Consider the following 71,863-nt stretch of genomic DNA (forward strand, 5'->3'; position numbering starts at 1 on the left):
AAAGTCTCTGGAAACTGTTCTAAAGGTATACACCAAATGGAGAAACATCTATTCGAAAAAAAGTGTGACAGAGTCTGTGGCCTTTGAGTCATGACACACTTCCTTATCAACACCCCAGCTCCTACACTAGTCATGTGTGTCCAAGAAGACAAGCCTCTCTCTTCATCTAGCTCCCAGTCTGGCACTATGGTTTCATCTTTGGAGGGGCAATCCAACAGCATCCCTCATTCCTCCAAGATTCATATTTCAGAAGCTCTACTTTGGGCAAACACTGCCAAGAGAACCAGTCTCCTTTCCCCAACCCAATCTCCACTGATAAGGCAGAAGCTTGACTCCAGGCATGACAGGCTGAGAAAGTTTGGTCTCAAATGCCCTTGTTCCAGCTTGTTTACAGGGTAAAGGGGCAAGTTCAAAAGGGACTACTGTCTCAGCTGTGAGCCCTGCTCATAGAGTAGTAGTGTCACAGTAGCAGAAGAATCAGGCTACTGCCCACACCCCCAAATCCTGTATAAGGGCACAGAGTTTCTGCCCAAGAGAGAGACGGACCATAAGAACAGAGAACTCACACTTACATGGGCAATTAATCTACAACAAAGCAGTCAAGAATATACAATGGGGAAAAGACAGCCTCTTCAATAAATGGTGTTGGGAAAACTGGACAGCTAAATGCAAAAGAATCAAACTGGACTACTCTCTCACACTATGCACAAAAATAAACTCAAAATGGATTAAGGACTTAACTGTAACACCTGAAACCATAAAACTTCTAGAAGAAAACATAGGCAGTATGCTCTTTGACACTGGTCTTAGTAATATTTGGGGGCATATGTCTCTTCAGGGAAGGGAAACAAAAGCAAAAATAAACAAATGGGACTATATCAAACTAAAAAGCTTTTGCACAGTGAAGAAAACTATCAACAAAATGAAAAGGCCACCTACTGAATGGGAAAAAATCATTTCAAATGATAAATCTGATAAGGGGTTAATATCCAAAATATACAAAGGACTCATACAACAACTCAACATCTAAGAAGCAAACAACCTGATTAAAAAATGGACAGAAGACCTGAATAGATATTTTTCCAAAGAATTCATAGGGGGACTTCCCTGGTGGTCCGGTGGTTAAGAATCCGCCTTCCAATGCAGAGGACGTGGGTTTGATCCCTTGTTGGGGAACTAAGATCCCACATGCCGTGGGGCAACTAAGCCTGCATGCCACAACTAGAGGGAAGCTTGCCCATGCACCACAATGAAAGTTCCCACATGCCACAACGAAGATCCCATGTGCCGCAACTAAGACCCAACACAGCCAAAAAAATAAAATAAATATATTTTTTAAAAAATAAATACATTTTTTAAAAAATACAAAGGAAAAAAACCCAAAGAATTCATATAGCTAGCCAACAGGCACATGAAAAGATGCTCAACATCACTAATCATGAGGGAAGTGCAAATCAAAACCACAATGAGATATCATGTCATACCTGTCAGAATGGCTGTCATCAAAAAGACAACAAATAACAAACATTGGCAAGAAAGTGGAGAAAAGGGAACCTTCGTATACTGTTGGTGAGAATGTAAATTGGTGCAGCCACCATGGAAAATAGTATGAAGGTTCCTCAAAAAATTAAAAATAGAACTACCATACAATCCAGCAATTCCATTCCTGGGTATTTATCTGAAGAAAATGAAACTACTAATTAGAAAAGATATACGCACCCCTATGTTCATTGCAGCATTATTTATAATAACCAAGATATGGGAAGTGACCTAAGTGCCCATCAATAGATGAATGGATAAAGATGTGAGATAGATAAATAGATAGGTAGATATACACACAATGGAATATTACTCAGTCACAAAATAAATGAAATCTTGCCATTTGCAACAACATGGATGGACCTAAAGGGTATTATGCTAAGTTAAATAAATCAGACAAAGACAAATACTGTATGATTTCACTTATATGTGGAATCTAAAAAACAAAACAAATGAACAAACATAACAGAGACAGAGTCATAGATTCAGAGAACAAACAGGTGGTTGCTAGAGGGGAGGGCAGTGAGAAGAGGAGAGAAAAAAATGAGGGAGATTAAGAGGTACAAACTTCCAAATGCAAAATAAATGAGTCACAGGTATGAAATATATAGTGTGGGAATATAGTCAATAAATTTGTAATATCTTTGTATAATGATATATGGTAACTAGATTTATCATGGTGATCATTTTGAAATGTACAGAAATATCAAATAACTATGTTGCATAACAGGAACAAACAATGTTGTAGGTCAATTATACTTCAAAAACAAACAAACTCATAGAAAAAGAGATCAGATTTGTGGTTACCAGAAGCAGGGAGTGGGGAGACAGGAAATTGGATGAAGGCAGTCCAAAGGTGCAAACTCCTAGTTATAAGATAAATAAGTACTAGGGGTGTAGTGTACAATATGATAAATATAATTAGCACTGCTGTATATTATAGTTGAAAGTTGTTAAGAGAGTTAATCCTAACAGTTCTAATCACAAGGAAAACATCTTTTTTTTATTTCTTATTTTTGTATCTATATGAGGTGATGAATGTTCACTAAACTTATTGTGGTAATAATTTGATGATGCATGTAAATCAAATCGTATGTTGTATACCTTAAACTTATATAGTGCTGCATGTCAATTATATCTCACTAAAACTGAAAGAAAAAGATTTTTTTAAACAGAGAGCTCTGTAGCCCTCTTCAAAGGAACTGACATTATTTGGAATAGAGTGTGGGGAAGTTCGTGCCTGAGAGTGTTGTTCAAAACAATGGAGACCTTGATGGTGAACAATTAAAAGGAAGTTAGTAGCTCCAGAATACTCAAAGCAACAAGCAAAATGGCATACCACCTAGAAGTTTAAGAGAAAGACACAGAGCCTATGTGGGATCTGAGCAGCCCCAAACATTGGTCAACACTCTGCTTCTACAAAGGGAATCTACTTTAATCAGATTAGACCATAGAGTGATTCATACCCCCAGGCCACCATCACAAACAACAGACAAATCAGCTAGCAATTAGTTGAGGCTAACACCTGGGTGGGATACCGGCCGAGGAAGACCAGCCCAGGCATTCAAGGAGACTATGCACTTGCCCAAGGCTGTGCCTCTGAGGAGTGACAGAATAGGCAGCATACTGTGGGTGAAACAGATATCACTGAAATATTCCAGCCAAGTCACTAAACCATAACCAAGAAAACAAGCAAAGAACAATAAAAACGAGCTCCCAAGGGACCAGGGGAATCAGTATCCAGGGCTGCTACAATATATTATCTAAAATATTCAGTTTTCAAAAAAATTACAAGATGTGCAAACAACAGGAAAGTGTGACCCATAAACAGGAAATAAAGTAGGCAATACAAACTGCCTGTAGAGAAGCCCAGATGTCAGACTTAGCAGACAGATTTTAAAAGAGCTATTATAGATATGTTCAAAGAACTAAAGGAGGGCTTCCCTGGTGGTGCAGTGGTTGAGAGTCCGCCTGCCGATGCAGGGGACGCGGGTTTGTGCCCCGGTCCGGGAGGATCCCACATGCCGCGGAGCAGCTGGGCCCGCGAGCCATGGCCGCTGAGCCTGCGCGTCCGGAGCCTGTGCTCTGCAATGGGAGAGGCCGCAACGGTGAGAGGCCCGCGTACCACAAAAAAAAAAAGAACTAAAGGAAACTAAGATTTAAATAGTAAAGTAAGCTATGATGGCAATGTCTCATCAAATAGAAAATATCAATAAAGAGATAGGAGTTTTTTTTGTTTTTTTTTTTTTTTTGCGGTACGCAGGCCTCAGGCCTCTCACCATTGTGGCCTCTCCCATTGCAGAGCACAGGCTCCGGACGCGCAGGCTCAGCGGCCATGGCTCGCGGGCCCAGCCGCTCCGTGGCATGTGGGATCCTCCCGGACCGGGGCACAAACCCGTGTCCCCTGCATTGGCAGGCGCACTCCCAACCACTGCGTCACCAGGGAAGCCCCAGGAGTTATTTTTTAAGAGAACCAAATGGAAATCCTGGAGCTAAAAATATAATAACTGGAACTTTAAAATTCACTAGAGGGGTTTAAGAGTAATTAGAGCTGGTAGAAAAAATCTGTGAACTTGAAGATAAATCATTAGAGATTATACAATCTGAAAAACAGAGAGAAAAAAGGAAGAAGAAAAAATTAACAGAGCCTCAGAGAAGTGTGAGACATCATTAAATACAGCAACATACAGGTAATGGGAGTACCAGAAGGAAAGGACAGAGAGAAAAGCACAGAAAAATACTCAAAGAGGTAATGACTGAAAAATTCCCAAATTTGATGAAAAACATTAACTCACACACTGAAAAGCTTGATAAACTCCAAGTAAATAAAGACAAAGAGAGCCACACCCAGATGCATCATAGTCAAAATGTTGAATGACAAAGACAAGGAGAAAATCTTGAAAGCAGCAAGAGAAAAACAAATCATCACATGCTAGGGGCCCTAATAAGATTAGCAGCTAACTCATCAACAACAATGAAGACTATAAGGCAGTGGGGATGACATATTCAAAGAGCTGAAAGAAACAAAAATTATCAACCAAGAAACATATATGGCAAAACTATTTTTCAAAAATGAAGGAAAAATTAAGACATTCCCAGTTTGGCAGTTACTCTAAATGTAAACATGGGGTATGAAACCATATGAAACAAGAAAAATGAAAACATGTCCACACAAAGACTTGTACATGCATATTCATAGCAGCATTATTCATGTTAGCCAAAGGGTGGGAACAAACCCAATGTCCATCAGTTGAAGAAAGGATGAACAAAATGTTGTATATCCATACAATGAAATATTATTTGGCCATAAAAAGAAATGAAGTACTTACTGATACATGCTAAACATGAATGAACCTTGAAAACATTATGCTAAGTGAAAGATGTTAGTCACAATAAAAACATATTATTCCATTTGTATGAAATGTTCATAACAGGCAAATCTATAGAGGCACAGAATAGATTAATGGTTGTTTAGGGCTGGGGGCAGGGGTGGGGGGAACTGAAGGGTGATGGCAAAGGGGTTTGGGGTTTCTTTTAAGATTAACGAAAATGTTCTAAAATTGATGTGGTGATGGTTGCATGACTGTGAATATACTAAAAATATACTAAAAACCAGTGAACACTTCTATGGGTAAACTGTATAGTATGTGAATTATATCTCAATAAAGCTGTTACCAAAAAAAGGGGGGAGATAAAGTATCAATATCTGATACAGACAACGTGTAGAATATAAAAACATTATATGATCAAAATAAGTAGAATCCTAAAAAGTGTATACTGTGTTATTCCGTTATATGAAATTCTACAATACTAACAGAAAATATATCCATGGTTGCCTATGGGGGCCAAGGATTAACTGAAAGTGCAAATGAGAGAACTTTCAAGTGTGATAAAAATGTTTTATATTTTGATTCAAAGTGGTAAAAATACAATGTACACATTCATAAAAACTCACTGAGTTAAAACATTTGAGATATGTGCATGTCACCGTATGCAAATTTTATTTCAGTTACAAGAGAGAATATAGGAGACGAGAAAGGAAGAGAGGAGAGAGAGAAAGGAAGAGGGAAGGGAGCAGATATAGAAGCTATTTATAAAGTAGAATCTATAAATTTGGCATTTAGTAGGATATAAAGAGTAAGGAAGAGGAGGGGATCTAAAATAACAAAAGGTGGCAGAGTGATATTCTATAAGAATCCTGGCTTAAAAGCCAGATAGTCCTCCACGACCTGTGTGTGAGACTCTGGCAATCTCACCTCTCTGAGCCTTGGTTTATGCATCTGTAAAAAAGAATTATGATCCCTCTTTCACAAGGTTTTTATGAGGATTAATGAAATAATACATATAAAGCATCTAGAGGTCTTTATTATTATGACTTCAGATTTCTAACTTTGCCCCTAGATAGGTCAAGCTTGCCTCTGGGATGGGGTAGGGGTCTTGGATACAGGAAGGATTTATATGAGGAATACCTGAAGGAAGGAGCCAGAAGTGAAGATGAGCAGTGGTTTCCCAGCATGCTGAGGGATGGCCTTAAAGCCCAGGATGAAAGTTGCTAGATCTATTTCTAGGAGCCCTCTCCCCACCTAATTCTTAAGCTGGGAGGTGGGATGCCAGTGGTATCCTTACTCTGCCAGCTCATAATCAGAGAGGCATAAACCCTCCAAACTTCTCTGGGTGGTCAGGTTTGGCCTTGAACTCATTTTCTGGCTCAGTAGGTAGAGTAGTACTCCCTCTGAGAGCAATGGGACGTTTCCCTGAGGTCCACAGAGAAGCTTACATCTTTTGCATCAGATCAAGAGCCTGCTTCCTCTTCCATCCACGCCCTAATGTCCAAAGGTGTGCAGAGCCCAGAGGGTGAAAGGTGGGCCAGCTGGGCTCTGGGCCATGTCTGACCTGCCAGAGCTACCCGGCAAAGAACGATAGAAGCTAAGTCATGGCTCCTGAGTTAACTTCAAGGCATACTTGGGAAGGCTCATGCTCTTAGACTTTGAGATGGGTGCTCAGGGATCTTAGGGGCCTTCAGACTGGTGACTTTGAGACTGAGCATGCTCTGAGAGAAAGTATCCCATTCCCAGTGTCTTGAACACCTTCTTTCTCCATTCACTTCCCACATCCTTAAAAGAGCCCTGATGTGGGGGGGGGGGAGGGTCTGGATACAGGCCAAAGTGGGCAGCAGCCCCTCTCAGTGATGGTCTGAACCTTACCAGTCTCAGAACTTGACCAAGTTGTGTCTTTCCCCTGTCCCAAGAGAGAGCTATGTTCATGGCAGCACTGCAGAGAGGGTCGAGGTAACTATAAGGGGCTGGGGAAAGTGGCCAGTAATTTGGAGGTCGGACAGCCTTTTTTCACAAGTCACCTCAGGTGAGGAAAAGTAACCTCAGTTACCCTGGGGGGAGGTGGGCAGCAGAGGCCAATTTACAGAACCCTTAGCCTAGACTCAGAACTCCTGGGTTAGAATCTGTTTGCTCCTGTGCACGGAGTCATGCTGGGTCAGCTCAATCTGAGGCAGCATCACCTCCCTGAAGCCCAAATCATATGAAACCCAATGTAGAGGGTGGAGGCGGTCCAAAGAGCAGCCAGGGAAGTCAGAGAAGATGAAAGGCTCCAGAACACTAGAACAGGCTTGGGGACCCAAAATACCACAAGAGGGAAGTTCAAAGCATAGTAAAGGAGGAGGACAGTTCTTTGCATATAATTTAGTTCAGTCCTTACTACGTCTGTGCACAGAAATCTTTCCCTCCCTAACTGACTCTCACATAGAAACATTCTCCCACTTTTGATATTCTAGGCTGAGCTGTGCCAGCCTAGAAGAACTCCTGCTCAGAACAGCGGCCTCAACTTCACCCCCAGATCACTGTAGCAATGGCTTTTCTCCATGTCTACCATGTTGGTTTCTCTGGCTTGGAAAAGTCACCTTTTTACTTTTATGGTCCATAAATTTAAGGTACCCAGATATTATAAGAAGGCAATTTAGGGACTCTGAGAAGAGTTTCACCCTCCCCTTGGGTACACCAAAAGGGTGAATCATCAGTGATTTCTTGGGGAAGAGGGTGAGTCTTAATTAGTTACTAAACTCAGAAGACATTGGCCATCCACATCCCATAAATGAGCTGAAAGCCAGAAGCACTCCTTGAAAAATAGGTCCTTATTGGAAGAGTCTAGAGGTGAGCTCAGACTTCAGAACAGGAAGAGAGAGACTGATAACTGACATATCAGAACCTCAAAGGGCATCCACTCAAGAGGCCACATAGCTGATACAACAAACAGGCCCAGATGTGAGTTTAGATCAACCTGTGAAAGCGCTGAGCTTCCCTGAGGGATACCTTGCAGAAGCCTCACCTGCTTTTCCTCCTAAGCTCCCAGACCATGTGTGAAGTTCATACCAACTCCAAGAGATCCACTGGCTTCCTTCCTGAATACCTAGGCATTCAGCCTCTTTTCCTTTCCTCTGTAAAGCTGCCATTGGCACTCATCCCTTTAGGTGGGGCACAACGTTCCTTTGGGCTGGCTAAAGAGTGAGATAAAGTCATCCTGGCACTCCCCCAAAAATAAACACAAAGATAACCCTCAGGTAGAGAGCTCTGTCAACTACCACCAAGGCAAAACAGAAGTAACAAAAGCAACACGTTGCACATACTAGGTTTGGTGAATTGTTACAGAGGAATGAACATAAAATGGCAAAGCTTCCATCTTCCAAAGTTCCCAGACTGAGGAGATTGAGAATGAAGATGTTGGGCTCTATCTCCTGACTCCTTTCTGAGATAGCCACTAGAAGGTCTGTGGGGCTTTCTCCCTCTGCATTCTTTATCCTGAGGGTGGGAATCACTTCCCCCTAACACTCCCTCACACACATTTGTCCCACTCATACCTGAGCAGCAAGGGCACAGAGACTCCCTTTCTCTGGATCTCAGAGGATGTTTGTCCTGAGGGGCATGAAGACAAGCACCCAGCCCACAAGCCTCTGCTATACACAGAAATTGTTCCCTCTGAGAATTTCTTGTTAGTTGAGAACCAGACTTAATAACCTGCTAGGGAATGTGTCTCAAGCAACAGAATAAAGACACCATGAGAGACGAAAAGGGAATGCCTACCTTGTCCTACGAGGAACAGTTCAGGGTGGACTAATACATACTAAGGGCCATGTAGCAGACACTTTAGAGCCATCATGACATTTTGTCTACACAACAACCTTATGAAGTAGCTATTTTTCCCATTTTGCTGATAGGGAAATTGATAGGCTCTGATGGCTTGTGCTGGGCTGGGAGGCAAAACCAGGCCTGCCTGACTCCAGTGTCTGTACTGTTTTTACTACCAAAGTGCTGCTTCCCAAAGAGGGTGGGAGCCATAGACTAGAGACCACAAGGCCAGCTGAAAGAGGTAACTTTTAGATCACCATACCATGCCCCCAAACTAAGGAAGGGAATCACAGACCCTCCAGGGGACAGGACAGCTACAGAGCCAAAGTGCAGTATATGCCAGGGTGTGGGCCCCTAGCCAGAAGCGGTACAGGAGCAGGTTGTGGGAGGGACTGAGGGAGAAGCCCAAGTCTAGGAAACCCAGGTCTTCCTTCCATCAGAGTTCCAGATCACGGATGGACCAGCATCCAGGGTAACTTGGACTCTACTGCTCAGCCCAGTTCTGCTGCTTTACGACCTCCACTCAGTTCCCTTCTATATTCAGCTCTGCTGGTGGCAGAAGGTGAGGCAGACAGTAACTTGGTATTGAGTTGTGGAGGATGGAGGCCCTTCCTTGCCCCCTGGGCCTGCCTTTCACCACCTTCACTAGGCAGCTCCCTATGGCTTGATGAGGCAGGAAGCTGCAAAGAGGGGCTTTCTGGCCTTCACAAGCAATCTACACCAGATCCCAGACCAGGAGCCTTTTGATCAAGGCCTTGCCCAGGCTAGGGGGCTGGCTCCAGAGAGGATCTAAAGAGCAGTGCTGGACGGATCCCATCTGCCCAATGCCAACTGGAAAATCTACTTCTGTCTCTATAGATAGGTCTCTTGTCGACCCCTGAGAAACTACCCAGTGAATAAAGAAACCACTTCCCTCATTATGGGAAACCCATTGCACTGAAAAGAGAATCTCCATGGGGAAGAGGCTGTGGTTGCCTCCCAGCGCTGGTCTATTAAATCTCCCCTTTCCCCTTAGGGCCCTAGGTCTCACCCTGACCTTACCACTGTCACTCCTTTAGCAAAACAGAACATGGAGTCTCTCAGACTGGAGCAAAGAAGACCTTGGGAAGGAAGGTATGCAGGAGGGAAGTTCTCACTCCCAGGACCCTTATAGTGGGCCCCATGGTAGGGCTCTGCCTCTTTCTCATTGACCCTACTGCCACATATCCAGCTCCAGGCATGTGCCACTCTCTTTTTAACACTGGCCTATGAGGGCAACGAAGCCAATCTTTGGTTTTTCCTGGGCACAGCAGAGGCAGCAGGAAGCATTTGCACAAAGAGCTTCCTGAAGGACTCTGGGGGAAGCATGGGGCAATGACAGAAACCCAGACAGCTCAGCTTCCACAGCAACATCTCTGAGCCAACCATGGCTAACCCTTCTCTGGGACTGACACACTGTCTGTACTACATCCAGGCTCCAAAGGGTCAGAGGCCTGGCCCCTTCCCTCTCTGTCCCTGGCCTGTGTTCACAGGGTGGTCACCTCTCACCTGCAACTTCAGCGAGGAAGTATTTGAGGGCTAGGTTCCCTCCCAGCCAATATTACAGAAACCTAATTCCCAGACGTCCTAGAAGACCTCCTCCTCAGCCCTGGTTCCCTCTCTGACAAATATACTTCTTTCTCAGGTGATCCTCAAGATTATGATTGATACCATTTATTAACCCACAGTTTAGGTGAGAGCCAGTCCCCTACACTGAGAGGCATGGCTTTGACCCCTACAGTCTAACAGCAGCTCAACCTTACAAGGCCCTTAACATCCGAATAACAAGAGTAGCCCACATACAGTATAACAGATGGCACCTCAATTCTCTGTACTGTGAAATGTGGGGACTTATATCCAGCCCAAAACAATAATTTTTATTAAGAACTCTTTGGATATAGCTGGGGCAGTGTACTTCCATCCTTACTATGAGAAGCATGAGGAAATAGCTTTAAATTTAAGCAGGAAAGTTGAAAATTGGAAGCAAGGTTGCCAGCAAATGACAGAACTGGGAGAGCCTTGGAAGTTAAAGAATCTCTAACCACCACCCATAGCAATCCTCAATGTAGAAAAAATGCTGGTCCTCCCAAATATGGACTAGAAGAGTACTTCTTTGGAGAGGGAAGGAAATGAATGTGATGTCAATGGGGCTAGGATCCTAAAGTGGTTTCTTCCATGTCTTTTCCTTTTTCTATCCCAGAGGGTGTCTGAATCCTCTTTGTTCAAACTACCCTTTCTGTGTACCAAACCCTAGAATCATAAAACCTTGGATGGCAAAATTTTTGTCATCTAGCCTTCTTATAGGTATTTAACTACAAGAAAGTCATTCAACTTCTGCTTAGATACCTTCACTGAGGAGAATTTAGTACCTCCAGAGGCAACTACGAGGGAAAGACCCTCTGTTTCTACATTGTGTGGTTCATGTTTGGTATTAAAACACAGTCATGCTAGCAGATCTGTTAGAGCAAAGCCACATCCCTGTAATGGGGAGGGGATGGTCTCACTTGAGGTGTCTATTAATCCACTTGCTTACTCATTCATTCATTCATTCATTCAACAGATACTGACCATCTATATGTTAAGCACTATACTTGCTGCTAGATAAACAAGGAGAAACAAAAACAGACATGACTCCTGCTCTGATGAAGTTTGGAGTGTAGTGGTTGAGACAGTAATAAACCAAGGAATCACACAGATAAGGGTGAAGCCCAACTGAGATAAGTACTGTGAAGAAAGGAAGACATTTCTTTGAGAGATATAACAAAGGAACCTGACCTATCCTAGAGGGACTGGTCTAGGAAACCTTCCTTGAGGAAGTAATGCTAGAACTAAGATCTGAGTATTAAGTAGGATTAGCCAAGCAAAACAGATGGAGGTGGGAAGTGGAGAGAGTGTTCCAGTAAGTGGAAAAAGCATGTGCAAAGGCCCTGTGGCCAACAATGGTATATTTGGAACTAAAAGAAGGCCAGCATGGCTGGAGCATAGAGCATGAGGGAGAAAGTGACGTGAGCTGAGGCTAGAGATGTAAGTTTGACAAGATCTTACAGGATCTCATAGGCCATATTAATAGTTCTTTATTCTTTTAGGAGTCATAGGAAATTATTGGAGGATTGTTATACAAGATGATAACACAATCAGATTTAACTTTTGAAAACATCACTCTGGGTTGTAGAGATGGCAGCATGGATATGTGGAGAACAGTCTATTGTAACAGAAAAAATGAGAGATGACAGCAAAGTAGACAAGGGTGGTGGCTGGCAGTGTCATTGGAAAGATGTGGATGGACTAAGAAACTTTTAAGAGGTAAAACAGAACTTAGTGATGGACTGGATATGAGGGAGAGGGGTTGCTGAGAATAACTCCTAGGTTTCTGAATTGCATAACTGGGTAGTTGGAGATTCCATTCACTGCAAAAACGGGGACACTGGTAAAGAACCAGATCTCAAGGAGGCGATCCTAGGTTTGTTCCTGGGTGTATTGAACTTGAGTTGTGTTTCAGTCATCTCAGTAGAGCTATAAATATGGGATACATAACATGATCATAGACAAGATTTCCTAGTGAAAGAGTATAAGGGGAGAAGATAATGCAGATTTGAGGAACTCCAACATTGAAAAGCCAGTTAGAGAAAAATGAGCCCCCAAAGGAAACCAATAAGGCATTCTCAGAGAGGTAGGAGAAGAACAAAGAGGCTAACAGAAGAAAGTGTCTCAATAAAGAGGAAGCAGTCAATAATGTCAAATGCCACTGAGATGTCAAGTAAGATAATGATTGAAAGAATTCTTTGAATTTAATGGCATGAAGGTCATTGGTGACCTGAGTGAAAGCACTTTCAGGGTAGTGATGGGGAGGAAGCATGTTTGGAGTAGACTGAGGAGTTAATGTAGACAACTCTTTTGAGTTTATTTTGGCAGGGGAGAAGAATGACTAATAATTGCAGGAGGGTGTGGACTTGAGGGTGACATTATTTTTAAGATGGTAGAGACTGTTTTACCTGCTACTGATAAGGGTGCAGTTGAGAGAAAGAGGTTGAACACATAGGAGAGAAAAGGTATTGTTAATAGTGTGAGAAGGAGGGAGGGGATAGGCTACAAACACCAGTGGAAGGAATGACCCTCTGAGAAAAAGAGACACCTCTCCCACCATTACAGGAGGAAAGTCCTACAGAGGATGTTGATGAGGTAATGTGGGAAGTAGAGGCCCTGCCTGATGCTTCAATCTTTTGATAAAGTAAATTATGAGGTTATCTCTCATAGTCATCTGCTATGGGAGAGAGAGAGAGGAGACACGGGGGTTGGAGGTTTAAGAAAAGAGCGGAGAAGATTTGAAATTGTCATTCTGGAGAGTGAGAGATACTAAAACAATTTAGTACCTAGTAGGATTATGAAACAGTATTGAGGGCTCAGTTGAGATTGCTGATTTATAGTGGAGCAGATCCAGTTTGTGACAATGGAGGTAGGTGGCTCAGGTGGAGTGAAAGAGATGAGGGTGTTTAGGAAGCAGGAGGTCCAAGTAATGGCTGAATCATTGACATGGACACTGAAGTCTCTTAGGATGATGGCAGGAGTTGCAGTGGGGAGAATGAAAGCCAGTGAGGCAGAAACCAAAGTCTTCATTGAGAAAGAGCATGTATTCATTTCCTAGGGCTGCTCTAACAAATTACCACAAAATGGTTTGCTTAAAACAACAGAAATTTATTCTCTAATAGTTCTGGAGGCCAGAAGTGCTAAATCAAGGTTTTGGAAGACTTGATTCCTTCTAGGGGCCCTAAGGGGGATCTATCCCATGCACCTCTCCTAGTTTCTGGTGATTGTCAACAATCCTTGGCATCCTTTGACTTGCCCTGTAGACCCATCACTCCACTATCTGCCTCTGTCACCACATGGCCTTCCGTCTTCCCTCTGTGCCTGTCTCTGTGTCCAAATTTCCCTTGTCTTATCAGGACACCAGTCAGGGACCTACCCTAATCCAGTATGACCTTCTCTTAACTTTATTACATTTACAAAGGTCCTATTTCCAAATAAGGTCACCTTCACAGGTAATGGGGGTTAGGACTTCAATTCACTATGGAGGATATGACCAGGAGGTCTGTACGTGACAGCAATGAACAGGATTGAGTGATATATCAACATGTGAGCCTCAAAAGAGCTGTAGTTTTTGCAAGAGGGAGGAAAACAAATGGTCTAGAAGTAGTAGTGGGGAGCAAGGAAGACACCTACCCTACCTCCTGACCCTAAAATACTGGACAAGACAACAAGCAGCCTTCACATAAGAAGGCAGCAGGGGAAACAGAGCCCTCTGGGTAGAACTAGGTTTCTGTTAGGTAAAAGAAGTTGAGAATGCTGATTAGGGAGCAGCTGGTCAAGAGGGCTCTGGTGGAAGACTCGGGAAGGTGGAGAAAAACTGGAAGGATGGATTGGATAGTAGTACTATCACTACACTGATAGTAATGTGAAAATCAGTGAGAGGGTGGAGGTGAGGCTTACACTGTGGGAGTGAACTGATGACTCTGGGAAATGTGGGTCAGGGTGGATTTAGTCCGAGTATCTTTGAGGAGTTATCAGACTCTGGGCCTGGTGGCCAGAAAACCAGCTCTCTTGGCCTGGGTTGGTAGCAGCTGCAAGAGCTGCAGGCCCTAGGGTAGTGGTGACCCCAGAGGTGGCTGACCATCTCTACCTTTTCAGCCTAGAGTGGAAGAGTTTATGGTGAGGTCACTGTCAATCACCTAGGATTGAGGTTGGATTCCTCACACTAGAAATTGGAAGCGAGAGGGAAAGCCCAAGGTGGGCTAAGATGTGGACATTTACTTCTCTTGGTTTGGGCTGAGAAGGTATCAAAGTATCTAAGAGGAATCCCCTGAGTTAGAGGTCTTAAAATGGGGGCCTATATCTCTCTGCCCCATCTGTGCCAACTTACTCACCACAGCTGAACAATCAAGCAAGCTGCAAATGCTCTCTGGTGTTCAAATCTAGGCAATTACCCAGAATCGCCAACCCTCTTCCAAGAGGAGGTAAGGTGAGCATGAACACCTGTGTTCAAATTCCACCTCAGCCACTTGCTGTGTGACCTTAGGCAAGTGACTTAACCTGTCTGTCTTCATCTGGAAAAATGGAGACAATAACAGTTCCTATCTCGTTGTCCTAGAGGATTAAGTGACTTAATATATTTAAATGCTTAGAACAGTACCTGGTACATACCAAGCACTATACAAATGTTTCTTTTTATTGTTATTGAGTCTCTCTCCCACTTAATCACTTGATACTACCCTGCTTGCTGTAATATCCCTGGCTCTGAACCCTAACTTGAATAATTACTTCTGACCCTTCCTTCTCTGGGCCTGTTTACCTCTAGACCAAATAAGCCCAGGTCTTTCAAGTGTTCCTCACATGATGTGGCTGCTGATGCACCAGCCTAGTGACTCACCTTTTGACACCTTGCACTTTGTCATTGTATCCTTATTTAAATGGGATGTCCAGGATGGAGCACAGTGCTCCAGGTGGGATGTGACAAGTGTAGAGAAGGACAAAACCATCTTTTCTCTTGTTCTGGTTCTATACTTCTATTAATGCAGCCTAAAATCGAATTACTTCTTTTGGCAGCATCATCACTCTGTTGGCTCTCATTGACTTTACAATCAAATCAAGGTCTTTTTCACGTGTGCTGTTGTTAAACCAGGCAGGTCTCTTCTATCCTGTGCTAGTGGAACAAACCAGCTGTAGTTGCTGTGAGGAAGTCAAGTCCAGCAGTCAAAGCCCAGTATCTGCAGGGTTTAGTAATAAAGGAAATGTAGTCCAGGCAACCAGCTGGTGGTTGGGGTTCATGGCAGATGCTTCCAGTTGCCTGCTTAGTAAGGATTTCTCTTTCTTGCTCACTTACAGAATCCCAACTTTGCTCGGAGCAGCAATGTGCCAGCTAAAAGTATTGGATTTCCTAGCTTCCTCTGTAGCCAGGAGTGTCCATATGACCCAGTTCTAGTCAAAGAGATGCAGGTAGATATCACTGGGGAAAGTGTTCCATTCTGACTAAAAAGGCAAAGACTCTCTAGAAGGTCCATTGTCCTTAGCCATCTTGCCCTGTGGCTGTTTCCCCTTCTTTCTGTCTATAATACAGACAGGAGGCCCAGAGCTGCAGCAGCCGTCTTGTGAACATGACACAAAAAGCAAATAGATGAAAGCTGAGCCTAAAGATGGTGGAGATGATAAGCCAGGGTCTTGATGGCACTGTTGAACTGCTCTTCCATCCCTGGACCTTTGTTGCATAAGACAAAGAAACATCTATCTATTTAAGCTGTGGTTGTAGAGTTGTCTATTATTTGCAGCCCAAAGCACACCTAACTGACATAGGGCTATAATACAGGAAAACTGAGGATCCAAATGGAGGGCAAACATGACTAGAGGCATCTAAACATTTATAAATACAAGTGGGCAGCAGGATCAGAGGAGTCCATCAGTAAGACATCAGGCCTCAGCCACTGGGTCGGGGCTTGGGGTCAGGACTCTCTCCCTAGATGGTGTACTAAAAGAGCATGACTGGGCCTAGGCCTTGACAGGCGACTGGTGGTCAGGCCAGGTCTCTGACTGGGGGACTCAGGCACAGAACATGAGACAAGGCCAGGGATCAGAACTGAACAACGAGACCGCCTCAGTGGAAACTTGAGATCAGACTCAGACCTGTGGCAAAGGGACTACTTGATCCTGAGTTCTAGTGTGCAGAGTGGGGTGACTTCAACCTTTCCCACCTTAGGACAGGTATAGCCTGCAGGTGGGAGGAAAATTACTCCAACTATGGAGGGAGGAAAGGGACAGAGGTTGGGATCAAGCAAAACATGACAAGCTTCAGCTCAAGCTGTGCTTTAGCCATCCTAACACTCTTCTTACGGGTATGTAAATTTACCCTTAATTACAGGCTCTCATTTCCATCTTTTGCCCATGACCTTTTAAGATCTGAGCTTAACAGAAAGCTCCCTGTGTCACCACATTGGTCTCTTTAAATGGATCCCACTTTTACTTCTGCCTAATTGTCGGAATTTCACTGTGGAAAAACCCTTTCCCTCCCTCTACTCCAACTTGTCTTCCCCGCTGCCTGGTTTGAGAGCACTCTCTCACTCTTCTTGGGCAGTCTGGGTCCCCTCAGAAGTGACCCACCTTTACCCTCTGGCTTTAGCCCCTGCTGACCTGGGAGCAGGTAGAGAGAAAGGGCTGGGAAGAAGGCTGGCCAGGGCCCACCAGCTCTGGGGAGCAGCAGCCCCCTCCCCACCTGGCTATTCTGTTCCAGGGGCCCAATTAGAGGCCAGTGCCTTCCCTTCCCCCATCCCAATTTCTTGTGTCATCTAGAGTGGGAGAAGGAGAACTTCCTCTGACCCCTGGTGTGCTACCACTTCTCCTTTGTGTGCAGCGGGTACTGTGTGGGTAAGTTATTGTTATATTGTGCTCCTGTGATAAATGGACCTTTGTGAGACACTTTTTCACCCTGCCTGTGCTGGAGAGAAGGGAGGGCGTCTTGCCTGAGTGACTTCTCACAGAAAGCTCCAGAGGTGCTCAGAGCTGATAGCCTAGGCCTGGCAGGCTGCTCTTTCATTGGCACTCAAGGGTGTCAATCATTGTGGTCCTGCCAATCAGCTGTGAACTAGATATCTGTAGGTGATTAGCCTTCTTTGTTAAACAGAACACTGAACCCTCCAAGGACTAAACAAAGAATGGCTCTGGAAAGACGGTTCCTAGGTGCACAGGGGCAGTCATGCCCATGTCACTAATTTGAACCCTTTAGTTTCATCCTCCTTCTTCAGGCCCTGTCTCTACTTGATTCTTTACATCTAGGCCCGTCCTAGGTTCTTTCAGTTCTACCCGTTATTTCCCTCCCATGTTCATTTCTTCTCTCCTCCCCTGCTGCTGCTGGCCTTGTTCAGCCCTCAACAACTCTTACCTGGACTACTAACCAGTCTCCTAACCAGTTTCCCTGCCTCGAGTCCCCCGGACCCACCCCCTGCCCCACCCAACACAATCTCCATCCCGGAAGCCAAATCAATCTTCTAAAAATACAAATCTGATTGTGTCACCTCCTGCTGAAAACCTTTCAACCTCTCGCGTGGCTCTTAGTACCCTTGGGATAAAGTCCAAACTACTTAGCATGGCACCCAGGGCCCTTCATGATTTGGCTCCTGCCAAATCGTCAGCCTCAGTTTTGGCAGTGCTCCCATTTCACACGTAGTCACAATGAACTACTTTGCAGGTTTCTGAGCATGCCATTCTTGGCTTTGCTCCTGGGACTTTACACATGACATTCCCTCTGCCTGGGACATCCTTCACACACCACCTTCTCTCCCATCTGTCTAGCCAATTCTTACTCATTCCTTAAGACTTCGACTAAACTCCCGCAGCCCAAGACATGTATTTCACTCATGTCTATATCTCTGATGCCTAGTACAGTGTCTGGAACATAACAGGTCCTCAGTAGATGTTTGCTAAATAAATGAATGAATGAACGCCCCCAACTCAGTTGGCTATGTGCAAAATCATCTCTGAGGGACGCTGGCAGAGTTGATCAGTCCCTCTCTCTACAGAGGGAGACCTCTCCTCCCTTGCATATCATCCTTACTATACTGGGTTACAATTCCTTCTCTAAAATATCTGCCTCCCTAATTCAACTGTGAGCATCTGGAGGGCAGCGTCATGTCTGATCCACCTCAGGCTCCTACCTAGTCCCCAGCATAGTGCTTGGAATATAATGAATAAGCCTCCCAAATGCCTGACAGTTTTGTCCCTTGTCTCAAATCCCTCTACTCTTCCCCACAAATTCTCACCACCAATACAGCCAAACTGTCACACTCGTGGCTTTGCAACCATACAAAGCTCCTCCTCATCCCTGAAACTTTTCACCTGCGTTCCTATTGCCTGAAATGCCCTTCCCACCCACCCACCCACTCAAATTCTCCTTCTTCCAGAGAGCTTTCATGCATCCACCCCAGCCCACCTCTGAGTAATGCTAACAATGCCCACCCATCTCATACAGCCCTGGGCATCCCCTCGTGTTACTCAGGGGAAAACCAAGACTCAGAGAGAGAAAGGACTCTCTCAAGGGCACAAAGCATGTGCAGTGGTAGAACTACTACCTGAACCCAAGTCTCCAGTCCACGTGTTCTCCCAGTAGCCAACATATGTGCCTCATCTGTATATTCCTCATGAAGACTACAATTTCCTAGAAGGCAGGACTATCTTCCACCCATTCATCTTCCCAGGGCTTGACTGGAGTGTGGAAAGCTCTAGAGCCAGACTGCCTGCTTTTCTCTCTTGGCCTCATTGGTTCCTAGCTGTCTGACTTTAGGCAACCTAACCACCCTAAACCTCAGCTTCCTCATATGTAAATGAAGACAACAGCAGTGCCTACGTAATTAGACTGTTGTGAAGATTTAATGAAATAATGAATGTAAAGTGCCTAGAGCGGTATCTAGCACCTAGTAAATGCTCAACAGAGGCTACTTTATTATTGGTATTCTTAATATTAACAAAAATTAGAGGTGGGAGTTACTGGGGTGGGAGGGAATGAGAAAAGGAAACAAGCGATCGGATCAGTCTGAGATTTGGTGGAATCCAAACAAGGTTAGTGGTGCGGCAGGACGTTTGTACGTCTGAGTTCCTAGTGCCATGTGACTCTGTGAGGGCCCCAAGCACATGGTTCCATCCTGGCGGCGCAGCTTCCCTAACTCTCGCTCAGCTATTCTCAGCAGCCTGTAGGGGGAGCCAGGAAGCTAGGACGGGGGAGAGGCTGCTGGAAATCTTACTAAGGGCAGAAACGACACCCCATCGCTACTACCCATCTTAGCCCACTGTCTTGCCCCCTCCAGGACGCTCGCTAAGCTCTGTCCTCTGCAGCAGCTAAGCCGGGAGCTGTCCTTCAGCACCAGGGGCCGCCTTGGCCTGGGGCAGGACAGTGAGGGCGACAGCGGAGTTAGGGACACGGGACTGGTCCGATCCGCAGCCGGCTCCAGCGTCGCCTAGTCACGGGGACGGGGGCGGCGACCCAGGGTGGCAGCGAGACGCTACGGAGGTGCCTCCTTCTGCCTCTAACAATCACCCTCAGAAGTCCCCTAGCCCTCAGGGGGAGCGACCGGCTGCTTCAGGGAGGGAGGCGAGCGCCCGGGTCAGCGGGGGAGGGGGAGTGCCGGGCCTGGGACTCAGCGTGCGGCGAGTGCACGCGGGGAGCGGGCGGATGAACGGAGGCGCTGAAGTGAATGGAGTTGGGGGTGGACTGGAAACATCCCCAAACAGCACAGGCTGCGGCCGGCTGGGGGGGTGGGGGGGGGGGAGTCCTGAGGCGCAGGCGCAGTCGGGGCCCCAGTCCCGCTCCCTCCTCCTCTTCGTGGCTCTTTCTCCGCCCCCACTCCCCCCCAAACACACTCGCACACGGGCTCTCAAGGTGTTCTCTGCACAGCGGAAGATGGCGACAGACTGAGGGGGCATGGCCAGCGGGAGCCAAGGGGCCGTGCCGCTCGGCGGCCGCCACAGCGGTGCGAACGCGAGGCGGAAGCGAGAGGCGCACTAAGTAAAGCCCCGCGTCGGCGTCCGGCGCCTGTGGCGCCGCCGGGAGCCAGGTGGCCCGCCCGAGCCGGAACTCCGGGAGCGGCGGGCGCGGAGCCGGAGCGGAGCTGGCCCGGGACCGGCCCCGGCCAACGGCCAGAGCGCGAGCGAAGCCCGAAGGGCCGAGCAGCGGGCCGGCCGGCGGGCCTAGGAGGGCGCGAGCGAGGCTGGGAGCGGCACAGAGCGGGCGGCCGGCGAGCAGGCGGACGGGCGGGCGGGAGCTGAGCAGCGCGGCGCGGGGCGAGCGAGCGGAGCGGAGCGCGGCGGCCGGGCCCGCACGGCGGCGCTGAGGGGCGCAGAGCTGCGCCGAGCCGAGACGGCCGGAGCGGAGTGCTAGCCGGGCGGCAGCCGGCGCGGAGTGAAGTGGCGCTGAGCCCGGGGCAGCTAAGCGGCCCGACACTATGAGGAGTGCGGCGCCGCCGCCGCAGCCGCCACCGCCCCAGTGCCCCGCACCGCCCCCCGCTGGGACGCCGGGCAGCGCCTAGCGGGCCGGGCGGCCGCGCCCGGGCGGCGAGCGAGGGAGCGCGGGAGGGGCGCGGGGACGGCGCGAGAGCGCCCCGCCACTCCGGCCTGAGCGGGGCCCCGGGCCGGCCGGCCTGCCTCGCCATGCAGCCCCCGAGGTAGAGCCTGGACGGCGCCGAGGAGCGCGGAGCGGCGCGCAGCCGGCTTGCCCGCCCGCCAGCCCGAGACGGCCGTCCGGCCTCGCGCCCGCCTTTTCCCTCCAGCCCGGACCCCCCCTGAAATATGTTCAGGGGCGCTTGGATGTGGCCCGGGAAAGACGCCGCCGCGCTGACTATCTGCTGCTGCTGCTGCTGGGCTCCCAGGCCGAGCGACAAACCTTGCGCCGACTCCGAGCGGGCGCAGCGATGGCGACTGTCCCTGGCGTCCCTGCTCTTCTTCACCGTGCTGCTCGCTGACCATCTGTGGCTGTGCGCGGGGGCCCGGCCCCGGGCCAGGGAGCTGAGCAGCGCCATGCGGCCGCCCTGGGGGGCCGGCCGGGAGCTGCAGCCGGTGCCTCCTCGCGCGGTGCTGCCGCCGCCGCCGCCGCAGCCGCCCGACCAGCCCAGCGCGCCCCCAGGCACCTGCGGCCCGCGACACAGCAACCTGACCAAAGCCGCCCCCGCCGCCGGTCCCTGGCCGGACTGCGGCGGCGTCCCAGAACCCACGGGGCTGGACGCAGCTTGCACCAAATTGCAATCTTTGCAGAGACTTTTCGAACCGACCACCCCAGCGCCCCCTCTACGGCCCCCCGACTCCCCTTCCCGTGCCCCGGCCGAGTTCCCCACCGCCAAAAAAAACTTGCTCAAAGGCCACTTTCGGAACTTCACTCTTTCCTTTTGCGACACCTACACGGTCTGGGACTTGCTGCTGGGCATGGACCGCCCCGACAGCCTGGACTGCAGCCTGGACACCCTGCTGGGGGACCTGCTGGCCGTGGTGGCTAGCCCGGGCTCCGGGGCCTGGGAGGTGTGTAGCAACTGTATCGAGGCGTACCAGCGGCTCGACCGACATGCTCAGGAAAAATATGACGAGTTCGACCTCGTGCTGCATAAATACTTACAGGCAGAAGAGTACTCAATCCGGTCCTGCACGAAAGGCTGTAAGGTAGGGACTGGCGTCCGCGGCCACAACGGCTGCCGCTTCGGCGGCGGGAGCCGTGGCGGTGGGACCGGGAGAAAAAAGGAGGTTTCCCCCTCTACCCACCTCACCTCCCCCCATCATCCCCCACCGTTCTCAGTGGGGCACGGGTAGTGCTACCTTGGGACCCTCCCGGGAAGCAGGGCCTCGGGGATTCAAGTCAGGTAACCACCTGGCCAACTTCTATTGATTCTGGCTTTGGGCACCATCTGACTGGGGCTTTCTCGCGCCCCGCCCCCCGCACGAGGAGGGAGGGGTCCGGGGTCCCCCCGCTTGGCAAAGGGATGGAAAGAGGGTTCTGGCTCCCCCAGCCCCCGTCCTCACCTAGCGGTGCCCCTTTCCTTTCCTTGGCTGGAATGGAAAGTCCTGGGACTGGCTGGTGCAGGGGGAAGGCCAAAGGTGGGGGAAGAATATTTGGCAACCTAACCCTGACCCTTTGGCCCCTGCCAGTGCGTGAGAGGAGGGGCACCTGTTTGTAGGGCACAGCACACTGTTGACCTTATATGACCTGAGGTGGCTGGTCAGAGTCTAAGCAGGTGGAGCCCCAGGGTACCTGTTTTCTCCCAAGGAGGGTACCTGCCAGCTCCTCTCCCCTGACAAGAGAAGGAGCTGGGAGCAGGGCACAGCAGCCTGTGGGAGGACCCCTGGAGGCTGGTGCACTACAGAAGTCCCAGTGTTTTCCCAGTGCCCTGGGGTGGCAGTGGAGGGAAAGCTGGCTTACTGGCTGTTGGGAACGGGCATCCAGAGGAGAGGCGGGGCCCCTGCAGAATGGGCCTGCCTAGGGCAGAGCTGAGTGTTGAGAAACTTCTTGACCCTGAGCAGGGTCGTTCTGGACAGTGGGTGTATGGGGGCTGTAAACATTTGGGACATGGAGCTACTGCTCTGTTTGTGCAGCCTGGCCAGGTGGCCTGCCTCTGAGACGAAAGAGAACAGCAAGGTCAAAGGGTCAAGTGAAGAGGAGACCAGGTGGGGGTGCTGGTCTCACCCATCCTTAAGCCGGGGGTTTGAGAGCTGGAGAGGGAGACAGTTGCCTCCTAGCCTAGCTTGTCTCCCTCCGAGGCTTTGGGGAGGGACAGAAAGTGCCCCTTTCCATCTGACGTGACCCCTGCGGACTTCTGCTCGGTTCCACGCTCTTGGTGGGCTCCTTAGGGATTTGGGCAGGGGGTTGGGAAGGAAAGGGGTAGCTCCTTGCGCCTGACTTCACTTTCTCATTCTCCTTTTTCCTGTTCTCGTAACCTAGCAGTCTCCCTCCCGCCTCCCTCAGCCTCAGCTGACTCACTGCCTCACTCACACTACCAAATGAGATATTCCACTTCTTAAAGGTGTACAGACAGATAGACACACACACTGCCAAACAGCACCACCACCACCCCGGGCAAAGTCACACAGAGGTAGAGAGAGGTCGTCACACCCACAAACGGTGCCACAGAAGCAGACAAGGTGTCATACATATGCACATCTCCCCAGGATGTCAGAGGCTCACAGGCAGAAGTACTGTCACATGAAAAAGGACACATTTTGTCATATAGAGATAGAGACACACACCCTTGATGTCAGTGCAAGCAGAGGGACACGGGCCACTAGCAGACGGAATAAAGGATGTCTGTCTTTTGTGGCCTTCCCTCCAACCCCGTGGCCCCGACTTTTTCTTTCCCACAATCTCCAGGATGAAAAAGAGACCATGCTACAACTTTCCCGTGGGGTTTTCTCCGGGTCATAGTTGGCTTCAGGCTCTGTCTGATCCGGCACTAAATAAGAATCCCTCATGTTGATTATTTTTACCAAGCAGTTTGTTGGAGGAGAAAGACAGCTGATCTCTTGGATTCAGGAGGCCTGATCATCTCTACCACTTGTTCGTAGTGTGACCTTGGGCATGTCACTTCACTTCTCTAAGCTTTTGTTTCCTCATTCGTAAAACAAGGACAATAAGCCTGGCTCTGCCTACATCCTGAGTCTTTTGTGAGATTGAAGTGGGAAGAGGTAGCTGATAGTATTTTGTAAAAATAATAGAACACCTGGCAGTGGTGTCCTGCTTAAGGTTTGTAGCCCCTTTCACGTGTATTATGAGATCACAACTGCCTGGGGAGGCTGGTAATACCAGCATCATGAGCCCCATTTTACAGATGGGGAAACTGAGGTGCAGGGGGCTCAAGCAGTTTGCCCGAAGGCCACTCGGCTAAGGAGCAGGAGTGCCAGGACTCCAGCCCGCATGGCGTTGGTGCTAAGCTCACGCTTTGGCCATGGCCTCTCATCAGGTTTGCAATGGCCAGGGCCCTCCCTGCTCTCCTTTGTCTCCTTGCCGCTTTCACACTCTCACTCTCTCTCTCCCTCTCAAGTGAACTCCGCCTGCTCTCTTGCTGCCTGCTGTGCTGGGAGAAGGGCAGTGTCAGCTCCACAGCTTTCTTCCTGTCTTTCCCACCCTCTCCAACGTGCTCTCCCTTCACTGAGGCCTACACCCACAGGCCTCTAGATTCCAGCTGTATTACAGGCCCTACAGGAAAAGACAGCCCCGCTCTCCTCCTTCCTGCAGCCCCTCTGTCTTCACCCCAGTGCCCCACCTCTATCCCAGGCCTTTTCTGCAGATCCCCAAGCCTGCCCCCCAGCTTCAAGCCCTGCTGTCCAGCCCCTCCCCCAAGTGGGATCCCTTGGAGATAATGCCACATCCTCCAAGCTTCTCCAGGGTGGAGAGCACACCGCCCCAGGCTAGGGTGAGGCGGCTTCCTGTGCTGCTGGAAACCAAACCTGGAGCCTTTGCTCCAAGGCCAGGTGACCCCCATCCCGGGGGGCCTATCCCCAGTATTTCGGTTAGATCTTTCCCGGGCAGCCCCAGAAACCCTGTTCTCTCCCTTTGCAATATCTGCCCCTGTTTCGGGCCCCACAGGGCCCCACACATCATACCTGTCCTCACTGCTGCCTGTGACACCTCCCAATTTAGTACCAGCTATGACATTTCCTTAATGTGTGACTGACTTCCTCTCACACAGCAGGGCGATGATAACTTAGGGAGGCCAATGCCCGTTCCCACGCTGGCCTCTCCCAACCCCTGGGGCCCCGCTCCACCCCTCCCTTACCTCCCTGTGCACGCATCCCCTCAGCCCTTGCCTCCTGCTCTGCTTGACCCTTCTGGCCCTGCCTGTGGTTACTGGACGCCCCCCTCACTCCCCAGCCCTCTCCGTCTCCCAGCCCTGCCAGACCCCGCCTGGTTCTGATTGCCTCTTCCTCCACCTCTGCCCCTTCCCTACTCTAAATTGAGGATAGTCTGATTGAGGGGTGGCGGGGGCAGTGGTGAGATGGGAACAAAGCCCTGGCCTCTTCTCTCATAGCTCTGATCCAGGAGGGGATAGAAGCCCAAGAGAAGGCCAGTTCTCGGTTCTCACTAGCCATAGGGCCACAACCGTAAAGGTTAGTGCCAAGGAAGGATGCGATAGTTCTGTTCTCTTCGGGACTGGCCCACACCCACCTGGCATATTGTGTGTCTGGTTCTGGGTCTCACACTGAGCAGTTTAGGAGGAGGCTAAAACTCAAGTTCCCCCGGACAGAGTTGAAGGAGCTGTTTCACCTGAAGAAGAGGAGACTCAGGAAGGTGTGGTCTCCAACTTCAGACCTCAGAAGAGTTGTCAGGGTGCAAAAGAAGAGGCATGTCCTGCCTAACCCCAGAGGGACTTCATGGTTAGAAAGTCCTGGGTTCAAGCCCAGCTTTTTTTAATGTATTACCTGTGTGACCTTGAGCTAGGGACTTCAGCTCTCTCGGCCTCACTTTTCTCATCTGTAAAATGGAGGTAATTCATCAGAACAGCCCTATGAGCTCATTATGAATGAGAAGTCTGCACAGTCCCTAGGCCTGGCATATCAGAGTTGTTCAGTTAACAGTTTTTTCCTTCCAAAGAGGGAACAGAGTGCCTTGAGAGGAGGTGAGTTCCTGCTCTCAGGGGAAAGGTCTAGCCTGATTCAGACAGAGCCCTGGGGGAAATGCTGTGGAGATGACTCTGACTCCAGAGTCTAGGGCAGGTTGGACCAGCTGACCTCTGAGGTCTGTGTCAGCTCAGAGTTCAGGCCAGTGAGCAGAGCCTGCTGCCTCAACAGCAGCACTGGATGGGCAAGGCCAGGGAAGGAGGCCTAACACCCGCACCCAGGGGAGGGGGCTGCCAGAGCCAGCACCTCGCCCTCTGCCCTTACCCGTTGGGGACCTCTTCCTCCACTCCGGCTGGCAGCTGTTTCTGCCTCGCTGCCTTCCTCTCTCCTCCCACCTGCCACGGTTTTCCTGCCAAGCAGGATTCCCAGGCTAACGCTGGTGCCGAGAGCAGGAAGCTCGGGGCACTGGGCAAAGGGCAGGAGCCCCTGGTTGGCAAGCGGTCCCTGTTGTCACCCAAGCTTTCAGGCACGGAGCAGTGCCCCACAGTCAGCCTCCCTGACCCAGGGTTCGTGAGGGCAGAGGGAGTATCCTTGTCCCCATTTCGGGGTGGAGGAAGGGGGAGGCAGTCAAGAAGCAGCCTCCCAGGACCATGTCAAAGGCTCCCCTGAGGAGGGGTGTCCAGATCCACCGAAGCTCACTGGCCATGAACGTGAGCGCCGGGCTTCCGAGAAGGGCCGGGGACAGGGAAAAGGCAATGTTTGTAGCTCAGACAGGGTATAGGGGCTTAAACGTGAGAGTGGGAAAGTGGCCCCATGCTGCCCACACCTCTCCGGATCCCCTCACCCCTACCCTGGCCCACCCCACTACCAATCCCCATAGTCCTCCCAATTTTGGCCCACAGCCAACACCCCCCACATACCAATGACCCCACAACCTTCCCAACCTTCTGCTAGACCCTTCCCAAAGCGCACCCTCACCTCACTCCTCCAACGCCCACTTCTCCCCACAGTTACCCCCACCTGCTCCCACCCCTCCCCTTCCCCCCACGCCCCTCCCTGCTCCCTCCTAACGGCCAGCCCTCTCCCCTCTCCCATCCAGCTGCACGCCCCTCATCTCTCACCTCTTAACTCACACTCCACCAACCCTTACCCCGCGTCCTGACCATCTTCTGGCCTCATCCCTAACCCCCGTCCCGGCGCCGCACCTCTTGCCCTCGTCTCCTGCATGCCCCCTCACCCCTCGCATCCCTCACAGCCCTCCCACACTTCGCCTCTCTGATCCCCATCCCTCCTCCTGCCCCCCTTTCATCTTCTGGTCCCCTCTTCTCCTGTCCCCTTTCTCCCTCTGCTCTTTTTCTCCTTCCTGCCTTCTCTCCTCCCCACTCAGTGTGGACGTGTGTGTGTGTGTGTGCATGCACACATGCTTAGACACATAGACATACACACAGTCTTCTTCATGGCGACTTCGCACAGGCTGGTGCCTGACTACTATAGTCACCATAGCAACGGGAACCTCCATGAAGGATAAACTGGTATCTCCTGAAGGTGGGGGCGGAGGGGAGTTAAGTGGAGGAAGGGAGCCCAGCAGCCTCCCACCCACTCTCATGGTCTGACTGGAAGAGTCTGCTGAACACAGTGGAGGTAAGGGTGAGGAAAGGGAAGACAGTGGGTGGGGCTGAGATTAAAGGAGAGTCAGGGATCTCCGAACACATCACAAGCATGAGAGGGTGCCTCTAAGCCATGTGGGTGCATGTTGGTCTCCTCCCCAGGCATCGGTGTCTCAGGGAGAGGGCACACCCACCCTTCGGTGTGTGGGTGCATATGTGGGACGACACCTTAGGCTCGAGGGTGGGAGTTTGCCCTAGAAAAACTTCTCCCTCAGGGCAGTTCTTTTATGTTCCCACCCTGTGAGGCTCTTTACCTGCCCTGTGCCCTTGCAGACTGGGCATCAGACCTGCCCCCACCCCTACTCCCCCATCCCCAGCTCACGTCTCAGCCACATGTGGATTCCAGCTGCAGGTGTTTGCTGGAAAACCAGGGGCAGCTTCTGAGGGGGTTTAGACAAATGTGGGACTCCAGGAGCACCATTCTCCAATGCTGAGCCGGGAGGTCTCTGGGGAATAGGTATGTTGTGTTCCTGTGGTTACAGGCGCACAGACCAGGATGTGTGCAGGGATGCTGTACCAGACTTTTCTCCCTGGGCATATGAGGGTGTTCAGAAAAGCCTGAATTCTTGATACCTCGAGCCAGGCAGGTGCTTAGAGAAGAGAGCAAGGGCACCAGGTGAGTTGCAGCTGGCCCTGGTGAAGGAAGGGGTCACCGTGGAGTGACAGGAGCTGCCAGGACCAAAGCTCCTGTTTGAATGGATTCTGGAAAAAGGAGCTGGAACCTGAGCCACAAGTCTCTGGGCCAGAAGGTGAAGGCAGGCTGGTGCCAAAGAACAAAGGGAAAGGGGAAAAGAAAACTGCCAGCTTTCAAGTGCCTGGGAGATGCCAGGGGCTTTGTGTGTGTCCATGAACTCATTTAATCCTGATAGTCATCCTAGCAGGCAGGTACTCTCATTATTCCCTTTTTACAAATGTGACAACTGAGGTTCAGTGAAGGAAAGTGACCAGGCCACATAGCTAAAAGGTGGGAGGACTGCCACACAAACCCAGGTCTGTCTGTTCTTTCCCCAGTGCACACATGTATAAAGAAAATCTTAATAAACTCCCCCAGCTGTCAGAGGCAATGCCCAGCTGGCTCTTGAGAGGCTGGAGTGAGGAGCTGACGAACTGCAAGGGAAATCCAGCAGCACCTACTGGCAACTTGTAGGGACCCCCTGGAGTGGCTCAGATCCAAAGTGGGGACCCACCAACATTCTCCTTGTTCAATACCCCAGCCTCTTGTCCTTGAGCCCCAGTGATAATCACCAGTATCCTCCTGAGATTGTGACAGAGGATGGGCGTGAGGAAAGGAGGTGTTTGCTCCCTCCTTTTTCTACAGGCTCTACCAAGGAGATGGGAGGAGCTGGGCTCCTCTTGCCTGGAAGGAGGGTATCTGTTAGATTCTCAGCCCCAGTCTGCTGGAAGGATCAACCGGGGCAGGAGAGGAGTAGGTCTCCTAGACAGACCTAGTGCAGGCCTGAGCCCTGCCCAGCAGCTGCTGGGAGAGCTGGGACGGGAAACCGTGAGACCTTATCACCCAGAGCCTGTGGAGGCCTGGCCTGGGCTTTGGACACCCAGTTCCCATGCCAGGCTTTTGGTGAGCCCTGGCCTGGGATGGCGAGGCTTCTCTTGGAGGTAGAAGGAAGTGCCAACTCACCAAGCTGTGCCCGGAGAAGGACGAGTGGTGGTGGTGGGTTTTACCATTGTTTCCTGTCTTTGTATTTGGTTTCCAGCAGATAGCATGGCTACCTGGCTGTGAAAGGTGAGAATATCTGCTTAGTGTTGAACTCAACTAAAACTTCCAACCAGGTTAATCCTTCAGAGCTATTATAGACTCAGAATCTTTTAAAAATACCTTTTTTTCCAATTGCCAAAAAAATGGTCTCTGAGAAATTTTGGAAAATAGAAATATAACAGGAAAAAGGTCCCAGAGATGCTCTTAACGTTATAGTGTGTTTCCTCCTAATATGTCTTTTTGTAGCATAATTTTTTATTGTGGTAAAATATACATAACATCAAATTTACCATTCTAACTATTTTTAGGTGTACAATTCAGTGGCATTAAGTATATTTGCAATGTTGTACAACCATCTCCACTATTCATTCCTAAAATGTTTTTATTCTCCTAAACAGAAACTCTTTATCCATTAAGCAATAACTCTCCATTCCTCCCTCCCCCCAGCCCCTGGTAACCTCTATTCTATTTCCCATCTCTATGAATTTGAATATTCTGAGTAATTCATATAAGTGGAATCATACACTTTTTGTCCTTTCGTGTCTGGCTTATTTCATTAAACATAATGTGTTCAAGGTTCATCCATGTTGGGGCATGTATCAGTACTTCATTCCTTTTTATGGTTGAATAATATTCCATTGTCTGGATGTACCACATATTTTAAATTCATTCATCTCTATGGACACTTGGGTTGGTTCCACCTTTGGACAATTATGAATAAAGCTGCTATGAATGTTCATAGACAGGTTTTTGTGTGGACCTATATTTTCATTTCCTTCCACATTTTGGCCATTGTGAATAATATTGTTATGAACATTGGTATACAGGTATCTGTTTGAATCCCTGCTTTCAGTTCTTTTGGTTATATACCCGGATGTGGACTTGCTGGATCACGTGGTAATTCTATATTTAACTTTCTGAGGAACCTCCATAGTGTTCTCTACAGCACTGCACCATTTTATATTCTTATGAGCAATGCACAGGGTTCCAATTTCTCCACATTCTCATCAACATTTCCTTTTTTTTTTGATAATAGCCACCCTAATAGATGTGACTATATATTTTTACATAGTTGAAATCATCCAGGTTTTTCATCCTGATCTTTTTAACTTACTGCTAAAGTTATACTGAATATCTTTCCATGTAATTAGATATTCACAAACCTCTTTTTTTTTTTTTTTTTTTGGCTGTGCTGCATGGCTTGCAGAATTAGTTCCCCTAGCAGGGATTGAACCTGGGCCCTTGGTAGTGAAAGCATGGAGTTCTAACCACTGGACCACCAGGGAATTCCCACAAACATCATTCTTGATGAGCATGCAATATCCCATCCCATGAATTTAGTGCAATTTAGTTACCTAGTACCCTATTGTTGGATATTTACTTTCAACTTTTACTATTGTAAGTAATGCTGTGATGGATATCTTTGTCCATAAATCTTTGTCAGATCTATGATTCCTTTTTTTTAATAAATAGCATCTCAATCATTTTTTTCTTATTTCTCTACTTTGCTGAGTTTCTTAAATCACAAAATAATGCACCTTCATTGTACCAAGTCTAACAATACAGAGGTTTATAAAGAAACCTCTGTAGTCCACTTAGTAATCTTCCTGTTCCCTCCCCTCCCAGTCCCGCTGCCCTGAGGTCACTGATGTTAACAATTTGGTGTGTATCCTTCCATCCCTCTCTGAGCTTACATCAACATTTGCACACAAAATGACTTTTTCTTTCCCTTGTTTTGCATACAAATGGAAGCATATACATTCATTCTTCAGGACGAACATTTGGAACTAGTCTTACAGAATCAAAGAGTATTAACCTTTCTAAGGCTTTTGACATACAAATTTCTTTCTTACCAAATTTCTTTCCAGAAGGCTGCTTCTAGTTTATACCCTTGCCAAAAATGTGAGACTAATTTACCACCCTTGTCTAATATTGATTATCATATTTTTTTAAACTTTACTAATTTGTAGCTGAAAAGTGTTATAGCATTGGCTTGTAATTTGCATTCCTTAGGTCAATTTTGTTTTTCTTGTTTATGTCATTTTTATTGCCTGTTTTATGAATTGTCTGTCCATGTCTTGTGTTTTTATTATTGATTTGAATGTACTCTTTTATATGTATTAATGATTTTTTTTCTGATTACATTTGTGGCAGTTGTGTTTTTTTCCATTTATTATTTGCATCTTAGAGCTTGAAAGGAGGTCATGGGAAGGAAAGGAACTATCCCAGGCACTTTTTATATACTTTATCTCACTTAATTCTTACATCTGTCTTGTGAAGTGTATATATATTTATCCCCATTTTACTTAGGAGAAAACAGGCTCAGAGAGGTTAAGTAACTGGCTCAAGGTCATCCAGCTAATAAGAGTTGGAGCTGGGATTTGAATCCAGGTCAAATCCAGGGTACCCAATCTGTACCAGTGTAATTTTACTATAGGTAAAGCTTTGTGCTGGTTGCTTTACAGACATCATTTACAGAAAGGTTAAGGATGTGTGCTTTTATTATCTCCATTTTGCAGATAAGGAAAGTATAGATCAGGGAATTTAAGTAACTTGTTTGAGTTTTCATAACTGGTGAGAGCAAACCTGGGATTTGACCACAGGAATGTTTGAGGTTAAAGATGTTTGACCCTGTCTTCTCTCCATGCATGCTGTCTCCCTAGGGACCATCTTCTTGGATCCAAATTGAGACTCAGGGAGAGTACTTTGCTTACAGTCACATAGCAAATTAGTGACTGAGTCCCTACCTCCTTACAGATGACTTGTCCAAGTTCATACAGCCAGTTAGTGGCAGAGCCAGAATCTGAACCCAGCTCTGGCTAACTCTTCACCTGACTGGAGCAAAGGCTTTTCGATGAAGAACATTTATGGAGCAAGCTGGGGAGAAGGAGCAATTAGGTAGAGTGTTGTGGCTGCCCTGAAACCTCTCTGAAGGAATGGACTCTAGTATTGGAGTCTTCCAGAGCAAGGCAGTTCCAGGAGCCCCTACGTGACAAGACCTAGAACAGGAGGACTCATGTCCAAAGGCAAGAAGACCTTTCTACAAGGAGAGAGCTGCCTTCCCATCACCAGTTGCCAAAGATCAGAGCAGGAACAGTTGCCTCTTTTCAACACTCCCAGGGTGTGTGTGTGTTTGTGCTCCCATGCATGCGCACATGCATGCATTTAGAGGAAAGAGGAAAGGGAGTGCTTCGATGGGCGAATGGAAATGGTCATTTGTAGCCCCTAGTACCCAAGTATTCTTCCCCCGACACTCCCTTACAAAGAAAACTTTACTCATATTGGGAATGAGCTGAATACACTGATTTTAGAAAATCACTCTCCCATCCAGTCCTAGAAATCTCTCGCCAACTTGACTTGAAATTCCATCAAAAAGATTTGTTTAAGTAACAAGCTAATTACTTCAATGGTGATAGTGAAATGGAGGGACCATCCTAGGGGCAATATGGTGTATAAGCTTGGGAACTGAAGCCCAGGTAAACTTGACTTCACATTCCAGCTTGAAATCTGTCTTCTCCATAAAACAGTTGTTGAGACCTTTCATCTCTCTTGGAACCTCATTTTCTTTGAATTCAAAACTAAGAAATAGGGTCATTATTAGGCTTCAATGACATATAACATGCTAATCTCTTAAGAGCACAGTGCCTGTGAGATGGGAAGTGCTCAGGAAATGGTAGCCACCATATATTATTATTGGCTGTGTGGCCTTGGACGAGCTTTTTTTTTTTAATTTATTTTTGGCTGCATTGGGTTTTCGTTGCTGCGCGTGGGCTTTCTCCAGTTGTGGCAAGTGGGGGCTACTCTTTGTTGCGGTGCACGGGCTTCTCATTGTGGTGGCTTCTCTTGTTGCGCAGCACAGGCTCTAGGCACATGGGCTTCAGTAGTTGCAGCATGCAGCCTCAGTAGTTGCAGCATGCGGGCCCTAAAGTGCGCAGGCTTCAGTTGTTGTGGCACGTGGGCTCAGTAGTTGTGGCTCACAGGCTCTAGAGCGCAGGATCAGTAGTTGTGGCACACAGACTTAGTTGCTACACGGCATGTGGGATCTTCCCAGACCAGGGCTCGAACCCATGTCCCCTGCATTGGCAGGCGAATTCTTAACCACTGTGCCACCAGGGAAGTCCTGGACAAGCTATTTTAACTCTGGTCCTTCCTGTCCTCACCTGTAAATGTTTCTCCATCTCAGGGGGTGGTTGTGAGGATTCAATGAGTTAATAAAGGTCAGCTGCTTAGAACAGAGCCTGGCGTATGGTAAGCACTTAAAAAATGGTAGCTATAATTATTGTCACCTTAATTAGATGTGTTTAATCTAAATGACTGCTTAATACTCAATTGAGATTGACAACACTTTCCCTTAGGAGAAGGGAAAGGTAATTTGGGAGCAGCAGGTGAAGTGTCTAGTGTGGAGGTGGAAGGTTAGGAGCCAGAAGGCAACTGGAGAGATTCTAGTGAATGAGAGCACAGAGATATATTCAGGTAGGGGAGGGAAGAGCCAGAGATGGAAGAACTCCAAAGCCTTGATTTACCTCACCCCCAGAGACCAAGCACAACTAACAGGTCCTTTTATTAGGTCTCTCCCCAGCCTCTCATCTGGTTAGCAAGGTACTGTGTTTGGGGACAGAAGTAAGGTAGGGGCAAGGAGCTGGTTTCACAATGATCCCTGCAGGAAGCCTGAGATTTCTGCCTGGGCCTGGGCCCAGACTAGCAGTGTGTGCCCCCTGGGAGGGGGCAGCGGGATTTTATGCCAAACACATTTGTGTGCAGCTCAAATGAAGCTATGGTTGTCATGTCACACTGGCACCATTTCTATGGTGGGTGGCCTGCACAGCTGTTGGGCACAGAGGCCCTCAAAGTTCCCCTCCTCTCATATGAGTTCTCTTTGGCTATGGGGCCACTCATTAATTCTGCTGGCCTGTTAAGCTGACCTGACCTAAGCCCATGCCCCAGACAGTGGTGATGGAGTAGACAATCCATGACTGGGCAGTAGGGCCTGGGGTTTTGTGGCTGAGTCTGGCAAGGTTGGTCAGGTCAAGTCTTGGGGATTTTGTTTTGTTGTGTTTGAGGTTCATGGCTGCATATCAGTTTATATATTTATTTTATTTTCATTTTATCAAAGTAATATATGTTCATAATTTTAAAAGACATAAGCTACATATATATAGTCACTCTTCAGAGTTAAACACTTGAAGCTCTCTTAGCTTTTTCTTCTGATATTTACTGTCACATTTTTAATGGTGGGCCAATACTGCTATTTCTTGACTTTTCTGTTTGAAATATCTTTGTGCACACAAAGATACACACATATACGTACATATACATGTATACACATATGTATATCTATTCCATAGATAGATAGATATTCTTGTAGCATCTGTCTTTTAAATGATATATAATGTAATATCTTTTAAATGATAAGTATAGAGCTCATTGCTTATAATTAAAACAGAAGCCCTCTGCTCCAACCCTAAGCTTCACTCTTCAGAGTCAAATACTTCTAAACCTCTTAGTTGTTTCTTCTAATATTTACCTCCACATCTCTAAATGATATACCAATACTGTCATTTCTTGATTTTTTTTTTCTGATTTAAATATATACTGCCTTTTTATTCTTTTAGAGTGGGATTTAGCTCTCTTACTACCAGCAGCACCGTATGTGCACTCCCCTCATATATCCAACATTGTCATATCACAATTTCTGGTTTTTACAGTATTCCATATTTACATTATAAGGATTATAAATATTGTTCACAGCTGAGTCATGTAGAATACTGTGATTACATTTTCTTCCTTGGCCAACTTGTTTTCCTGGAGTTAATAATTGCCTCTCTTTTTTCTATTTGCTTAGTTTTCTGTGATTTCTTTTTCTGTTTTTTTTTTTTTTTTTTTTTTTTTGCTAATGTATCCCCAATTTCTCCATGAAAGCTGTAAAATTCATGCAACACATTACATAACCCATTACTTTCACCCTTTTCTTGGAAATCTACACCTTACTCCAGTCTGGGCTAGTTGCTGAAGGCTTGGTTTACAAGTGCTTGGATTTCGAGTACTTAGCAGGCATCTCTTCTGTATACCTAATACCATGTGAAGTCCTGAGGGAAATACACAGATAAGACACAGTCCCTGTCCTCAGGGAGCCTACCGTCTCAAAGATGTTTAATTCATTCAGATATCTTGCCAGAAGGCTTGAGCTCCTCCCAAGGACTTTGACCTAGGCTGTGTCTTTGATCCCACACTCCAGGCAGAAATGCCCCTCTCCATCTCCACTGAATTACCAAAAGAATACAATACAGTCTCCCAGAGAGCAAATGTGGTCTTAGGCTGCACTAACAGAAACAGAGCTTCTAGGATAGGAGGGTTGATACTTCTACTTGACTCTGTGTTGATAAACTCTGGGGATTGCATTCAGTTGCAAGGGACATAGAAAAATAGGAACTTGTCTGAATAGGAACAACCAGGGTAGAACAGAGAACTGGAAACCAACATCCCAAAAAATAGTTGAAAAACTAGTTTGGCTTCTTGGAAGAGTAGTCTACACATAGCTCTCTCAATTTTTCTTCCCTCACATTCCCTTTTAAATTGGCTTCAATTTGGTTTCTGCCCCCACTGCTCCACTGAAACTGATCTCACCATGATGAGACTGCCAGCATGTCCTCATCTGCTGACCACTCTTATTCTTTGAAACTCTCCTCCCCTAATTTATAGAATGCCACTCTCTTCTGTTTCTTCTCCAAGCTCTTAAACCACTCCCGCATCTTCATCAGATTCCCTTCTTCTACCTGCCCCTTAAATGTTAGTGTTTTCCAGGGATCCACTGTTGGTCCTTTTCTCTGTGCATTAATTTTCCCTAGGCAATATCCTCTACTTCCTTGGCTTCCACTATTGCTTTATCAGTCAGAGTGAGCCAGGTTACGCTGTAGCAGCAAACAATTCCCAAATATCAGAGGCTTAACACAACAAACAGTTATTTCTTGCTCATAATACATGTCCAAAATAGGTCAGCAGGGAGCATCTGTTCATGATAGTCACCAAGAGACCCAGGCTGGCAAAAGGTCCATTTCAGCACCGCTTCCACAGTCAGCAGCAGAGGCAAATCGTACTCCAGCTCTTAAAGCTTCTCCCCTGAAGGGATCCATGTCACTTCAACTCACATTTCATTGGCCAAAGTAAGTCTTACGGCTATGCCTAATTTCAAAGGGTGTGGGAAAGTATAGTCCTACTATGTTCCTGATGATTAACTCCTTAACCCTTGATGACTCCCAAACCTTTATTTCTAGCCCAGACCCGCCTTCTGAGCTCAGACCAAACCTTTATTTCTAGCCCAGACCCTCCTTCTGAGCTCAGACCATTGTGTCCAACTGCCTCCTTGACATTTCTACCTAGCCTAGTATATACTGACCTATATTTCAAAGTCAGCATGACCAAAAACTGAATTCATCTTCTTCACCCCCAAATCTACTCCTCCTCCTGGTTTCCCTTCTTTAATGAATGAAACTACTATTCATCCTGCCACCCAAGCCAGAAACCTGGTATCCCCATCATCTCTCATTCAGATTGTTGCGATAGGCTCCTAACTGGTCTCCCCACCTCCAGTCTTGATGCCTATGCTCCATCATCCACACTTTCAGAACATAAGTCTGAAAAGTTAGTCAGTGATAAGACTAACTTATCGCTGACTTAGAAGTGATAAGCAATCTTTTAAAAGGCGGTTATTTAAAATCCACTAAAGGCTGTCCATTGCCTATAGGATGAAGCCTGGCTCCTCCTCAGCATGCAGAACATATCATAATATAGGCATGGCCTTCCTCCGTAACCTCATCTCCCATCATGGCCCCCTTTGTACCCCCTAACTATGCTAAACTACCGACAGTGCCTGAAGCCGGCACTGCTTCACACCTCCAGGCCTTTATACCTACTTATTCCTCTGCTTTAAGTGCACTTATTCCTGCCCTATTCCACCCAGTGAACTTCTACCCATTTTTTCCAAGCCCCAACTCTAGCCTCTCCCACATGGAGATATTTTCCTGTCTTCAGCCCTCAAAACACCATTGATCCTTCCTCCCTTTATGCTATCATTGCACCAAGTACATACTGCTTATCACAGTGACTTCTAATGATTGATGCTTGTCTCTCCAGCTCCTTAAAGATAGCAATCTTGTCTTCCCTATCTCTATCATATGTAGTTCCCCAGCACAGTGCCAGGCACTTGAACATGTTCAGAAATTGATCATTGCAGGAAAAAATGAATGGGAAGACCTGACCTGATTCAGGGAAGTTTACAAATACCTACTGCAGGGCTGGCATGGGGACAGGAAGTTTATGGTCCCAGAAGAGCTAGGAGGAGCCATGAGCAATGCCACAGGGAGGCATTATCTCAGCTCAGAAAGAGAAAAACCTTCTTTAACTGCGAGACTTGTCTGAAGATATGGGCTGCCCTAGGAGAGAGCGTGCGCCCTGTGACAAGAGGTGTGCAGTCAGTAGCTGGATAGCTTGTGGCAGTGACGTTGGAGTGGAAATTCCAACAGCAGATAGGGAGGTGGAGTTGTGATTCTCACAGTCCTTCCTATTCTCGAGTGGTCATGAACCTGCCTCCTCTGCTCACCTGATTGATATGGGTCATCTAGGCTCCTTCAGAGAACTGCTCCTGCACTAGGGGCACCACTTCTCCACTAACCAGGCTGCCCCTGGCCTTGGAGCAGGTGGCCTAAGAGGCTTGGATGTGACTGGACCCTCTGGAACTGCAGTGGCTCTAGGTTCTTATCCACCTCTCAAGCCAACTCCCCCGCCTTTCCTCCAGGCCAGGCCAGGCCACTCTGACTCATGACTGCTCATTCTCAGCAGCAGGAAAGCTGTTGCTTATTTTTACAGCCACTTAAGTAAAGCCATGTCATCCACCTGCATTTGCCCTGTAATGCCTCTCATCTCAGTCTGACTCTGCCAATCCCAAGGAACTACTCCCAGAGTTATGTCCAAGATCTCCCTCCCCTGGGTTGGAGAGATTGACCTTGACCTTACCCTGTTCTGACCCAACTTTCTGAAAGCCCAGAATCAGGAATAGGAGCGTGTGGCTCTTTTCAGACCTGCCCAAGGAGGTCCTTCACACAGTGCTATGTGTATTGATGGATGCAGCACAAAGAGACATGGGATTAGTCACCAGAGTACTTCCCTTCTAATCCTGGCTTTATAGTTGATTTCTTGCATGTTTCTGACTTGGCTGAACCAAATCCCTTTTCTGAGCCTCAGTTTCCACCTAGGTGAATTCCAGGGGCAGGGTGATTATTTATGTACTGTGGACAGTGGGTGTCATTCCCAAGCCCAGCCCAGATGGCCACTCTGCCTCCACGGTCTCTGCAGCTGCAGCTCCTGGCCAAGTGTCCCAGGAGTGCATTAGGAAAACAAACAGCGATAAAGAGGTCTGTAGGCAGGATTTGGATGGGGAAATAGGCCCTAGGGAGGGAAGCAAGTTGGAATCCAAGAAGGAAACTGCCGACTTCCTGGTAGGAAGGAACTGAAGCTCTCCTCTCTGGAGGGTTTTCCCGTCCCCTAACCAAGGAGTCCAGGATGGCCTCCTCTTTCTAAACCCTCTGGCCCTGAGTCTTGTTTGTGGGCTGTGTTTGTAGGTACGCACTTATATGCATTCCCGTAGCACCCTGAGAGCCAGGAGAAGTCACATGCTTCTCCCCAGAAGAGCGTAGGGATGAGAATGCGCTGGCCAGGGCTGCAAGCCAGGGAGCGGGAAGGTAAGGCTCTCCAAGTCCTCCCACTCCTCCCTAAACTAAGCAGCCGCAGAGCCCAGGATGGGTGGGGATCCCCCTCGTCTTACCTCCTCCCATTTCAAGAGTGGTTTAAGGGACTTCCCTAGTCGTCCAGTGGGTAAGACTCCCTGCTCCCAGTGCAGGAGGCCTGGGTTCGATCCCCGGTCGGGGAACTAGATCCCGCAGGCATGCTGCAACTAAGAAGCCCACATACTGCCACTAAAGATCTCGCGTGCCGCAACTAAGACCTGATGCAGCCAAAATCAATCAATCAATATTTTTTTAAAAAGACATTATAAAAAAACGAAAACAAAAAAAGAGTGGTTTAACAGCCCAGCGGGGAGGAGGGGTGGGATAGCCTTCTCGGCTTCCTTTTTGGGTTAATTGGTGTTCCCTCTAGTTACTCCCTGCTTCCTTCCCCTCCCAGTTCCCATAGCAACTTGGCTGTAGCAGCCAGAACTTGATTGAGCCCAGCGGTGGCCTGCTGGAGGCGGGGAAGGGGATTCTGTAGGGAAAGGAGGGCACTGTCGGGTCAAGGCTTTTCACCCCACCCATCATCTGCTGCTACCTTGAGGGTCCAGGATGGTTAAGCTCAGAGGACAGGGCATGATGAAGAAGGCTTTCCTGCCAGGGCTGGAGTTTGAAGAGCCTGAAAGCCAAGAGCAGGCCTGGTTCTCCTCAGCTCTCTTCCCCTCCCCACGCTTCTGTGTCCTGCCCCCTGAGTTTGGAATGCAGTCACTGGTAGGATGGTCCAGTAGGAAGAACCCTGGAGTTAGAGTCGAGAAACTGGGTTTCAGGTTCCTCCCTCTGCCACTACTTTATGTGACTGTAGAGAAGTCCTTCCCCTCCTTTTCTGGGCCTCAGTTTCCTCAGCTATAAAATGAAGCAGGGCTAAGTTCTCTGCATATTAAAATTAACTGAGGTGTTTTGAAAAACTCTAGATGTGTGGGCCCCACCCACAAGGATTCTGACTGACTTGGTCTGGAGTGCAATGTGGGCCAAGCAGAAGCATTTTAAAAAGACTCTCTGAAAACCGTAATTCAAAAAGAGTCATGTATCAAAATGTTCATTGCAGCTCTATTTACAATAGCCAGGAGATGGAAGCAACCTAAGTGTCCCATCATCGGATGAATAGATAAAGAAGATGTGGCACCTATATACAATGGAATATTACTCAGCCATAAAAAGAAATGAAATTGAGTTATTTGTAGTGAGGTGGATGGACCTAGAGTCTGCCATACAGAGTGAGGTAAGAAAGAGAAAAACAAATACCGTATGCTAACACATATATATGGAATTTAAGAAAGAAAAAAAAAGGTCATGAAGAACCTAGGGGTAAGACGGAAATAAAGACACAGACCTACTAGAGAATGGACTTGAGAATATGGGGAGGGGGAAGGGTAAGCTGTGACAAAGTGAGGGAGTGGCATGGACATATATACACTACCAAATGTGAAATTGATAGCTAGTGGGAAGCAGCCGCATAGCACAGGGAGATCAGCTCAGTGCTTTGTGACCACCTAGAAGGGCGGGATATGGAGGGTGGGAGGGAGGGAGACGTAAGAGGGAAGAGATATGGGAACGTATGTATATGTATAACTGATTCACTTTGTTATAAAGCAGAAACTAACACACCATTGTAAAGCAATTATACTTCAATAAAGATGTTTAAAAAAAAACTAGTTAGAAATAAGATAGCAAGATACCTGGGGAAAAAAAAAAAAGACTCTCTGAGTGATTCTAATATGCAGCCAGAATTGAGGAACTAGAGCAAAAGACCTCCGAGGGTCTCCCAACTGACTGTTGTCTGGTTCTGAGACATTTCTTCCTTTGCCCTGCATGCCCCGCCTCCAGCCAGCCCCACAGCTCTCCGAACGCAGCTCTCCTGGCTCTTCCCCATCCTTGTGGATGAGTGCCCAGGTCCCCTGCAACTGCCCAAGCAACCCGGTCCCCTCTGGCTCAGTCCTAACACTGATGAGATGGGGCAAGTGACTTAGGCCTGCCTAGGGAAGAGGGCTACGGAGACCAAGGCAGGCTTGCTGTCCAGGTGGTAGCCCTGAGAGCCAGACTTTTCACCTGAGAAGGACCCCAGCCCCTTTTGAAAGCACGTGGGCCAGCAATGACCTCAGCTGGCCATATGTGGGGCTAAGGAATTGGATTACCTCTCAGCCCCGTGTCATTCTTCTTCCTCCATTCCTCTCACTAGTTCCTTGCCTGTTCCTGTCTTGCCACCCACAGGCCTGGTGTCCTCCTCAGGCAACCTGCTCGCCATGGTGACTCTGGGGCGTGAGGCTTGAGGGAGGGTCGTCTAGCTAAGGAGAAAGGCCTCCCTCCCACTGTCAGGCCACCCCTCTCCCAGCCCCGCCTCCCTCAACTCCCTCTCTCTCTCCCAGAGCAGAGGCGGGGAGTGCCCGGCCACCAGCGCCTGCTATTAGGCTAATTGCAGTTGCCTGGGAGGAGAGCTGGCCCTCCACTGCAGCCTCACCTGGGAGCAGGAATATTGAACTGAAAGAGCCAGGGAGAATCCCGCAGGGGCCTCTGAACCCCAGCAGTGGAGGACTGGGCTGTTCCACACAATTCAGGGTGGGGGTGGAGGTGGACTCTGGGTCCAGGCTGCAGAGGTTGGGGCAGAGGCTGTGGACAGAGCCGCCTCTTGGCGCCCTGGGACCCACAAGATGGAGTTGGGGGGGTGGTCTCCAAGGTACTGGGGCCCTTAGCGTTAGGGATATCCTTTTGTTTCCTGTCTTACTTTTCTTTCTGTCTCCCCCACCTCCTTCTGCTGTCTTATCCCTCTTTCTTATCTTGGACTTCCTCTGTTCCCATCTTCTTTACACCCCTTTATTCCCCTGCTGGCTCTTGAACCCTCCTCTTTCTTCCTCCGTCTTCCTTACCCCTCCTCTTCACAGCCCATCTTCCACGTCTCCTGTCCCCAACCCTGTTATCCCCTACTCTTTCTTACCCTTCATCTTCTCTCACCCTCACTGTACCCCTTTACCTCCCTTACACCCTCCATCTCTTATTCCCCTGCTTCCTCCCCAGTGCTGCTTTTTCCTACCCCCGCTATAACCACCATTTCTCACCCTCCAACTCCCTACTCTTTCTTACCCTCTCTTTCTTCCTCCCCTCCTCCCTTGTGCCCCCGGACTCCACTGCCAGTCTTTCCAACCCCTGAGCCCCTCTCCTACCCCTCTAGCTCCCTCTTCCCCCGCCTCTTACCTTTACTTGTTCCTTTCCACCTCCTTCCACTCCCTTCTCACTCCATTGCACATACCTTTTATCCCAATAATTTCACTCTTAAGAGTTTATATAAATAAAATGTAACACAGGTGTTCAAGAGAGGTGTGTACAGACCTACTCACCAAAGCATTGTTTGTGATAGTGGAAACCTGGAAATAACTTAAATGTCCATCCATGGGAGATTGGTATCCTTTGCACTTCATTCATATGAAACCGTTCTCCATTCTTTTAGCACACCATGCATGTGCTCACATCTGTACCTTTCCTTAAGCTGTTGCCTCAGTCCAGAATGCCCTTTTGTCTCATCTCTGCCCATCCCATCTAAAATCCTACTTTGAGTCCCAACTCAACTCTTTTTTTTTTTTAATATTTATTTATTTATTTTTGGCCGTCTCGGATCTTAGTTGTGGCACGCGGGATCTTTCGTTGTGGTGTGCGGGCTCTTCGTTGCAACACGCAGGCTTCTCTCTAGTTGGGGCGCGTGGGCTCGGTAGTTGCGGCCCTCAGGCTTAGTTGCCCCACAGCATGTGGGATCTTAGTTCCCCGACCAAGAATCGAACCCACGCCCCCTGCATTGGAAGGTGGATTCCTAACCATTGGACCACCAGGGAACTCCCCCAGCTCAACTCATACCCTCGCTGAAATCTTTCCCGGCTTTTCTATTTGCTTCACTCCAGTGGCCAGTGGCTTAACTTCTCTTATAGTATAGAAAATGTGCCATAGTTTCAAGTGAGATCTGTCTATCCGTGAAACTGAAATTTCTTTGAGAGTAGGGACATGTCCTCATTTACTCATCTGGTTCATTCCGTCAACAAGACTTGTTTTTTTACATATATTGTGCTGAGTACTCAATATGGTCAATAAGACCGACCCACGTCTGCTTTCATGCGTCTTACATTTTAGTGAGGTTGACAGAGAAAAACAAAACAAGGATGCAGACAAACTCATACTTGTGGTGAAGAAACATTTAAGAAAAAGAAGAATGAGGGGGCATTCTCTAACTCGAGTGGTCAGGGAGACCCTCTCTGAAGAGGTGACTTTTGAACTGAGGCTTCAAAGTTGAGAAGGACCTAGCCAGGCCAAAAGTGGTGGGGGGGGCAGGGGGAAGAGCATATCAGGCCAAGAGAACAGTGTGTGCCAAGGCCCCGAGGTGGGAAGAAGTAGGGCATGTTCAAGGAAAAGAAAGAAAACCTCAGCATGTGGAGCATTATGAGCCGTATGGGGGAGGTAGAAAATGAGGTTGGAGAGACAGACAGGGGCCAAGTTATGCAGGGGTTTGAAGTCTGTGGTCGAAAGTTTGGGTTTTATTCTAAATGCATTGAAGGGTTTGAAGCAAGGGAGTAACACGATCGAATGTCATTTTGAGATCGCTCTTACTCCTGTGTAAACAGTGCATTGGAAAGAGCAAGAGTGGAGGTGGGGAGGCCACATAGGAGACTGTTGTCCAGGTGACAAATGACGGTGCCTGCACAGAGTCGTGGAAGTAGAGGGAGAATTGGCATGCCTTGCTGATGGACTGCGTGTGGGGATGCTGGCAAAGAGAGGAGTGATGGCTGACACCTAAGTTTCTGGATTGAATACCCGGGTGGATGGTCATGACACTTAACCGAAGTGGTCAAGACTCAGGGGTGTGGGCAGATTTGGAGTTAAAAAAAACAAGAACTGAATTTTAAGATTTAGAGCATGTTAAATTTGAGAAGCCAGTGAGATATCAAATCTGTGTTCCTCGGGGGGGTAACTTACACCACAACCCACTACCACCCACCACTACCACCCATCACCACGCCCCTGCCCCCACTTTGGAAAAGGCCAGTGTGGGATTACATTGCCCAAGTCCATGTTCACAGTGGAGTTATTTGTATTTGAGTGTAAATGTTTAAAGTCTGGGTAAGAAGCTCTGACCATGTTGCTCAGAGTGTGGTTGAAAGGCCTCCGGCCGCAGAATGACCTGGACCCTTGTTCCAAAGGCAGATTCCTGAGCCCACCTCAGTCCTCTTGAAGCTGAATTGGAGGGGCCCATCTGCCTTTTTAACAAGTGTCCCAGGGGATTCTGAGGCACACTGAAGTCGGAGAACCATCGCTACAAGGAGCAACTATGGGAAGGTGCCCCTGAAAATATGAAGAATGGATGTGGGCAGGGCTCTGGGCATCCTGTTAAAATGCAGGTGTGACTTGTCAAGTCTGGGGCAGGGCCTGGGATTATGCACTTTTCACAAGCTCCAAGTGATGGTGATGCTGCTGGTCCAGGTCCACACTTTCAGTAGCAAGGAGTTAGATCAGTGGTTCTCAATGGGAGATGATTTTGCCCCCCACCCAGGAGATATTGGACAATGGCCAGAGACATTTCTTGGTGGTCACAATGAGGAGGGGGAGGATGCGACTGGCAACTACTGGGTAGAGGCAAGAAATGCTTCTCAATATTCTATAATGCACAGGACAGCCCCCCACTACAAAGAATCATCCAGTCCAAAATGTCAGTAGTGTCGCCGTTGAGGAACTCTGGTCTTGATGATAGCCAAAGAGTATAGAGCAGGGAACCTTTCTTAGCCAGGACCAAGTGCCTGGTGGAAATGGGCTCGATGAGGGGCAGGATGTATACCCGTGAAGTGAAACGGCCAAGCAAAGTTTCCAAATGAAATGTGGTGTCTGCTCCACTCCAGGGCGGACGCCAACAGGACAGAGCATGGGTTAAGTAGAGCTTGAAGGCACATGTGGTGCTTGGTGAGGCAGATTCCTGTTTTTATTAAAAATAACCCCTCACATTTGTATTGCACTGTAGAATTCACAAAACATTTTCATATGTGTCATATTATTTGATCTACACAACACCCTAATGAGGTAAAGCAAAGATTATCCTCTCCATCTCTTTTCTTGAGTTTAGAAACTTAACACCATCAGCCAAAGAAATGTTTGCTGAATTGAATGGAAGTGAAATTTACCTCAATATAGGTGACCTCAGACAAGTCAGGACATCTCTTGGGACCAGCTATAAAATGGTATGGTTGGATGGGCCTCTTCCAGCTCTGATATAGGAGTCATTTTGTGATTTTACCAATGAACAAATTCAAAGTCTTGGGTGACTGCAGATTGGGGACTTGGGAGTTCTGGCTATGAAATGGGAGATTTTAGGGTAGGAGGTAGTGGTCTTGACCCAAACCCTTCTTCCCCACCCCCTGGATCCTGGGGGTGGGTTGATGAGCACACCGTACCCTCCCCCTATAGAGTACAGGTACACCCCTCCTCATCCCTCTCCTCTGAGGTGGAAAGGGGCTGGTGCCTGGGCTGATGCTTTTTCCTCTCCCTACAGGCTGTCTACAAGGCCTGGCTGTGCTCAGAATACTTCAGCGTGACCCAGCAGGAATGCCAGCGCTGGGTGCCCTGCAAGCAATACTGCCTGGAGGTGCAGACCCGGTGCCCTTTTATCCTCCCTGACAATGAGGAAATGGTGTACGGAGGGCTCCCTGGCTTTATCTGTACAGGTAAAGGCAGGGCCCTGGGAGGAGGGAGGAGGCCAAGAGCCCAGAGCAGGCACCAGGTCAGGGCTGTGGGAGCAGGGAGGACAACAGGGAAGTTGGGTCAGGAGAAGGTTAGTGGCTGCAGGAGTAGGTAGTGAGGCCCCAGGTTGGGATGGGGCAAAGTGGAATAGGGGGAGAGGGCAGAGTGGCCATCTGTATCCAAAACATACCTGGCCAGGGAGTTATCCCAGAAAAACTGTCTGGGGTCCCTGGAAGATGTGTCCAGAAAGGGACGGTGCTGAGGGGCAGGGGGAAGAGTCTTGGGCAGGACTACCAGAGCAGCCCCAGCTCTGACAATCACCTCTCTCAGAAAGGCATAGCCAGCAGCCCCCTTAGCACCCCACCCCGCCTTGCTTATCCATTGGCAGGGTTGCTGGATACTTCGCCAAAGCGGCCGGAAACCAAGTGCTGTGACGTGCAGTGGGTCTCCTGTGAGTCGGAGAAGAAGAAGTTCAAGGAGTCTGAAGCCCCTAAAACCCACCACCAGCAATTCCACCACTCTTACTTCCACCACTACCACCAACAGTACCCCCACTACCACCCCCGCCACGACCCCCCAGGCCGCCTCAGCCACAATCCCTCCCTGCTGCCGGTCTCTGGGGGCTCCTGCCTCAGTCCCAGCAGGATCCGGCTCTACGTCCTTGTTCTCATGCTCCTCCATACCATGGTGTCCTTCTCCAGCGGCCAGGGTGGTGGGGGACCGGGCCTGGAGGCACTGCCTGCCCTAGACGAGGGCCTGACTCGGGAAGAGTGACAGCGAGGAGGGAGATCAGACCTCCACCACACACCGACATCAGCTCCAGCGCCCCCCCCCGGGGGAGGGGGAGGGGGTCCCTCCCATGGGAGGTGTAGGACCAGGTGGGCGGTGGGGGAAATGGGGCAATCACACATCGCCCCCTACCAACCCCCACTCCAAAAGCAGCTCCAACAGAACCGCCAGAGGGCCCCAGGGAGCTGCAAAACTCATCCGGGAGAAAAAGGCAGGAGCAGCAGGTGCCCCCCTCCCAGGCCCCCATCTATGGGGCTTTAGCCAAAAAAAAAGGGGGGGAGTGGGGGGTGGAAATGCCCACCGCCACTGAGAGCCCTGCCCCCAAGGAAGGAGGCTGCTTACCCAGCCTTGGCCCTTCAGGGAATGTTGGGGGGCACAGAGGGGAGAAGCTCTTTCCCCCCTCCGCATTCCTTTTGTTGCCACGATCCTTAATTCCCTCCTGCCCACACCCCTGCAGGCAACGGCAGACGACGCAGCAGCCCTCCTCCCGCTCCGGCGCACCTTGTCCCATGTGGGGCCACCACAGGGAAGGGCCCAGCTGGGACATGAGGTGTACGCAGTTGCGGCTAGGTCAGGGGCCCCAGTTAAGCTGTGCCCCAGCACCCTAGCCGATGAGGTATAGGAAGGGGGTGCAGAATGAGTGGCGGGGGAGAGCGGAGATAGGGAAGAGGGAGAGGAGAGGAGAGAGGTGGGCAGAGGGCTCAGAGAGCTGGCTGAACGGGCCGCCACCACCTGGCTTTGGGGAGCCAGGTGATCAGCATTGAGGCAGGCTCGAGGACACGTCCCCAAATCAGAAGGGGTTGCGTAAGGAGCCCTCTGGAGAAGGAGCACAGGGACTGGGTTCTTGGGCCTTGAAAACAGAAGGCTGAGGGCACATGGTCAGACTGCCGCTGTCTGAAGGGCCATATCCTACAGAAGGTGCACATACTCCCAAGGGCCACTCTTGCCCTGGAGATCTTGGCCTTGGGGCCAAAGACGTTTCCATTTCTGATCTCCATGGGGAGGAGGGACTTAAGCCCAAGAGGGTCAGGCCTGGCCTGGGTCCCCAGACTCCCCCATCTCGTCCTAGCCCAGGCCTCCATGAAGGAAACCCTGGTGGCATTGCCCCGGAGCTTTCCAGAGATGAGCCTCCCCCATCCCCAGCCTGTCCCCGTCCCCAGCCTACCAAAGAGTATTCATCCCTTCTCATCCCTGACCCCATGGGTTACTATCCCAATTGTGGAACCACCACACTGCTCCTCACCCTGTAGCAGGTCCCCTAATCCAGCCACCCCTGCCCCTAGCTGGAGAAAGTCCAGAAACTGGCAAGAGGACCTGCTAAATAAAGACGATGTGCTGTGGTCCCTTGGTTGAGAGACTTGAAGTGTTTAGTCAGGCTAGAGAGCTGCACGAGAGAAGAGGCCTGGAGAGCCCCTTGGGGGCCATTAGCCTTGTGCTGATCTCCTAGGGGTGGGAGGCCACGTGGCCTGGGACATCTACAAGCCAATAGGAGCAGACGAGAAAGGAAGCCGCAACTGTGTTCCTGGGACAGGCCAAGCGGCTTTCAGTGCCAGAAGGGCCTGTGTCCTGGGATGCAATGCCAGTGAGTTAAGGGGAGGGGTGGGTCTGGAGCTGCATTAGGGGAAACCAGAAGGGGGAGGGGGAGGGAACAGCTGGAATCAGCTGGCTGGGGGATAAATGGGAAACCTCACTAGTACAGAGGAAATCATTCAAGGGCCTCAGCGGGGTCCCCAAATAGGCTTTGTGAGACCAGGGAGTCCTTCCCTGCCAGTTTTCTCATTTCTCACAGCGTGTTCCCCCCGCCCCTGCCCAGCCCTGTGCCCTGCCCACACACTCCATGTTTGGCCTTCAGCATTTCAGGCCTAGCCACATACCCCATCCCTAGAGTGCTCTTTTCAGCTGGGGAGGGCAAGAGGTGCTGGCTCCTTTCCAGAGATGCTTCTGTAGATGTGAGAGACTCTATGTACTGCCTTGTAACTCCTGCATCCTCAGGAGGGGAAAAGGGACTGGGAAGTAAAGGGGGACCTTAGGACCCCAGGGAGTGGACCCTTGGAGACTCCCATCCCCTCTTCCCCCTCACCAAGTGCCCAGGAGACCCCTGGCTCAGACCAGCCCAGGGCCTTGCCCAGTGGCAGGGGAAAGGGGCACCTCACTCCACCTCGAAGTCGTTTGACTGTCCCCATCCACCCCACTGCCCAGATCTTCCACCACCCCTCCAGCTGCCCCTGCCGTTCGTCACAGGCAGCAGAGCTGGGCAGCTTTCTTACACCATTTTCTACACTGTGCTTCATGAGTAGGACTTTCTTGCACTAGTTCCTATGACTGAGTCTCCAAGCTGGATTCCTAGTAGTCCCCGTCCCTTCCTCCCTCACCTGGCTACGGTTCAGTTGTTGCCCTTCCCCTGCCTCTGTGTTTCGGTGAGAGTCTCTGTATGTGTACCGCTTTCTGTTTTGTTGCATTGTGGGGCAGAAGCCTCTCTGCTCTTGTTTAACCCCATAAAGAAATAAATGGTAAGACTTGATGATAACCTTCCCTTCATGGTTTTGTTCTGTGGCGTCAAAAATTGCCCAAGGAAAAAGTCTATGGCTTGGGGAGGAGGCGGGACCAGAGGATGCTGAACCTGTGCCACCGCTTGTTGGCTCAAGTCTCAGAAAAAAAGGGGAAACTCTGTAGTAGGCCATTCTAGAGAAGGAAGTGCAAACTCAACCCCCTGCAGGGATCAGGCAGATAAGTGTGAGTGAAGGAAGTGGGCTGGGCTGGGCTGAAGTATGGACGCCAAGGCTGGAAGTGGTGACAAGTGCAGGGTGTGGGTGTCTACAGGGGCAGCTCAAGCCCAGGGTTGACTTGTGGGAATGTGGGCCCAGCGTTGCCAGGTCTTCTCATTCTTCAAGGGACATCAGGACTCGAGATTTTTACGTGAAGCCTCTAATTTCAAAATGTTGGCTCAAGTCTAAAAAAATCCCACATACCTCTGTGTGGGCTAAATATGTCTGCAGGCCCCACATGGCCTGGGGATTAGCAGTTTTTCACCTTCGTCACAGCCTTTGCTTCTAGTCTCCCAGCCTCATCTCTGACACTCGGCCTCACCAGGCCCATCTTCCTATCCCAGGCAGGAAGGCGCTTGGGGAGCACAGGAGAGGTGACAGACAGAGCCCTCTACCACTGCCACCTTCTCACATACCCAGGAGAGGGGAGAGCATGAGTTGGGAGGGAATCTGGTGTCCTCACTGAGCTGCTGAATTCCTTCACTGAGAAAACCCAAGTCCCTCAACTCCCCAGAAAGCAGCAGAGCATGGAGTTTAGGGCGTGGTCTCTGGAGCCCGGGTGTATGAGTTCACGACTTGGCGTGAGTTCCTTGACTTTCTTGAGCCTTAGTGTCCTCATCTAGCAAAAGGGTTATTGTGAGACTTAGATGATGGACATAAAGCGCTTCGCACAACAGCCGGCATGAAGGAGCCGCTCAACTAGGTGATCATTATTATTGTCATCGGTCACCCGGTCTTTCTTCTCTTTCCTTGACCTCCACCTAAAACAGTCACCGAGTTCCGTCAATTCTCCCTGTGTAACATGCGTCAAATCCTTCCCCTCCTTTCCACCCGCTCCCTCTCAGCCGCTTCAGGCCCTCAGCAGCTTTTGCCTGGACCACTACAATACCTCCCAACTAATCTCTTGTTCAATTACTCCAATTTCGATCCAGCTTCCCCAGCACTGCACACTTCGGCACTTAGGAGGCACGCCATAAATATTTTGTGAAAGAACTGCTGCCGTAAAGCACACATCTAATCTTCCCAAAGGGAACATATTACACCCGTGAGCAAAAACATCAGATGGTTCCACATTGCCTGTAGAATCAAGTGTAAACTTCTCAGCACGACTTTCAAGGCTCTTTGGATTCCGATCCCATCCTACCAGTCTGAGGCTGTCACACACTCCCATCCCACCTTTCACTGAATGAGCTCAGCACCTTCTCACCTCCTGCCCTTGGCTCACATGGTTTCTTTTCCCCGGGATGTCCTCTCTCCATCTCTGTCCATCACTGCCTTTCAAAGTCCAGCTCAAATGCCACCTCTGCTGTGAAGACTTGCACATTCCCCCTCTCCCAAGCTGAACACCCTCTTGTCCTCTTCAGTACTTCTGTAACACTTTGTACCTTAATCATGGTACTTATCACATCCTGCCTGTACTCGGCTTATTCACTCATTCAAAACATACCCATCGAGCAATTACTATAAGTCAAGTACTATGCTGGGTGCTGGGAATAGCAGTAAAATACAGACACGTTATAGATCCACAAGATAACACGATGTCATGTGTTCAGCAACCATCATATGCTTACTGTAACGTTCAAGTTTTTGTCTCACCACATGTCCATGAGGGAGCCAGGCTCTCTTGGCCTTGAGCATAGGAAAGAGAGGCAAGGGACTGGAGGAGGCTATATACCCACAGTGCTAACGGAGTAAAGGGCACAATGGCTGCGCCAAGGAAGTGACCCTACCAGCCACACGTTGCCCTTTGACTCCTGGATTTTGCCCAGCAGCTGCTCCTTTGAGCGACCCCTTCACGCACTGGGCCTAGGCCCTGGTGCTCTCCCTTCAGGGCAGTCCAACTGCAGGCAGCCTCAGTCTCTTCCAGCCTCAGCATGTGCAGGAGGGGCGGCGGCAGTGACTCACACCACTGGCCATGCAACAGAATCACCTGGAGAGTTTCCGCTCTAGTCCCACCAGCAGAGATTCGGATTGAATTAGCACAGGTTGGGATCCCAGCTTCAGTATTGTTTAACAAACTCCACAGGAGATTCTAATGTGCAGCCAGGCTTGCCAATCATGGGATGAAGAGATGGCTGGGGCTATGTGAAGTCCTTGTTATTCTCAGATAAGTGGTGCTAGAAAAAGGCCACTTACAATGAGTCCATTTGAAGTGGGGACCAACATTTCACAATAGAGGAAAAGGAGGAAAGGGTTTGACTGGGACTTTATCTTGGAAAATAAAATTGGAAAGGTGAAGAACTTTTTGTTTAAATTTAAAATGTGTAAATAATTGCAAATATGCACTAATTCTTAGAACGAACAAAGAATGAATCAAGCATTGGGGGATAACAATTTTCCTGACTGACGTGCATGACAACACAATATTGATTTTTGCCACGCAATCATAAATAGAGTTTTGTTTTATTTTTCCAAAATTAGAGAGCTTCTTCAATTATCCCAAGGACCTCGTGTAATCCTTTGAGAGTTGAATCATTCTCTTTGAAGCCTTGATCCTGTCATTACCCAAGTCAATTTTCTCTTCTGCTGGTGGTAACTGGTCTCTCTCTGACAAATTCCATTTATGAATGGCTCCACATGACGTTAGAAATGGTCTTCTATGTCGCTTTCACTGACTTCATGAAACCCTGTATCTTTTTCAAGACCTTCAGTTTCACTCTGAGATATATTTGCTTTGTGTAATACTAGCAATTAACAAGAGGCTGAAAAAGACCTTAGCATAATGGGTTTGGATAAACTGTATTAGGCTGTGAAATGGGGGGAGAAAGGACTTACATGTAGCACTCAAAATAGTGAATATTTGGTGCTGTGACGACTTTGCCTTTCATAAAGTCCCGTTTCCTTTTGGGGTTAATGTACTTATCTCTAACATGAAAGGATAGGGTTAGATGTCGTTATAAAAATTAAATAAATTAACTTAAACGAAGTAGTATATGTGATAGCGTTGAGCACAGTTCCTAGCACAGAGGAGGAATTCATAATCCTTGCTTTTCCTTCCCTCCAAAAACATTCTTAGATGTTTTGGACACATGAACAGAAATTGCTCAAAAATACCTCTAGAGTCTGACAATTTCTCCCACCTCCACTGTCACCACTTAGACCAGGCCACCATCAGCTCTCTCCTGGACCACTGCAATGGCACTCTAACTGGTCTCCCTGCTTCCAATTTTGCATCCTCCCCCCCCCCACACACACACACACACATAGTCCACCCATAGTGATCTTTCAAAAATGCAAATCAGATCATGTCTCTCCCCTGCCAAAACCCTCCAATAGTTTCCCAGCTTAATCGGAATAAAATCCAAACCCCTTACCGTGGCCCACAGGGCCCTACATGACCTGTCACTTGCCTACCTCTAATCGCCCAGTACACTCCCTTTAGTTTCCTTCAGCCACCCGGCCTTATTTCTTTTCCTCTGATACACTCAGCTTACTCCTGTCTCAAGATCTTTGTACCTGCCCTTCCTCAGCCTGAAATGTTCTTCCCCTAGATTTTTGCAAGACTGACTCCTTCTTACTATCAGATGTTAGCTTATGCGCCACTTTCTCCGAAAGGCCTTTCCTGACTATTCTGGGTACGGTAGTGCCCTTCGTGCCTGCAGACGCTCTATCATACCACTTGTTTCTATATGATCTAGTGCTGGTAACTATTTGAAATGATCTTGTTTACACATCATCTTTCTTGTTCATTGCCTCTCTCTGCACTTGAATGTAAGCTCTGAGTAGACAGGCGCTTTCTGTCTGCTCCCTGTTTCCCCAGTGCCTTAGTAAAGGTTCACTAAGTGAATGGATGTGGATGCGGATCAGTGGTTCATTTGGGCAGGCGTGAGTGCTGGTCGGATGCGTGGAGTGGGTGGCAAAAGATGAAGCCTGAAAGACAGCCTGAGGTCAAAACGTGGAAGGTCTTGAAGGTCAAGCTGGGAAATTTGAGCTTTACACCGAGGCCCATGGGAAGCCATGGAAGATGGTTGAGCTTAAGAGGAGTATTATCAGCTGACCCGGTGGAAGAGTCATCTAGTGCCACGTGCCGTATGGATTGGTGGGCGAAGCGAATGCAGGGTCTGGTTTAAGAGTCCATCAACCACTATGTGCCCCACCTTCGCACTCGCTACCCTCTAGGCCCTCCTCCGCGGCCCTGGTCCACTCAGCTCCCTCACTCTTCTGGGGCCACGCAAGAGCCCTGACTGCCGTTCCCCGCCACCGGCCGCTGGGTGGCGCTGTGGCTCCTCCTACCCGGGCAGGAGGCGCCAGGGAGGCGGAGGCGCAACCGCCGAACCGGGCCTTGGCGCGGGGGTCCGTCGGCGCCTGCCCAGTGGGCTCTTCCTAGTCCGCCTCGTTCTCCCTCCTCCGCGCTGCCCCGCGTCCAGGCCCTTCCCGTCCCCGCCCCCACCCCAGCCGGTGGGACCCGCTTTCCTCCCCCTGTGGCTCTCCTTGGCTTTCCGACCTGCCAGGCCAAAGTGGGGCCGGGCGGAGCGCAGGGGCGGGTGGGGCCCAGGGGCGCCCTCCCTTTTCAGCCCATTCGGGCCTCAGGCCTCCCTGGACCCCAGGGACGAGAGAGAGCTCCCGCGGCCGCCGCCCTGAGCCGCTCGGCCACCCGGTGCTAAAGGGATGTCAGGGATTCAGGGATAGCCTTTTGCTGAGAAGGGGCCCCAGCCATGAGAGGGCCAATTCCCCGTTTGTGTTAACAGCTCTGCTTTTCCTCTCGGCCCCTGGAGCAAACAAGAAGCCAGTCATCTGGGACTCCTCCTTTGGTCGCTTCTACTCCACTACTGTTAGCCCAGGTATCCGATATCTCTCTGCATATTCTATATCCTAAACTGATCCCTCCATCCTCACTGCTGTTGCCTGCCCAGTTCCTCATTACCTCCCAACAGGCCTCCCTGCCTCCGGCCTCCTGCCCTTGCAGCCCAGACTTCCTTGCACGGGACCAGGAGCCTCCCGGAACACCGGCCTGGCATCTTGCCCCTGTAATGGCTCCCATTGTTTGGAAAAATGGGAAGCTGGCATTCAAGACCCTCCACTGACCTCACTATTTTGGCCTCTCCTCAACTTACATCTAGAGTAAAAGGCCTACCGCTGGTAGGCTGCCCTGAGTAGAAGAGGAGCTGGAAGGGGAAGTGAACACAGTGGGAGGCTCTGTGGGACTCTGTACAGGGCTCCATAGGCATCTGTTTGAACAGTGTTAACTCATGATCACACTGTCACAGCTGGAGAGATGCAGAGAGCACAGCACCTGCCTCCCCTAGAGCATAGGAGCATATCCATGTTTATTCCTTTGCCCCCTCCCTTTGTCTCCCCTGTCCCCTGGATCTGTTTTGCTTTCCTGCCATCTCCCTGTCCCCTTTCTCATCCACGTTGCCCATGCCTTTATGCCCCTCCTGCTGGTCCATGAGGCTTTTACTCATCAAGGGCACACCATCCTGTCACAAAGTGGTTGATGACATGCATGACCAGGTTTCTCTGTGATGCTGAGTCTCACTTTCAGCAGTTTTTTCTTGAGTAACTTAATATTCACAGACGCTAAGACTATAGGCAGCTCTTCGTGAGGAAAGGTTGGAGACTCCTATATTGAATTTAGCCTTGTTGAACCCAGCACATAAACATGGAAATTAACATGGAAAAGCATACAAGTGAACAGGAAAATTGGCAAAGGCAGATGTATTGGCAAATAAAGCACTGATGGTTAATTTCAGGCTGCCTTGCGCCCTTGAAATCCGTGCCCAGAGTTAGCTATGGCTCATTCATGGTCTTAGGAGTGGCCTGATAGAAGAAGGAACTTGGGATCAAAAACATAACCCTGAGAAGGGTGGGATAAGAAGAGACAGCTCATCTTCCCTGACTCCATCTCAGGGTAGCTTCCCTGGGGAAGTGACAGCTTCCTGTCCCCCAAACAAGCTCTACTGCTAAGAATATCCTCTTCCATTTGCAATGCACATGTACACACAATGTCTGGTGCTCCTCACCATAACCCTGTGCAATAGGGGTTATCAGTTTGAGTTTACAGATGAAGAAACTGAGGTTCAGAGAGGCTAAAAGCCCCACCTTCGCCCCCACCACCAAAAAAAAAACAGAGAAAGAAAACCATAAATAAAACGCAGAGCAAAAGGCCAGGACTAGAAGCCAAGATTCCAACTCCAAGAGCAGTGCCAGCACCCTTTCACCCACAGTTTGGTGATCTGTTTAGGACCCAAAGGTAAGCCAACTGGCCCAGGCCCTGTACCGTCACTCTGTTCTAAAGAGCAGTTGAAAACGCAGGTAGCGTGAGTGAAACAGAGGAAAGGGCTTTCACCTGGATCCTGGGCTGTGCTGACACCCTGCCTGGGTCTGAATGATGGCAGGGGAACTCAGTCAATATTGAGGTTTGCAGGACCAACAGAGCAAGAGCCAGCCTCTTGCCAGGTAGCCTCTAAAGCTGAGGTCTCCAACCGGAGGCTTCCAAAAGCATTTTGTCTGGCTTGGCAGTGTTGGTCTGTGCAGGGCTTAAATTTGACTTCAGTTTCCTCAATAAGAGGTTTAATAAGAGTGTTAAACAAAAGTTCAGTAAGAGTATAGTCATTAAGAGCATGGCCTGGGTTTGCCTCCTGACTGTGCCACTTGTTCTGTGTGACTCTGGGAAGGTTACTTAAACTCTCTGTGCCTCACTTTGCTCATCTGTGAAATGGAGCTACACAATAGTCCTCTACCTCACAGAGTTACAGCGAATATTGAGTTAGGATATCTAAAGCACCTAGAACAGTGCCGGACATGTAGTAAGTGCTATAGGCATGCTTGCTGTTACTATTACTATTTTTATTGTGTATAGATTAGAGAGAGTTCACATAAAATCCAGATTTCTATCTTCTTAAAAATTCAGCAGTTCTGACATCACTGGACCCCCATTGCCTGCTGGAACAGAATCTTCCCTCTTCAGATGGAGTGCACCGTTGCTTAGTAAACTACTTGGAGAAGTCGCTACCACAGTCATCCACGTCCAAGTGTAATTAAGTCAGTTTCACTCTGCTCCTTCCTGCCCAGGCCACCTGGTCTACTCTGGTCTGCTTGGCTTTACTAGACCTCTACGAAGTCCATGTTTGGGCTGCCTCCTTGGCACCTAGAGGTGAAGCCTTCTGGGGATTTCGGCTGAAGTGAAAAGAGGTTGGCAAGAGAAATGCACCAGAAGACCAGGACTTAAACCCTCCTTCTCTGAAAGCGTTTCTCCCAGTCATCTGGGCGGGAGCAGAGAGCCTGCATCTGAGTAGGGCACCCTCCTTACCAAGGCCCCCCTCCTTTACCCGACCGAAGGTCCCCAGTTTGATCCAACAGACTTCTTTCTTTTTTCCTTTTTGTTTTTTAAAAGTCTGTGTGAAGCCCTTGACCGGTGTAAAGGTCCTGAGGTACGGAGAGCGCAAAGTAAAGGACACGGAGCACCTGCCTTCTAGAGACTCACAGTGTAGATTCTGAAAAAGTCTGAGTTGGAAAGAATCTGGAGAGATAACTGAGGTGATGGCTTTTGCCCAGAGTTCTGTGGAGGCCTCGGGCTTTAGAGAGGAGCTTCGGGTGTTCTGGAAACATTGGATGTGTTGGTAGCTATCAGACAGCAACCAAGAGCCATAACCCTTCATTTCAAATCACTAATTTGATTAAAATCGCCCCATCATTCTGCTTGATCTATTTTCTAATAAGGCAAATGAGATAAATTTGAACTCAGTAAACACATTTCTATTCACAAAGCACTGCTTTGATCTGTTTTACTTAGTACGGTTCTGTTAAGATTTCATGAAAAGGGGGAGGGTTCAGCTGCCTTAGAAGGGTCTCCTTGTTTGGCAGAAAAGGAAACAGACCAAGAGTAAGGAAAAGACTTACCTAAGGTCACACAGTCTGGTCCAGAAGCAGGGCCCCCTGTCAACGAGTACTAGGCCATGCCCACTATACCTCTTAAGTATTGAATACAAAATCTGATTTAAAAATTGAGTTGGATTAAGAGCATCCTTCCCTATGGGATCTTAACAGGGCTAGAACAGATCCTGGCTCCAGGATACTTTGGAGCTCAACCAGCCTAGCAAACCACCATTTTCTCCATCATATGACTTTCTTATGGGGCCTGAGCGTTCAACAGGCCCCAGATCTAGGCTTCTTTCTGTCAGAGGCACCACCCTCCTGCTTGCTCTGTTTTCTGGGGCAGCCTGAGAGTCCCTCAAGCCAGAGCCTGGGCTAGGAAAGCTGAAATTTATTACTTGCTCAACATGGCTTGACTCCCAAAGACTGGATCTGAGCTCTGAGCCTTTTGCCTACCCTTCCTGGGGTCTCGCAGCCCTTGTCTTTTTCCTGCTCGTTCCACCCCCTTCCTCCCAGGTGTTGGACCCCTTCAACGCTCACTTGCTGGCAGACATTCCTGTGGGCCCTCCCCCTTAGTCACCACTCCCCCTGAAACCACTACTGCTGCCTCAGACCTCCTGCCCAGAAGCTGAGCCCTCTGGTCCCTTAATTGTTCAGGTTGCTCTTTTCTGAACTCACTCCAATTGAGCTCCATAAATTGAAGATAATTGGACTGTCTCGCTCAGGTTATGAGCCCCTGGGGTGGTGTCTTCTGGGTCTGGTACAGCCATGCCCGGAAAGGGTGGGGGCCGAGGGGAGGGGCACAGAGGAGACCAGCCTAGGGGTCTGGCTCAGACCCCTGGGGAGAAAGCAGAGGGTCACAGTACAGACATTCCTCCACCCGCTAAGCTTTGCAGCCTCAATCCCCACTGCCTGCCCTAGTCCTCCCAGGCCAGTGACTGTGTGATGGTCCAACCCTTCTCCACCAACGATGTTGGCAGCAGTTGTCTGGTATATAAAATGGTTTTTCAAACACTGTCCAAGAAGTTCTAAAACTCTGGATAAAAGACCCTCCTTGGGGGACACCTGAGTGAGTCGCCAGTGAAGAGCTAGAAGCTTATAGGAGGAAACTGAGACTGAGAGTTCTGGGCAATTTGTTCCTCGGTGGACATGCTCCGTTCCATACAATAACACCTCCCCAGGGAAGTTGATGCTGCCGCCTATCTTGGAAGGTTGACTTGGCCACATCCAAGGTATCCAGGGAGATGGGGGTCACTGTTGCTCTAAGAGGTGGTTACAGCAAGGATTGAGGAGCTAAAACAGTAATGTTTTGCTCCACACTCATGACTCCCTCTCTGCCCACCATCTCATGATGTCACATTGTCGTGGTACCACAGTGGGCCAGGACACATCCTGGAGCAGCCCTTTGGCCATTCTCCCCTCGACATGGGAGGTGCTCACTCGCCACCACCACCAAGGTCATGCTCCACTGGCTCATCCCCTTGTGCTTCCCACTATGTCAAAAACTTCCCATCATGCCCATCAATACTCCTGAAGGCAGGAGAACCCACATCATACCCTCAGAGCCTGACACAAAGTAAATGTCTGTTGAATAAATGAATGTGAATGAGTTAATGAATGCAGTAATTATGGTCTGAATTCTTCCATGCTTTACACCTCGACAGAATCTACTTCCTTCCTTCCCTTGAACGTCTAACATCATAGCATTCCCTCACAGGAAGTGATAAGGGGACATATATTGTCTGTCCTCTTGCCTCCAGTTGGGACTGTATCCAAATGCTCTGAAGTGGAGGGTTTTTTAGGACTTCCAAGGCTGAAAGGGAAGCAGCTGGGCTGTAGTTGAAAGAGCACTCAAACTCGGAATCAGAAGTCCTGTTGTGAGATCTGTTCTTGCACTCACTAGCTAGTACCTAAACTGCAAGAGAGGAAATGAGGCTGGAAAGTAGGAATAGGTTTTGTATATCACTTTGGAGAGAATTTGGACCTCCATTCATTCAACAAAACTTTACTGAATATCTAATTGCTCTGGCTGCTGGGTGAAGCAATCACTGAGGAGCAAGGCTATAGGCAAGGGGACAAGTTAGGAAGCTGTATCACTAGTTATGGTGAGATATGAAGACCTGAATGAAGGCAGTAGCAATGGAGAGCAGTAGACACATTGGACAGCTATTTAGGAAGTAGAATCAATAGGACTTGATGATTAACTGGATGTGAGCATTGAGAGAGAGAGGACAGTCTAGATAGTTACACCAGGGTTTCTGTTGTGAGAGACTTAGTGGATAATAGCGTCACCACTAAAGATGAGAAACAACGGGCTCTGGTTTCATAGTTTGATGGAAGAGGATTCAGGAGAGTAAAGAGCTTGTTTGGGACATATAAAATACTAGGAGGAGGAAGAAGGGAGATCCAATAGACAATTGGATATATAGGTCTAGAGCTCAGCCAAGAGGCTTGACTGGACTGAGAGTTTGAGGACTCCTTGGTATGAAGCTAGCTAGGGAGAAGGTATAGAGAGAGGCAATGAGGATTAAGGACAGGACCTTCAAATCTGCCGAATTTTAAAATACATATAAAAGACTATATATGGGGGGGGATAAATTAGGAGTTTGGGATTAACAGATACACACTATTATGTATAAAATAGATAAACAACAAGTACTTATAACACAGAGAACTATATTCAATGTCTTATAATAACCTATAATGGAAGAGAATCTGAAAAAGAATACACACACACACACACACACACACACACATGCATACATATATATATAGAACTGAATCACTTTGCTGTACACCTGAAACTAGCACAACATTGTAAATCAACTATACTTCCATTTAAAAAAGACTATGGGGCTTCCCTGGTGGTGCAGTGGTTGAGAGTCCGCCTGCCGATGCAGAGGACATGGGTTCGTGCCCCAGTCCGGGAGGATCCCACGTGCCGTGGAGCGGCTGGGCCCGTGAGCCCTGGCCGCTGAGCCTACGTGTCCGGAGCCTGTGCTCCGCAACGGGAGAGGCCGCAATAGTGAGAGGCCCGCGTACCGCAAAAAACAAACAAACAAACAAAAGACTATGGATGATGCGGCAATGAAGACTGAGAAGAAGCAGTCAGTCAGAGAGGTAGGAGGTGAGCCATGGTAGGGGAGAATCATGAGACCCAAGGTAGGTTTTCAAAAGGCAGAAGTAGTTAACACAGATGGTGTAGAGAAGAGTTCCAATCAAAGAAAGATTGCAAATGTCCCTGTGGCTTCTGCCTTGACCGTTGCCCATGCAGTTAGCGTAGTAGCAGAAGCCTGGTAGCTGTGGTTTGAGAAGTAACTGAGAGGTGAGGAAATGGAGACAGTGAATTAAACTGCTCTTTCAAGAAGCTTAGCTCAGACCAAACACATGAAGGTAGTAGCTGAAGGAAAATACAAGCTCAAGAGAGAGTTTTTAGAAGATGAGAGAGACTTGATGTGTGTGTGTGTGTGTGTGTGTGTGTGTGTGTGCGTGTGTGTGTGTAGTCTCAAGGGAAGAAGCCAGCAGAGATTGAAGAGTCAATAAAGAAGGAGGCATGATGATTGGGTCCAGAACACGAAAAGAAGAATTAACCTTGTGCAGGAAAAGGAACACTCCTCTGAGAGCAAAAGGAAAGAGAAAAGAACACCAGGAGATGCAAAAAAGCTTGTAGTTCTGGAAGGGGAGCTTACACCTATGGCCTCTATTCAAAAAAGGGGCAAAGGTTTAGAATTGTGGCCAAGGGAAATGGGAGAGAGAGTTGAATAGAAATCAAAGGATCAACAGTGTTCAGAAAACAACTAAAATTAGAACTCACACATTTGTAGTGGTACCCATTTGACTGACATCCAATTCTTCTCCAGAAGTTCTGGCAGAAGAACAGATGAGGCAGATTTTCCAGTTGAATCAGGGCTTGGGATTTGTAAGGTAAGTGTAATAGATAGGCAAGAGAGCTTGGGTAGTGAAGTTATACTGGTGAGAATGATCAGTCGTGGAAGCCAGTATGTGTAGGGAAAGAAGCAAGGATGGGGGATTGCTAATAAACTAGGAGAATGGTGGGTTTAAGGGTCAGAAGTTGTAATGAGATGGAAGAGGTATGGGAGTAGGGAAGCGTGAGAGCTGCAAGATTGTAATGGGACTCTTGGGATGACAGAATTCAGAGGTAGTGAGATTCTAGGTGATGCCAAGGTCAGGATATGACCATGAAATTCCTTTCTGAAGTGTAGTGGAAATGAAAGTCATAGAATTGAGGATGTCGAGGATCTGTGAGGCCAGAGCAGTAGTCCTCAATCCTGGCTTGCAATGGAAATCTTAATCTTCACAGCAATCCTGGCACACTAAAATCACCTGGGGGCTAAAAAAAAAAAAAAAAAAAAAAAAACTATGCTAAAGCCACATCCACAGACATTCAGATTCAATTGGTTTGGGTTGGTCCCAGGCATCGGTATTTTTTAAGTTTTCCAAGTGAATGCAGGTTGAGAACCACTGGGCTACATAAACAGGTGAATCATCCACATGGATTTTGAAATCAGCCAGTGTGACAACAGGAGTTGGAATGAGGAAGGAATATATAAACCAGAGAGAATCAAAATACTCTAAGAATGTGGGAAACTGGATAACAGCGATGGTGGAGGGAGGAGGATAGAGAGTGATAATATCAGATGGAAAGAGTATTGAAGGAGGAAGAGGTTTTACGCAATAGTGGGGGCCAGTGGTCTGGAAGCAGCTGTAGGGATTTAAGTGATGCTGACCCTACTTGGAGGCAATGTGCTGGTGGGATGTGGGAGGAGGAGCTGAGTTGTAGAGAAAGCACTGTGCCCACAAAGAGCCTGGTTTCAGGAGTTAGTGCAGGAGGTACAGGGTGCACTTTGAGAAGAGGTTGAGCGTGTAGGGGAGTTTGCTTACCTTAGAGTGGCATTTGCAGAGCACACATTGGAATCAGAGCTGACACACTGCTCGGCTCCAGGGATGCCATTCGCATTGGGAATGATGGGCTTGGTAAGGAAGAAAGTCCAGAGCAGTATGGGAGAGAATAAAAGAATGTGACCAGATGAGACTTCTGTGATCCTTCTCACTCTTCTTGCTTTAAGTTTTGCTTTGTTTGTTGGTTTGTTTTTGGCTTCATGAAGGACTGATAAACAAACAGCTTTTGGACCCCACTCATTTCAGGTGGGTCTCTTCTAATGGCCTTCCCCTTACATTTCTCAATGCATCTTTTTTCTTGAATTGTTCTCAACCTTCTTGGACACTTACTCCTTACAATTTCCTGGTGGGCCCCAGCTTGAAAGAACACCATTGTGACCTGATTTCACCACATCACCTTGCATTCAAAGGTCAGAGAGTCAACCCAGTCCCTCTACAGTCGTGGCTGGTCTGCAGTTTCAGAAAGGCTGTTGAGTCTTTTACCACAAGGCTCCCATTGGGCATTCTCTTCTTCAGACCTGATTCTTTCAGGCAAAAGAGTTGTGGTAGATGTCTCCAAGACAAGGGCAGAGGGACAAAAGGAGTCCCATGGCTAAAAGATGTCACAGCTAAAAGAAGTTTCACCTTTGGGCCCCAAACACTGACAATTAGCTGACTAGAATGCTTATTAGCTGAATAGAGCAGAGACAGAATACTGACTCTGGTAAAAGTTAGAAAATAGATTGCAAGAGAGTGGGCATTTCCTACGTTAATTGGGCCTAGGAAAAGCTTCTGCTCTGAGTTGGCTAATCCAAGCTCTATGTTCAAAGAAAAGGCTCATGTAATAGTGCCCTTCTCCCATCCCATGCTTCGCCTCATCGTCATAGCTGTTTAGTGCAGAGTGAAAGCACCCAGGCTTAACTCTGAGAAGGAGCAGCCAAATCATATTTTTCTTGGGTCCTGGCATCACACATGCACGCTTACCTACCTTCAGCTCCCTCTAGAACTTTCCAAGCCAGCCAAACCTCACCCAGACAAGACACTAAGGCTAGATAGTCTTTCTCAAACCCAGGGGGAGAAAAAAATCAGTGTGAATGGATGTTCCCAGCATGTGATAGACAGATTTGTAGGATGACCCCTCCCCACTAGTGATCCATATAGTCCCCTCCCCTTGAGTGTAGGTGGGACTATTAAATATGATAGGCTATGCTACTATATTTTAAAAAGAATGTTCCAGATGTTATTAAGGTCCATAATCAGTTGACTTTGAGTCAATCAAAAGGGAGATTATTCTGAGCGCTGACTGAATCAGGTGAGCCCTTAAAGGAGACAAGAAGTGTTTTCAGCAAACAATGCTGCTGCATTTGGATATCCATAGTCACAAAAAAAAAAATTAAACTTGATGTAAACTTTGTACCTTATATAAAAATTAACTCAAATTGGATCATAGATATAAATATAAAATGTAAAGCTATAAAACTTTTAGAAGAAAACATAGGAGAAAATCTTTGGGACCTAGGAATTGGTGAAGTGTTCTTAGATTTGACATGAAAAGCCTGACCCATAAAAGAAAAAAAATTAATAAAATTAATGTCATCAAAATTAAAAACTTTTGCTCTGTGAAAGATCTTGTTAAGAAAAAGAAAAGAAAGCTACAGACTGGGAGAAAATATTTGCAACCATGTATCTGATAAAGGACAGGTATCTAGAATGTATAAAGAACTCTCAAAACTCAATGGTAAAAAACCATCCAATCAGAAAATAAGCAAAAGGTATGAAGAGATATTTCCATGAAGAGAATATACAGATAGTAAATAAGCACATGAAAAAATGTTCAACATCAGTAGCCATTAGGGAATTGCTAATTAAAGCCACCTATCCAAAAGGCTAAAATAAACAACAACAACAACAACTTTTTAAAAAGTGACAACACCAAACGCTGGTGAGGAGGTGAGAAACTGGATCACTCATATACTGCTGGTATTGATAGAAATGTAAGATAATGTAGCCACTTTCGAAAAGAGTATGGTAGTTTCTTTAAAAACTATACGTATGCTCACCAAGTAACTCAGCAGTTGTACTCTTATATTTATTCCAAGAAAATGAAAACCTATGTTGACACAAAAATCTGCACATAATTGTTCCTAACAGCTTTATTTGTAATAGCCAGAACTGAAAACAACCAAGATGTCCCTCACAGGTGAGCGGTTAAACAAACTGTGGTACATCCAGACCGTGGAATACTACTCAGCAATAAAAAGGGACAAACAATAGATACATGCAAAAGCTTAGATGGATCATAAGGGTATTATGCTGAGTGAAAAAAAAAAAAACAGTCTCAAAAGGTCACATACTGTTTGTTGTATAACATTCTCAAAATGACAAAATTATAGAGTTGGGAAGCAGATTAATAGTTGCCAGGAGTTAGAGATAGTGGGAGGGAAAGGGGTGGGCATGACCATAAAGGAGTAGTAGGAGGGAGACTTTTGAAGTGATGAAATAGTTCTGAATCTTGACTGCAGTGGTGGTTACACAAATTTGTACATGCAATAAAATGGCATAGAACTATATGCATACGTCGCACCAATGTCAGTTGCCTGGATTGGACATTGTACTGTAATTATTTAAGCTGTAACCACTGAGGAACACTGGATAGGGATACATGGGACTTCTCTGTACTATATTTACAACTTCCTGCAATTTTATAACTATTTGCAAGTAAACAGTTAAAAATGAGAGAGGGAGAGACAGAGACAGAGAGGGCCAAACAGATGCTCTTTTTTGGCCTTGTAGAAGTAAAACACCATGTTATGAACTGCCTTATAGAAAGGGCCATGTAGTAAGGACCTGAGGGTGGCCTCTAGGAGCTGAGAGTAATCCCCAGCCAACAGCCAGCAAGAAAATGGAGACTTAAGTCCTACAGTCACAAGGAACTAAATTCTGCCAACAACTAGTGAGCTTGGTAGAGAACTCCAAGCTTTAGAGGAGATTGCAGCCTTGTGGACACCTTGATTTCAACCTAGCGAAACCCTGAGCAGATGACTCAGCTAAGCTTTGCCCAGATTTCTGATGCATAGAAACCATGAGATAATAAATTTGTTGTTGTTTTAAGCCGCTAAGTTTGTGGTAATTTGTTACCCAGCAAAAGATAACTAAGGTAGAGCCCCGAGGGTGAGATGCCATTGAACAACTGGGAGTTTTTCTTCTAGGGGCCACAGCTGAGACCTATACACTCTGACAAAAGAGATCAGCAACATCAGTGGGGAGGGGCCAATCTTGGAGTTGAAACAGATGCTCATGGTCTTTCCCAAAAAATATGGTTTTTCAGTTTAGAGTCTTGAACTGCCTCCAAACCAACCCAGCTCTGCTGGCTGCTTGACCCTGCAGTCTGCTGTCACATCCCAAATATGCTGTTCGCAGTCACAAATGAATTGCACATTGATGGCACCATGAACTTGCCCTGCTTCTTGCTGCAGATTTTCAGCTGGAGCTAATTCCTCTTGCAGCCTTCCTGGCCCAGCCTGGGGAGGTGGCCTCACACCCAGGGCCCCAGCTGCCTGAGCAGCCTTATCTAGTTCACAGGCAGCTGCATCAAGCCAACCTGAGGCTCAGAAACTGGCTCCTTTCCCCTTCCTTCTTGGCCCCAGAGCCAGGGCCAGGAAGACACCAAAGCTGGCTCTCAGTGTATACCAGAAAGGTCAAAGTCATAGAGTGGGATTGCACAAGTGGGCTGGGAGCTTTCTTTCGATCTTGCCACTGAATATCACGGTCACTGTCTCACTCTACTCAGGCTACCATAAAAGAATACCACAGACTGAGTGGCTTAAACAACAGAAATTTATTTTCCCACAGTTCTGGAAGCTGGGAAGTCCAAGATCAAGGTGCCAGCGGATTTGGTTCCTGGAAAGGGCTCTCTTTCTGGCTTGCAGACAGCTGCCCTTCTCATTATGGCCTCACATGGCAGAGAGAGGGGTGCGGGGGGAGAAAGGAAAGAGAGAAAGAGCTCTGGGGTCATCTCCTCTTCTTATAAGGACACCAGCCTGTGGGATTAGGGCCCCACCCTTATGACCTCATTTAACCTTTATTACCTCTACACAGGCTCTACCTCCAAATACAGTTGCATTGGTGGTTAAGGCTTCAACATATGAATTTTGGGGAGACACAACATTCAGTCCTTAACAGTCACCTTCTGCTGTGCTGCCAGCATTCACAAATACTGTTCGACTACAGGTGGGCAAGGTGGGAGAGGAGTGGGGGCAAGAGCCATCTGATCATGCCCTCATAGGCTTGACCAATCTCACTTCAAGTATTGGAAGGTGGTATGTATAGTGGAAAGAGCATGGACTTTGGTGTCAGGCATGTGTTTCCTCTTACTGGTTGTGAGACTTTGGGAGAATCATTTAAATACGCTGAGCCTGTTTCCTCATCTGTCAAATGGAGACTGTAATATATATTTCTCATGGGTGTTGTGAGGGTTAAATGAAATAATGCATGTAAAAGCACCTATCAGCACCTAGCACATAGTGAGTGGGTATTCAATAAATATTAGTGCCCTTCCTCACTGGATCTCTCAGCCCATTCGCAACACCATCCACTTTTACCAGGTCCAATACATGCTCTGACTACTACACACACTGATCTGTTTGTTCTGGGTAGAAGACAGCAGTACTCAGCATCCCTGAATTGGAGGCTGTGGTAGGTAGAATTTCTAAGAATGGCCCCCAGGATTCCATGTCCTCATTCTCAGAACCTGTACGTGTGATAAGATATTACTCCCATGCTTGTGTTATGTTATATAGCCTAGTTGACCTTAAAAAATGGGAGATTGAGTGGTAGATCATTCAGCCTTAAAAAGGAAGGAAATTCTGATACATGCTACAACATGGATAAATCTTGAAGACATTATGCTACGTGAAATAAGCCAGTCACACACGAAAAAGTATTGCATAATTTCATTTATATGAGGTACCTAGAATAGTCAAATTCATAGAGAAAGAAAGTAGAATAGTGGTTTCCAGGGGCTGGAGGAGGAAGGAATGGATTATTGTTTAATGGATATAGAGTTTCAGTTTGGGGTTTTGCAGATGATTAGTGGTGATGGGTGCACAACAATACAAATGTATTCAATGATACTGAATTGTACACTTAAAAATGGTTAAAATGGTATATTTTATGTTATGTGTATTTTACCGTAATAAAAAAGAGTTTTTTCTAGATGTGCCTAATCTAATCACAGGAACCCTTAAAAGCGGAGAACTTTTTTCCAGCTGGTGGCCGAAGAGAAGGCAGAAGGAAAAGTCAGAGTTGACACATTGTTGCTCGTTTGAAGACGGAGGGGGCACATGAGAAGAAATGCTGGTGACCTCTGTCAGAGCAGTGAGGGCCCCCAGCTGACAGCCGGCAAGGAAACAGGGCCTACAGCCACAAGGAAGTGGATTCTGCCAAAAACCTAAATCGACGTGGAAATGGATTCTTACTCAAGCTTCCAGATAAGAGCCTAAGCGAGCCGAAAACTTGATCTTGGTCTTATGAGACTCCGAGCAGAGAACCCAGTAGAACCCATCCGAACTTCTGACCTACAGAACTGTGAGCTAATAAATAGGTATTGTTTTAGTCTGCTTGGGGTTTTAGGCTTATGAGGAAGCACCATCCCATGCCCTAGAAGTTTGTTGCTATAAGCTTTACTCTTTTAGATATGTATGCACGCATTTTCCCAGCTATTTGTTGAGTGCCTCCTATGTGCCAGACACCTAGGCCTTGAGGATGCAGAAACAGCACATAGAGCTATGGAACTTACAGCCTAGCCCAAGGACAGTATTCCCTCCCTCTGGCCAAACGGGAGGCATGCTTTCTGATCTGTGCTCAAAATCCCCTTGGGCCCTCCTTGGGCACCTGAAGGCTTGGTGCCATTCCCTAGTGGTTGTGATGGGAGTGGCAGAAAGGTCCAGGCTGGGAAAGTCTCTCTGAGGCTCAGAGCCTGCACACCGCAATTCTGTACCATAGCATGTCTACATCCCTTAAGTAAGCTTGTGGAGGCTGGGCAGGGGTCTCAGCATACTGGGCTTCTGAAAGAGTAAGCGTAGGGAGAGGAGGTAAAGTCAGCATTCCCTGAGGCCATTTTCAAGGTTCATAGTGGGTATTTGGAAAGGAGACCCAGAGAGGGAGGCGCAAGGTGGGAAATGTGCTTGAGGGCGATTGGGAAAGTGGCTGGGAGCAGGGAAAGACTGGCAAGAGACAGCAGAAGTGCACACAAGCGAGATGGGCAGGAGTCCAAGCTTGAGAAGAAAAAAAAAGTTGGAGTGCGATCCCGAGAGGAGAAGGCAGGGAGAAAGGGGGCAACAGTGGGGAGAGGCCCAGGCCTGGCCAAGCTCAGAGCTTCCCTCAGAAACTGAGAGGCTGGGTGGGGTCTATGCTTTGGAGACCCAATCCCTCTTCCATGCTGGGAAAAGCAGGGGCCTAAGCTTTGGGGGAAGTGCCGGGGGGGTGGGGCTGGGGACAGCTCAACTTTCCAACCCCTTTAGCAGCCCTTACTGACTCACTGGTAATCGGTTTATGTGTTTATTTGCAAGATTGGTTTCTGCTTCACTGAGGGGAAGCTTGGCTCCCTGCCCTCAGGCCCCCAGTTCTGACTTAAACTCCTCTACAGGGCAAGCTGCCTGCTCCCTGGCCCATTTGGCTGACTTTCCCCTGCCCTCTCTGTTCCTTTGGCCCCTGACTGGGAGACAAGGAAATTCTGGGGTGTTGGTCCTCTGGGACAGGCCAGGGCTCTGGTTCCTTACAGACCCAGACATCTGGGGTGGGAGTGGGGCAGGTCTGGGCAGAAACTCAGGCTGTGTAGGAACCCTGAGAACATCGAACTGAAATCCTGCCCAGGGAAATCTGCAGCTGTCCAACAAGAGCTTCACTTTAATACATGTGGTAATTTTTTTTGTTGTGCTTCTTCAGACTGCAACAGCTGCAGTGGGAGAGGCCCTAAAGGGGGCAAAGAGGCTGGAGCCGGGTGGCAGGGTGGGGAGAAGGTAAAGGCTGGGTTGCCACCAAAGGCCAGAGCCTAATGTAGGGAAAAGGGAGAGGTGCAGGCAGTTGGCGTATAAGAGAAGAAGTCCTCAGGAATGCAGAACTGTGTCTGGAGGGAGAGAGGACAGGGAGGTGCAATGGCAGCCAAGGGGTGGGGTGAAGTTCTGATTAGGGTGGGACATGGTGTGGATGATGGAGGCGGGGAAGAGGAGGGAGGGCAGGAGAGAATCACCCTTTTATTGTTTATGAAGATGGTCTATTACCATAACTCAGCATGTGAAGTATTTTTCTACTGCAAAACTGGAGAGAGAAAATTCTGGAAGGTCATTCCCAAGGATTGGAGAGGGGCACCTGAATGAATCATCAGAGAAACCCTGGGGAAGTAGGTGGAGATTATAACCTGAACTGGGAAAGGCCTGATGATTCATTGCGCTCGAGACCTGCCAATCCTCTCTCCTCTGCCAACGGACTAAGAACTGGAGGCATTTCTCAGGCGAGACACTGAAACTCAGTGAGTGCTGTAATAGGGGGAGGGGAGTGAGTTTTGAAATGGGAAGAGACAGAGAGTCTGCTACTGACCTTTGAAGGGGCCTGACCTGAGTCATAGAACTAGAAAGGACCTCGTGATCATCTGATCCAACCTCTTAATTTTACACTTACAGAACTGGAGCTCAGAGAAAGAAAGTGATGTGGCCAAGGTCACAAAGTTGTGTTAGTGAACTGGGCAGATGGACGGGCTTCAGAAAGAAACCACATAGGCCACTAGAGAGAACAGCCCCAGGTGTTAGCCTAGATAAGGTCTGCAAATACTTGGTGCCACTTAACCACTGCAAATACAGCTGGCCCTCCATGTTGGCAGATACTGCATCTGAGGATTCAACCAACCATAGATTGAAAATATATGTTTTAAATTTTTCAGAAAGTTCCAAAAGGCAAAAGCTGAATTTGCCTTGCTCTGGCAACTATTTCCATAGCATTTACATTGTATGTACAGCTATTTTCATAGTATTTCTATGGTATTAGGTATTATAAGTAATCTAGAGATGATTTAAAGTATATGGGAGGATATGCATAGGTTATATGCAAATACTACACCATTTTACATAAGAAACTTGAGCATCCATGGATTTTGCTATTCATGGGGGTCCTGAAACCAATTCCTCATGGATACAGAGGGACGATTGTATATAGTGCCTTATACCCATTCCTGTGCCTATGGTGGACAGTACTAATTGGTCACTGCACCCCAACTTCAGTGCTGACTCAACCTCAAAATCCGTCTTAAACTGAGCACTCTAGGCAGCACTGACACGGAAATGAAAGCAATTTGTAATTTCAGGCCTAGAATAGCAGCTGTATGTCACAAAAGGGTAGAAGTAGTTCTAACGTCTAATCGGTTAGATGTCATTATCTAAGGCTCTTTGGTTGCAAGCAACAAAAGGAAGAGTTGCCCTCAGGAGGGGAAGAAACCAGGACGTCTCTGTAGACCTAAACAGTAGAAGTTTGTGACCCTTCCTCACAAGAGCACTGCCACTCATGAGACTCAGCTCCGATGACTGGCACCCAAGCTTTGTTGCTTTGAGTCTCCCATTATCAAACTCCCCAGAGAGTGAAGTTGATTGGACCAAGTTGGAACAAATTTTTAAACCCTGGAACAATAAGTGATGGAGGGAAGACAGGGTCATATAGCATAGGGCAGACTTGACTATTAGGCCTGTGAATTGGGGCATACCCAGAGATGCTTTCAGCTGCAATTAATAGAAAACACATCAGAAGTGACTTAAGCTAGGAGGAAAATTCATTGTTTTACCAATATCATGTCTAGGAATATGGAGTTCTGGGATTGGTTAATTCACCATCAAGGACCCAGCATATTTCCATCTGTTAGCAAAAAAAAAAAAAGTGGAGAAATAGCTATTGTCTAGACAATCAGCAGTGACTGTCACAAGCATGTTGCTGTGAGCCAAATCACCACCCCAAGAGGTGTCTACCCTAGATATGCTTCAGGAAAACCAAAAGGGACCAAGAGAAACAGGATGGGGTGAAGGTAGGCTTTTCAGAGACCAGAGCCATAGAGGTCTCTAAGAGGAGTTACAGAAACCCCTGCAAGGCCCCCTGAAGTGCAAAAAAGACCTCTTGAGAGCTAGATGAGTAAGTGCTTTCTTCATACATGGGACCAGGAACCAGGGTAGTTCTCTCAGGGGCCAGCAAAGCTACTCAGGACAAGTATAAAGTTTCCTAGGACCAGGAGATAATCTGGAAATGTTCCCACCTCACCCCCTGTCCAAAGTTAAATTAACAAAGCAGGTTCTGGAAAGGACGGAGAATCCCATCAGCCCTAATGGTGGCACCAACCCAAACTTTCCAGGCAATGAGTCTGAGTAGCGTGGTTGAGACAGGATTGAGGCCAAGACTAGGAATAGGGATTGAGTGCCCTATAAACTGTGCCAGCCAAGCCCATCAGTTGAAAGATCTGAGTTCCATTAGGAAAAGGAATGTCTTCTATAAACTCATTTATTTCTAGGGTTCTGGAATTTTAAAAAATTTGTGTGTTCCCCTCAATTTCTGAAAAAGATTTCTTTTGCAAACTCCCATCTGATCTCAGATCAGTTCAAGTGAAAAGGCATTTGGCCACAGACAGGTCAAGACAGCTAGAAAGATGATCAAGCTCCCAAACAGGAGGAATGGAGGTGGCTGTGATCAGCCACTTGAGGTCTTGGGATGAGAAGATGAAACCGAGGTAGATCGAGAGGTACCATTTCTATGAGATTAAGGTCCTTTCCGGACATTTCCCTCATGGAAAGGGGATGTACATGACTGTGGTCTGTAGATAGAACACTATTTGAGGGCTTTGGGCCTGAAGGCATGAGAGAGCTGATGAGGATTCAGGTTGGGGCCCTTCTGAGGAAAGACTATCCCCTAGGGAGTTTCAGTTCTTTACTCTTTTTCACCTTTGCCTCTA

General features: G+C 48.2%; 1 protein-coding gene across 1 annotated transcript; it reads left to right on the forward strand.

Moving 5' to 3' along the window:
• Positions 1-21,008: 21,008 nt before the first annotated feature.
• Positions 21,009-46,390, forward strand: NALF2 (NALCN channel auxiliary factor 2; the record flags this gene model as incomplete). The annotated part of the gene is made up of 3 exons (XM_079726974.1): positions 21,009-21,869; positions 45,429-45,600; positions 46,005-46,390. The coding sequence occupies 3 exons, from the start codon at positions 21,009-21,011 to the stop codon at positions 46,388-46,390; spliced, it is 1,419 nt and encodes a 472-aa protein (XP_079583100.1).
• Between the last annotated feature and the right edge of the window lie 25,473 nt (positions 46,391-71,863).

Source organism: Hyperoodon ampullatus (genome assembly GCF_949752795.1).
Source record: "Hyperoodon ampullatus genome assembly, chromosome: X".
NCBI classification, from domain to species: domain Eukaryota; kingdom Metazoa; phylum Chordata; class Mammalia; order Artiodactyla; family Ziphiidae; genus Hyperoodon; species Hyperoodon ampullatus.